Here is a 72,089-nt window from a genome sequence, read left to right as displayed (position 1 = left end):
CGGATAGAATCTAAACTGCTAGAATTAATATAAGTAACCATTGCTGAAGACGAGCGAGACCACACGAGCGAAGATAGGTTGAAGTCGCCCAAAACGCATATATATTGGCCATCTTCCAGCTCCTGGTGTAGGTGGGCAATGTTGTCCACATGCGCTTTATATAAATCAAAACTGCTGCTTGGGGGTATGTATGTACTGTCAGGAAAATTGTCTCCGTAGGACCAGCGAGAGATACACAGAGTTGGTCGAGCAGAGAATCCTCGTTCTGGAGACGAATAGCAATGCAACGCAGCTCACGCCGCACAGCAATTTAAACTCCGCCACCTCTGGAGCATCGTGTTTTAACGGAATGTCGATCCTTACGGAACACATGATAAAGATTTGTATCAAAGAATTCATTATCGAAGAAATTCATGTTGAGCCAGGTTTCAACAAAAATGATGACGTCGTGACCTTTCCTGGAACAGGGATTGAGCTTGAGATTTTGAAAATAAACATTGAAATTTGTATTGTTAGCGCATATCCGGTCATCCATGGTCATGCTATCGATAACTGGTTCATCATGGCCCGAATCCGTAAGAGGCCTCGCTGGGATTTTATCATAATTAATAAAATTGTTTGTAAGAACCTTCAGTAAAGTAATGGTACGAATACGAATAGGCTGGTGATCGGCGCTCCAAATATTAGGTGGGCAGTCAATATTAACATTCAAAATATAACTGCACGCAGGTGAATCCACTCCTGGTACTAATGAGCGAGAACGTACTACAGCAGCCGCAGTCCACTGTTGTTGTTAATGGCGAAAGCATCTCCAGAGAACACCTTCAGAGAGAGCACTCTGAGAGGCTCGCCATCCAGCCAAATGTGTCGATAAAAGTTGTTGTAGAAGAAACTATTAGGCGATGAAGAGTAAGAATCCAGCCGACTTTCTAGGTACTTCGGGAGAGAGGCGCAAGATGATGAGAGCGCAACTCCGAGGAGCGTGCCGATATTAGAGCCAGCCGGACGGCGAATGTCGCGCACAGCGGACAAAAAAAGCTCCAGCTGATGTTGTTGTTGGTGCAACGGGAGAGAGGCGCAAGATGATGAGAGCGCAACTCCGAGGAGCGCGCCGATATTAGAACCAGGCGGACAGCAAATGTCGCGCAAAGCAACCAACAAACGCTCCGGCTGATGAAGCATCAGGAGAGCAACGAAAAATGATGTGAGCGCAACTCCGAGGAGCGCGCCGATATCGGAGCGAGGCCGACGGCGAATGTCGCACAAAGTGGACAACAAAAGCTCCGGCTGATGTTGTCGATGGTGCATTAGGAGAGAGTCAGAAAATGAAGAGAGCGCAGTGAGAATGGCAAGCAGCTGCCGATGTTGTTGCGAAAACGACTCCGACAAATAAGGAAAGGCTTGCAGATGATGTCCCGCAAAAATATCGACGCTAGTGGCGTCGAACACTAGGGGTTTTTGGATGGCTGACTTGATGATGAAGTTTGTCCAGGCTCTGGCAAATTAGATAAGATTCCATCCCCTACCACAATGGCCCGTTCTCTATGAATAAATCTCTTGACCTTAACTGAGTTCGGCCAGAAATCGTTTTTGAAGACTGTATCGTAAAGCTGATCGGGGATACCAAGCTTGAAATTTACAAACTTCAAAGTTGTAACGTCAAAATCTTTTTTTTACAAGTGTTACACAAGTGAGAGAACTAGCATCCACCTAAAGCTTGGTGGACACATATTTTAAAACAGCATTCGGCTCTGTATCAGTTGCAAACTTTCCGACATGCAAAAATTTCTTGGCCGGCAAAACATGAAGATCTTTGGCATTAGGAACCACTCCAATAAGATGTTTATTGGGCTTGTTGTTGTTACTTCTCCTCTTATTTCGAACTTGTATGAAATTTCCTCTCTCAATATCCAGAGCATGATTAGAAGGGTCAACGACCGCGGAAGCCGTAGCAGCAGCAGCCGCATATGACTGGGGAACTACAGCTACGTTGGTAGGCCTCGGTAGACGAGGCTTGGGACTTACATTCTGATTCAATGCATCATCTTTAAGGGGAACGCCTCCAAGAATTTATTATGAAGGCCCTAATATAAGCGCTCCAGGGCTTTCAATTTATCATCGAATTAATCAATTATAGAATGCGAATCATTAGCAACCACACAGCTATCACATTGCCACAGTATGTTTGGATTTAATAAGATTTTGAGCACATCGTCCGGTAGGGCTACGCAAGAAGTATGATAGGCGCGACGGCACGAAGAAGAACAGCGAACAGCATCCGAAGCGCGAAGCTGGGCCAATGTAACATCGGTTTTGCACTCGGGATAGCGGGGAAGTAACATTGCGAGAATTTTAAGCACGTCTGAACGCAAAGAAAGCTAGATGACAACTATTCCTATGGGAGCTATAAGATATAGTTGTCCGATCCGTCTGGTTCCGGTTTATATACTACCGGCTAAAGAAAGAAGATTTTTCGGAAAGTTTCAGACCGATTGCTTTAAAACTGAGAGACTAGTTTGCGTAGAAACGGACGGACAGACGGACATGACTAGATCGACTCGTCTAGTGATGCTGATCAAGTATATATATGCTTTATGGGGTCGGAAACGTCTGCTTCACTGCGTTGCAAACTTCTGACTGAAATCACCATACCCTCTGCAAAAGTATAAGAATAAGAGCTATAATAAATATAGAAAAGGTAGTTTTAAAACATAAAGGGATGAAAGAAAAGTTAATATACTATGATAATATAGAAAAAACTAGATTACCTTAGGTTAGTTAGTTTAGGTTAGGACTGTAGTCCGACACACTTAGACCTCTATGGGTCCATTGTGATAACGCATGATCTTGTTATTTTTTCTTCTCTTGGGTCCCATATCTTATATGTTTCAACCTGTGTTTAGCTGATCAGCATGTCTTCCACCCGGAAGATTTCATAAAAGGACTTATGTTTTAAATATTAATCTCTGATATTTTGGTAAGGTCGTCGATGAAGGTGCTTCTTTAATGTTTCATTCTGAGTCTGCATAGGGCTGGGCAGAAGCAGAGGAGGTGTTTCCTCTTCTTCTTCATCCCTGCATCTTCTACAAAAGTCATTTTTTGGGGCTTTCAGCCTGCTCGGCATGACAGACCCAGTGGCCTGTAAGAGCTCGAGCTAGCATGCCACACTTTGTGCTGCCGAATTTGAGTAGTTCCGAGGTTTTTTACTGTCTATCACAGGCTATGTCTGGTGAGAGATACGACACTGTGGTGCGTTTTGCCAATGGGTGTTGGCTAGTGTGTTAAAGTAGTTTTTTTATATTTAGCTTGCAAGTTGCCATGGGCATTCCGACATTCTCCTCTCCTGGGAGGAGATTTGCCATCTCGTGGAGAGATCTGCGAAAGTCTGCTATTATTCAGGACTTGGTGTTTGTCGAGTAAATTGATTTAATAGCCGCTAGGCTGTCACTTTATATATTTAGGTGTTCTCTGTGGAGGCTTATGTTCCCTTAACAGTTAAGTGCTTCCATTATAGCGTGGACCTCCGCTTGGAAGACGCTACAGTGGTTCGGCAGCCTGAATGACTTCCTTATATTTAATTGTTCGGAGTAAACACCTCCGCCAACATGTCCTTCTAATTTGGAGCCGTCTGTATAGAAGCATATTGCGTCCGTCGTGCCAGGTCGGCCCTGCTCCCATTCCTCTCTATCTGGAATCAGGGCCTCAAAGGATGTGTGACTGCATTCAAAGTATTTGCATAGATCCGTTTTCTTCGAAATCGATTTATCATGCTGGAGAATTTTAGCATGACCATAAAATTGGGCTTTCCGGAGCCCGGTATCCCTCAGTCGAATGGCTGCCGATTTGGCCCTTTCCATGCCTGCTAAGTCCAGGCTAGGGAGGTTCAATATCGCATGCATTCAAGATACATTGTTTGTGTTTTGGCTTGACTACCGCTATGTATATTCAGTTGACTATTCTAGGGGACAAGTCCCATCTTAGCCCAATTGCTTTTTTACAGGAGTAAAGGCAGTGGTCGCTTTCTAATATCTAATATCTTATCTAATACTAACCCCAAGTATCTGGCGTGATCGATAAAGGAGAGATTGCCATTGTTTGAAATAGATGGTTTAAGTTGTGGGTTCTGTATCTATTTGTAAATAGAAAAGGTTCCGATTTTGAGGGATTTACCCCTAGTCCGTTACTTATCGTCCATTCCGATGGTATTTTTAATTTAGCGGTCATAAGATCGCAAACTGTTTGTGGATATTTTCCAATGAAGGTGATAGCGACATCGTCTTCGTATGCCACTACCATACAGCCTCCTCCCTCAAAAATCCGCAGTAGCTTATTTACTGTGATTTTCCACAGGAGGGGTAGTAGTACACCTCCTTGCGGGGTGCCTCTGTTCACTAGTCTAGTCTGGGCTGAGGTCTCTAGTGTGTCAAATTATGGATCAGCCCCATCATAGGCGGCTCAACCCCTTGTTCTGTGAGAGATTCTGTTATAGCAATAGGAAGCACGTTGTTAGCACCTCTATGTCCAGGAAGGCGATCAGTGTGTATTCCTTGATGCTGAGTGATTTCTCGTTGCTGCTTACCACCAATTGTAGCGCCGAATGGGTTGACTTACCTTTGGTATAAGCGTGTTGTGCCTCTGATATTTGTGTCGGGTCGATAGTGGCCCTTATGTGTAGGCTTATCATTATTTCAAAGCTCTTTAGCAGGAATGATGTTAGGTTTATTGGCCTAAAATACTTTGCTGTGGTGTAAATGGCCTTCCCTGCCTTGTGAATGAAAACCTCCTTCGTTACTTGCCATGCTGTTGGTAGTTCTCCTACCACCAGGATGGAGTGGAAGATTTTTTTCAAGCAGTTTATGGCTATTTGTCCTGCTTGTGGGATGTGTGCCGGTGTTTTCCCGTCCGAACCTTAGAATGGACCATTTCATGTTGCGGTCTGATAGGAGCAGATCTAATTTGATTTCTTCTCCGGATATTTTTTCTGGAGGATGATATGTTTATTAACTCCCAAGAAAGTAAGTTAGTTAGTTAGTTAGTCCATTTGCCTTCTGAATATAGCCTTAGTCTTAGAAAGTATTTTCCTGAGCCTTGCGGCATCAGTAGTTTTTTCTTTATCAGAGCAGAAGGTCTGCCATGCAGTTCGTTTCGCTCTTTTAATGGCCTTTTGTAAGAGGCTAGTTCATGCTTGTAGTTCTGTCAGATAGTGTCTTCATTTCCCGCTTTTGCTCTGTTAAACAGGCATCTGCTGTTGGTTCTGAGGATTGATAGTTTTTGGGTCCACCAGGGGGGTATTTTCCTTCCCCTTGGTTTCCCTGTAGGGTGTAACGAACTGCTTTTTGTGGTCTGCTCGCTGCGAGATTCGTGCGGCTAGCTCAGTAGATTGTGTGTTCGTCCCCAAATTTATATAAACGTGACCGCCCAGTAGCTTAGTAAGAAAACACAGAATTCACTGTCCTGTCCCTTGCTCTGTCCCGGATGGTCCCACTGGGGCTTCTGCTCAGCCCGAGCGGTCAGTCAAGGCTGAACGCCAGGAAGCTGCCTCGCGCTTTACTTCGCTTCCACGCCTAGTGTAAACGAACGTTCCACCCTAGCCTCACCCTTCTGCTTATTGTCCGGGACGTTTCCGCGTGGCTCGCTCTGTGTTGCCTGGCTGTCGTGATGTGGTGGCTGGCTTGCTGCTGACACTATTTTGCGCACTGCTCCTGGCGGTGCTGGCTGCGCGGCTGGACGTAGCGTGGCTTTTGGTACTCGGGGTTCGGGCGTACGCCGATTCGGGACTACACGGGTCGGAACCGTAGGGCTCTCCTGGACAACTCCACTCGAGACCGTACCGATCGACCGCTCTCCCTTCTGGCTTGATATACTTGAGATTCGGACACGTCGCTCCAGGACCTCGCAAGTCGAAACCGTAGGGCTCTCCTGGACAACTCCACTCGAGACCTTACCGATCGACCGCTCTCCCTTTTGGTTTGTTATACTCGTTATTCTCCAGGCGTAACGCCAGGACTTTGTTGATAGGGTTAAACCGACCGCCTTCACCTAGCCGTGTGATGCCCTCTGGACCTCAGCTACCTGCGTCTCAATTCGGAGATTCCTGGTATCCCAATCCCAAACGTCTCGACGTAGCAATCTTGCTCCTGGTAGGCTCCCGCGGAGCTGCTTTTCCGACGACTCGACTTGCTGTTGCTCCCTTGTAGATTATTTGGTTGACTGACTGTTCATTTTGGTATCCGATTGGTCTTGACGGTTTGACTCCTCGTGATAGACCGGTCCAGCTGCCAGCGCTCTGCGGCCTTATATAGGGCCTTCGGGAACCGTTATATCCCTTTTGCGCACGGCCCGCTGAATCTCTCCACTCCGGGTCCAAAGTCCGTGACTCCTGGTTGACCCACTTGTCCTTCACGTACCGTTTCCTACCGATGTTCTGCCCACTGCTGCCGTCCCTCTGATTTCCGTGATGCTTGTGGCACGCCTGTGTGCCGCTCCACTGCCGAGATGTGGCACTTCCAAAGTTCACGGTCCAAAGTTCACGGGAGAGTCCAAAGTACGGTGGAGTCCCTTGCTCTGCCCAGCAAGTCTCCACTCTCTCCTTCTCCGCTCCTTGGTCTCCAAACTCTCTTGATCTCCATCCTTGGTCTCCAAACTCTCTTGTCCTCCATCCTCTCCTCGTTTGTTGCTGGTTTAGCTCGCTTACGAAGATTTCTCTGAGTTTGTTGGCCTTCTCCTCCGGGGTCTCAGTCGGTCGTCCGGTCCCTACGGTCTCTCTGTCGTATAGGGCGCTCGGTAGTCTTGGTTCTCTGCCTTGGATAATGAACGACGGTGTGTAACCTGTGGATTCTGAAACGCTCGTGCTTACTGCCAGCATGATTTTCGCCCATTTTTCGTCCCAGTTTCTTTGATTCTACCCTGCAAACTGCGCTATCATTGACTTCACCGTCCTATTTGCTCTCTCAGTCGGGTTCTCCTGTGGGGTGTATGGAGCTGTGAACTGTTGCTTGGTTCCCATTTCAGCCAGGAAACTCTTGAAAATGTTGCTGGCAAGCTGAACTCCGTTGTCCGTTGTGACTTTTTTCGGGACCCCACACCTCGCGTTCTCTAAAAGCTTTCTTTAGGGATTCGGCAGTCGCGCTTCGCAGCGGCACCAACTCAGTCCACTTGGAGAACCGGTCTATCAATACCAGCAGCATTTGGTTGCCGTGCTTTGAACGCGGAAGGGGTCCGACGAAGTGCGCACATACCGTAGCCCATGGTTCCTCTGGCACCTGCGTCAGCATTTTCCCAGCCATTTGCATCTGATTCGGCTTGAATCTTATGAATGTCTCTCTGTGCATTCCTGACCAGTAATACCGGGCTGATAGACGTGCTATTTTCTTTCGGCTTCCTACATGGCCATCCGCCGGTGAGTTGTGGTTCTCCTTCAGCGCCGTTTCCCGTAGAGCTTTCGGGACGCACATGTTCCATGTTGCGACATCCTCGCTGCCCGCTCTATGACGTATATTCCTGTACAGAGTGTTACCCTCCATCACGTAGTCCGGGTACTTTTGCGGCTGGGTCTTATCTTTTCGCGCATTACTAGAATCCAGCTGCATGCTGCAGAAGCTTCCTCCGCCGACGTCTCCTTGATCCCTCGAAGCGTTTCCGGTAGAGGCTGCCTTGACAAAGCGTCTGCCACCACGTTGAGTTGCCCTTTCCTGTACGCGATTTCGAAGTCGTACTGCTGCAACTCCAGGGCGATCCTCCCTGAAGGGCTTTCTATGCTGTTGAGCCACTTCAGCGCCATGTGGTCAGTTACTACTTTAAGGTGGTAACCTTCCAGATATGGCTTCAGCTTTCGGATCGCCCAGACGATTGCGAAACACGCCTTCTCGGTCGTTGAGTAATTATTCTCAGCGCCGTTGAGCGTTCGGCTTGAGTAAGAGATTACCTTTTTGCCTCGTTCAGTTTCCTGGGTCAAGATTGCCCCGACGCCGTAGTCGCTCGCGTCAGTTTGCAAGATGAATGGTTTGTTGAAATCCGGACACGCCAGTACGGGGTCTGCGCCGAGTCTTGCCTTCACCTCTTTGAACGCCGTCTAAAGTTTCTGTGTCCACACATTTATTGCCCTTGCGTAGCAGATCGTTGAGAGGCGTGGCTATTTTTGCGAAGTCAGGTACAAACCGGCGGTACCATGATGCTACGCCCAAGTACTGTCGGAGCTCTCTTACTGTCGATGGTGGTTATAGTTCAGCAATGGCTGCTTCCTTTTCCGGATCCGTGCCTATTCCTTCGCTAGTCATTCGATGACCAAGATACAACAGCTCTTTCTTGAGAAATTGGCACTTCTCCGTGCTTAACCTCAGATTTGCCTACTTCCGTCGGAACACTTCTTTCAGGTTAGCCTTGTGTTCTTCCAGCGAGCGCCCGATCACAATGATGTCATCCTGGTAAGCAAATGCGTGCGGCGACATTTCGGGACCGATCACCCGGTCCAGCACCCGTTGAAAGGTCGCAGACGCCGAATGAAGTCCGAAAGGCATTACTCTCCACTGGAATTAACCTTTCCCCGGCACTGTAAACGCCGTATACTGCCTGCTGTCTGCTTTCAGTGGGATTTGCCAGAACCCATCCTTTAGGTCCAAGCTGCTGATGTACCGTTCTTAACTCAGTTGGTCGAGAATATAATTTATTCGGGGCATCGGGTAGGCATCCTTTATAGACTTGGCGTTGATTTGCCTAAAGTCGACACACAGTCTCCATTTGCCCGTCTTTTTTTTAACCATCACGATGGGAGAGCTGTATGGGCTTGTTGAGTGTTCTATGTATCCCATTTGGAGAAACTCGTCGACCTTCGCATTGATCTCCCCTTGATCTTTCAGATTCTTGGGGTAGTATCGCTGCTTTATTGGTTTGTCGTGTTTTATCGTAATCTGATGCTCTGCCATGTTCGATGTTCCCTTCATGCTGCTGAAACTCGATAGCTCTGCCTCCAGGAATTTCGTCGTGTCGTCATCTTCGCTTGCCCGTTGTACGACTGCCACCGATAGCTTCTCCTCGAGCCATCCCTTGTGTCGATTCCTGGCCGGTATTATCACTTCGTGTCCAGAGCACTTAATCTCGGTACCGACTTGTGTTAAAAAGTTCCATCCCAACCCCAATGAATCCACTACCGCTGGTAGTATCAGCAGGTTCATGCACAGTCGCTTGTTCCCGAACGCGATTTCCACCTCCAGCTGCTCATCGGTTCCGCCACATTTTCCGTCTGCCAACCTAACTTGCCGTCGAATCTTCGTAATCTTCCCGAGGGCAGCCAGGTTGTCCGCCAGTTCTTTGCTTATAAAGCTTGCGGTTGCCCCGGTGTCGATTGTGCCCTTGTATGTGCCCCCACCAATCGTCACCGCTGCGGACAACTGCTGCTTGAGAGGTAGCATCTTGCGACCCCCGCTCGCCTCTCTGCGGCTGAGATCGCTGAGCATTTCCCGCCTGAAGCCTACTCTCCCGCACACCCAGCAGAACAACAGGCGTTGGTGCCGACATCCCCGCGCCCAGTGTCCATGACCGCCGCACTTTCGGCAGGCCTCCTGGGGTTCTGTGATGTATGTCGTTTCACGAGGCCTTTGCGTTGTACTTGGTGGCCGGCTGCATATGTTGCTGTTGTGTTGGTGTCCATTGGCCTCCGCGTGGTGCTCCTGTTGCCTGCTGCCGTGGGACTCGGTTAGGTGGCGACCATTGGTCGTTTCCCCGTGTCTCCTGGGTTCCTGTCTCTTCGCATCTTCTGCATGTTACCTGCGTTGGTGATGCCGACTTGGTCTTCGAGAATTTGTTTTCTTGCGCGAACGCTTCCCGCTCCTTTTCGAGTTCTTCATACTCATCTGCTAATATCATCAGCGTGTCCAGGTCCGACACTTTGTACGCCCTTAGGAAGATCCTTAGACTTGGGGTGCAGTTTACCTTGATGATCCTTGGGGTATCTTTCGCGGAATAATTAAGTGGCCTCACCATAGTCTGCATGTCGGTCATGTAGTCAGTCTTTAATCGATTCGCTGAAGTCCTGCTTCGGTTGCCTGACCTGATCCGCCAGCCTGGTGAAGAAGTCTCTCGGCAGAAAGTATGTGTGGAAACTATCTATGAACTCCGCCCAGGTTTTCCATTGTTTGTTATTGGCGATAAACCACTTCAAAGCCTTTCCCTTAAGGAATTCCGGCATCGCTCGGGGAATCATGTCTAACTCCAAGCCGTATATGTTGGCGGACCATTCCACCTGCTCCAGGAACTCGAACGGTTTTTCCGCCCCGTCGAGCCTGAACGACCATTCGCGGACCTGTTTGGCGATCCTTGCATAGTCTGACTGACTGGGTCTCGAGACCAGCGCTGTTATTTTCCTGTCTTGGCTTGACTCTCTCCTGCTGGCCTCTTTTTGTAAGCTGTCAACGCACAGGCTTGCCACTAGGTTGTCCCCTTCGGCGTTCGTTAACGTGATGCTCGGGCCGGCTTTGTCGGGCCTCCAACTCAGCCCAGATGTCGACGAGTTGTGGGTCATTATCCGTTTCTGAGTAATACTCGGATAATGCCATTCTCATGTCTTCTAATCTGCCGTCCAGGGTGACATTAAGCCTCTGTGCGACATTGGCGAAGACCTCCTTTTTAAGCCAGTAGATACACTTCTTTCCCATTCTGTATAAGTTGCTTTCACTGCTGGGACAATCACGTTAGGCGCCAGATGTAACGAACTGATTTTTGTGGTCTGCTCGCTACGAGCTTCGTGCGGCTAGCTCAGTAGATTGTGCGTTCATTCCACCAAATTTATATAAACGTGACCGCCCAGTAGCTCAGTGAGAAAGCACAGAATTCACGGGTTTGTAGTGGGTTTAGTGAAGAAGTCTCTCCAAATGTCTTGTTAGCTTGGTTGGCCTTGACTCGTCACTTGTGGACTTCGGTACTTCCGACGGCCCTGGTTGTCTCGACGACCTCTCGCCTTGTTGACTCGGTGCTTCAGTTCTGTAGCTCCCTGAAGATCTTTGCGGCTCCCTGAAGATGCTCGCTCGCTGCTGGTCCCTGACGCGTTGACTCGGTGACTGCTTGTAACGACTCGGACTCGCGAAGCGGATCAGCCGTACGGGCTTAGGAAAGCGTCACCGTTCTCAGACTAGGGTGAAAAGAAGCTGCGCTCTCCAGGATCACTCCTTTCGACACACCGCCGCCTGTCCCTTGTTCTGTCCCGGATGGTCCCACTGGGCTTCTGCTCAGCCCGCGCGGACAGTCAAGGCGGAACGCCAGGAAGCTGCCTCGCGCCTTACTTCGCTTCCACGCCTAGTGTAAACGAACGTTCCACCCTAGCCTCACCCTTCTGCCTATTGTCCGGGACGTTTCCGCGTGGCTCGCTCTGTGTTGCCTGGCTGTCGTGATGCGGTGGCTGGCTTGCTGCTGACACTATTTTGCGCACTGCTCCTGGTGGTGCTGGCTGCGCGGCTGGACGTAGCGTGGCTTTTGGTACTCGGGGTTCGGGCGTACGCCGATCCGGGACTACTCGGGTCGGAACCGTAGGGCTCTCCTGGACAACTTCACTCGAGACCGTACCGATCGACCGCTCTCCCTTCTGGCTGGTTGTACTTGGGATTCGGACACGCCGCTCCGGGACCTCGCAAGTCAAAACCGTGGGGCTCTCTTGGACAACTCCACTCGAGACCGTACCGATCGACCGCTCTCCCTTCTGGCTTGTTGTACTTGGGATTCGGACACGCCGCTCCGGGACCTCGCAAGTCAAAACCGTGGGGCTCTCCTGGACAACTCCACTCGAGACCGTATCGATCGACCGTTCTCCCTTCTGGCTTGTTATACTTGGGATTCGGACACGTCGCTCCAGGACCTCGCAAGTCGAAACCGTAGGGCTCTCCTGGACAACTCCACTCGAGACCTTACCGATCGACCGCTCTCCCTTCTGGCTTGTTATACTCGTTGTTCTCCAGGCGTAACGCCAGGACTTTGTTGATAGGGTTAAACCGACCGCCTTCACCTAGCCGTGTGATGCCCTCTGGACCTCAGCTACCTGCGTCTCAATTCGGAGATTCCTGGTATCCCAATCCCAAACGTCTCGACGTAGCAATCTTGCTCCTGGTAGGCTCCCACGGCGCTGCTTTTCCGACGACTCGACTTGCTGTTACTCCCTTGTAGATTATTTGGTTGACTGACTGTTCACTTTGGTATCCGATTGGTCTTGACGGTTTGACTCCTCGTGATAGACCGGTCCAGCTGCCAGCGCTCTGCGGCCTTATATAGGGCCTCCGGGAACCGTTATATCCCTTTTGCGCACGGCCCGCTGAATCTCTCCACTCCGGGTCCAAAGTCCGTGACTCCTGGTTGACCCACTTGTCCTTCACGTACCGCTTCCTACCGTTGTTCTGCCCACTGCTGCTGTCTCGCTGATTCCCGTGATGCTGTGGCACGCCTGTGTGCCGCTCCACTGCCGAGCTGTGGCACTTCCAAACTTCACGGTCAAAAGTTCACGGGAGAGTCCAAAGTACGGTGGAGTCCCGTTATCCCCACAAGGCACTCTTGCTCTGCCTGGCAAGTCTCCACTCTCTCCTTCTCCGCTCCTTGGTCTCCAAACTCTCTTGATCTCCATCCTTGGTCTCCAAACTCTCTCGTTCTCCATCCTTGGTCTCCAAACTCTCTTGTCCCCCATCCTCTCCGGGCAGCGCCGTTACTACGCGAATTCGCCGCGTATCTGGTAAGCGGCCGGCCATCTGCTGTTGCTGCTGCTTAGATTTGTGGGGAGTTATTCAACTCCTCACAAGAGCATGCAACTTTTAAGGCAGTGTTGAATGCTTCTGTGAATTTGCTTACTGTTCCGTCCAGCTCCTGTGGGTCTGTAATGCTTTCTGGCGGTTCCATGGGGAGGATATTCGTCAGAACATCTTTGTACCTGTGCCAGTCGGGTCGTCTGGGGCTAGCGAAATTGACCGGCAAGGGCAAATCAAGGGACAATATTGTTTCTATGAATCTATGGTCTGAAAAAGAGTGCTCGTTAGAGACTTCCCAGTTTTCGACTGCGCCTTCGAATGAGTCTGATACCAATGTTAGACCTATGATCGTTTGGCAAGTTTTAGTTATGAATGTAGGGACATTGCCCTTATTGCATAAGAATAGGTTCGAATTTAGAATAAAGTCAAAAGAGACTCACCTCTGTCGTTATTGTTTGGGCAACCGCACTGGGTGTGATAGGCGCTGGCGTCAGATCCTATTACCAAACCTTTCATGAGCTTTTCGCATTCCTCTGCCAGTCCTCTGACCAGTGCATCTGGTGGGTTTTTTTCAGCTCCAGGCTTAGTGCGGTGTTATGCCCGTTGCTCTAATTGCGAAGCAGAATTATACTAAGATGCCTTCTGGCTAATATGCATAAGCATAAGCTTCTATTCCTTTGTTCCTAGTCCAGCAACCTTGCCCCCTGCTCCTTAAGGTTCCTGTACTAAGACTAGGTGGGCTCCGCCTTCGGTCAGGCGAGGCAAAAGTGCAGCAAACGCTGCTTTACTGTGGTGCAGGTTGATTTGTAGAAGTCTTATTGACATCTACTGCTGCAACCTCCACCACAGTGACGTCGGCCTTCTCTGTGCCGCTGACGACCACGTCCTCGGCAGAGCTTCTAGCGGCGTTGGAGTCGCCTTTGTAAGTCTTTATGTGGATTGCACTAATCCCGAAGTTCAGCACTCCTCAAGCAGTCTGAATTTCAGCAACTGACTCCTTGTTTAGGACCAACTCCGGCTGGTTAACGTCCCCTTCATGCTCCTCCACCTTGACGACTTTCCAGCCCTTCGTGGGGAGGTGCGGGTTGCATTCTTGAAACATAAAGAGGATGTCCTCCGGCGCCTTGATCGCTGCTGGAAGCCAAATCCTGGCTCGGGGCCTACTGGGGACATCACACCAGTCTAGCGCGACGATGTTCGCCCCTTCGTAGACCTCACCGAGCTTGCTCGTCGCCTGTTTGTACAAGTCGGCCGACCGCTGACTGTTGCAGCCCACCACCTTGACGTTGCCCTGGTACCAGCCCGCGTCCATGCAGCAGGGCAAATGAGGGAAAGCTGGGACTCCACTGCCTTCCACTTGTTCCTGGGAATCCTGCCCTCCGGATTGCCCTTGCACCTTGGCTGTGCTTACCGCTGATTTGGGCTCAGAAGCGCCCGTGGCGGAGGCCTTCGCGGCTGGCTTTCTGCCTCCCGAGATCCCCAGTTTGGGATGCGGCCCTTTCGGGACCGTGCTGGTGCGGATGTTGGAACCAGTGTTCAGCTTATCCGAGGGTTTTTCGAGAGTTCCCGTCTCTGTTTTCTGGTTTATACTTGTTTTGTTGTCCATAATTAGTCCCACGAGTTGCGGAGAAGGGGAAAGGTCCGCGCGGGCAGAGATCCGCGATGCCTGGGTAAGGCGATAGTTAGAACAGGGGGTCGCCATGTCCCTGAGCACACCGTTTGAGACTGGGCTAGTTTTTGATCCGGGCCCCCAGCCAAGCTGACTCTTGGCACGGTCCGTATTACACCGCAGTTCGGCCCGGAGTGAGATGTTGTTTTGGGAGGGGAGATGGGTATGTGTTGTGTTGGGTATGGGTTTGTGTAAAGCAACTATTTAGATGCGGCTGAACAATTCGCATCGTCGGTATTGCTTCATTACAGGATACCTTGCTGTCCGGGACTGTTTATTTACTGGGGTTTCCGTCTACGATTCCGTGTTTGACTCCCCCCACCATCTTTTTCACAGTTGACCTCGAGAGAGGTCGTCCGCTATCCGCAACCTGCGACCCGCTCGGTTGCCCCAGCTAGGCGACTTTTCACAAGTTTCTCTAATTGAAGTTAATATTACCCTTCCATTGAAAGAGTTTATTAAAAAAAAATATTTTTATGAGAAAAGTGGCGAAAGCACAGATTTGATATTTGTGGAATAGCGAGAAAAGTTTGGAATCAATAAATCGTGAACACGCTGACGTATAAAAATCCGTCAAAAAAAAATAATTCGTTTGGGATCAACAAACCCCGAACACGTCGACGACATTTTTAAGGAGAAATGCTCAAAAAAGAAAACAAATGTTTTGAGTTCATCTGTTCTCCTTTTTGAGAAATTTGTACTGAAAGTCAGTATTTTGCACTCAAAGTAAGAATTTTTGTTCATGCTGAATTTTTAAGTACAAAAATTCTCAATTTGAGTGCAAATTACTTGAATAATTATCTCTGTGGATTTTTTACAACTGCATCCGAAGAGCAGCGAAATTTCAACTAAAATCTGTTCAAAGCTAGGCGAGTACTACAAAATGCATTTGACAATTTAAAGGCAAGACTTCGGTTCATTGAGAAAGGTCTTGACAGTCATTACAAGAATAATAATGCAGTCCTAAATGAGCACAACAGGGCTTTAAATGAAACTTGACAACAGGCTGCAAGTGACCTACGCGAACAACCAAATCGAACTAATATGTCTTAGCCAGCCTGCAGATAAAATAAGAGCGGCTATTTCCCAATATTGCTTAAATGGTAACAGATAAAGTTTATTAAATATAAATATGTTTGTTTTTTATTTTGGTATAACATCACATATCATTTTATTTTTTAATTGATCTTTTTATTCTAAATTGTATGATTTCGTTAATTTCCTGAACTATTCCAACAAATCCTATTGGAATTTAGCTTGGCTGTCTGCCATCATTTCCCTCAGCGCTCGATGCTCCTCCAGCAATTCTCGAGTTCTCACCACAAGCTCCGACTTGTGGTCCGCTTAGCGCGCTTGCAGGGGGTGCAGTGCTGCCTGAGCCTTGACTTCCGCTGCAGATGGAGGCTTTCCTGACATCGGGGTCCACATCCAAGACCTGCCATAAGTACATTTTATAAGATAATCTTAAACCGCAAATATAAGTGTGGGGACTTACTCTGTTTTTCCACGGTGTTGTGCTCCATGTTGTGAATGCGGAATGTGCGTAGAAAAGAACAACTCGTAGTGCTGCCACGCGGAAGGAGCCCCATCGCTTGGCCCCATTTTATTTTTTTCCTGCCTTAAGGGAATAATATCGTGGAGTCATTTTTCAAAGTGTTGTTGTCCGCATATAAGTTTCCTGTACTTTTTGGACGGGCTTTAAATTTTGCCAGGACGTCTTTGTAGGATACATCAAACCCAGCTTCCATTAAGAACTGGGCCATCTCCATGTATACAAGGACATTTGTTCGGGCTCCCCACAACTAATCAAAGACCCTCTGCCAAATGTCGACCAGCAGGAGCTGCATCTCCATATATTACTTTAGCTTGCCTCCGGCGGTACGCAAATTATCGGCTGTGTCAATATAAACAGTATTTATTGTTCATACCTATTGCTAAGGCGCCTTCCTTTTTTAAAAGTTTCCTGTCATCATTGTTTACGTTTTCGTAATGAATGTTTACTTTCCACTGGCAAGAAGAAGAATTATGAGTTGCACCGATAAAATATCACCTTACTATCGCATAAAAGGGTCCGTCAAATTTGGAAGGTTGGTTGGAGATTAGATAACTAATCCCCTCACTTAGGCCACACTGGGGCCCATGTGATACCACGTGATCTCTGTGCAGATCCTTTTCCATAGCTCGTGGGTTATTTGTTTTCGCGAAGTATTTTGTTCTTTTTAGGAAACAAGAGCTTTGGAATGCTTACGCCCTGAATGGCCGCAGGGCTCGGAAGTGTGTAGCTCCCTAGGGCTTCAAAGCGCTTTATGTTATGCGCTGGGCAGAAGCATAGGAGTTGTTCGATGCTCTCCTCTTCGTATATTTGTTTGCAGCTGCGGCAGAAGTCGTGGCTACTGAGCGCCAGCCTGTGTGCATGAGTCTCTACAAGACAGTGGCCCGTGAGGTCATTTAGGAGAATGGAGATGTCTTCCCTACTACATTGAAGGAGAGTTTTTGTTAATTTACAGTTGTAATTTGGCCACGGGAATCTAGAATTGTGGCATGTTGAGAGCATGTTGAAGAGTGTGTACAGTCTCTGCCTGAGGTGGAGCTTGCAGGTAGCCATGGCATACCTATCGTGTCCTTATCGCGAAGGATGTCGGCGGTTGTCCCTTGTCTTGCTAGCTCGTCTACTATGCAGTTGCCCTCAATATTACGGTTTCCAGGCACCCAAATGAGGTTGATTCTCAGATAAGGGGCCATCTCGTTCAGAGATTTGCGGCATTCAGAGATAGTTTTTGAGTTTGTTGTGTAGGAGTCAAAGGCCCTGAGGGCTGCTTGGCTATCCGAAAAGATGAAAATGCTATGTCGTGATGTTCTGATGTGTCCAGGTGGGCCATGGCCTCCTGAATTACCATGACTTCCGCTTGGAAAACACTACAGTGGTCTGGTAGGCGGAATGAGATTTGTATGTCTAGTTCGGGAGAGAAGACTCCCCAACCTGCTTGGGAGTTAAGCTTGGAGCCGTCCGTGAATATGTTGACAGCGTTTTCGAATTAGTGTGGGAGGTTGTCCTAGTCTGTACGGGTGGGTATGAAGATCTTGTATCTTCTTTCGAAGTTGACTATGGGTGGAACGTAGTCTGTACTAAGTGGTATGGATATATGATTTGTTAGGATACTGGAGTGACCCGTTAAAAATGTTGTCCATGCCGCTGCTTGAAGGTCGAGGATTGTGTTTAGTGCTTCAGTGTGTGTAGGAGCACTGATGCATAGTTCTGCTTTCCTTGGATCTTGTGAAGGATCCCGAGGTTACAATTCTTTTCTAGGGAAGGCAACCAAACGATGTTTCCGTAGAGGAGAACGGGCCTGACTGACTGACAGTGAGAAACCCCACTTCCTCACTATGGCTTTTTTACAAGCGAAGAGAGCTATGGCCGCTTTGCGTGAGCGATCTAGCACGTTGTCTGTCCAGTGGAGCTTTTTGTCAAGGATGACACCTAAGTACTTTGCTTGATTGCTCAGGGTTAGGCGCGTTTGGTGTAGTTTTGGGAGAGTCAGCATCCATCTGTCAGCATTGGTTTTTAGGTAGCCAATGTTTGCTGGAGATGTTGCTAAAATTCTTCTGAGTCTGGATGCCTCCGCAGAAGATTCTATGCTACTACAGAAATTAGCCCATGCTCTTCGCTTTGATATTCTTATTTCCATTTTGGTCAGGCTTAGCTTTGTATGCTATAAGCTCCAAGAACATTCACTTCAATTTAGCTCTATTGAAGTAGGTTCTGCACTCTCTTTTAAGGTTTGCCAGGGTTGTGTTCCAGAGTTATTGTAAATTCTATGTATCGGTGGTCTGAGCATGAGTGTTCGATGTCTTTTTAAGAATGCAGGTTCTGGTTTTACCCTTACCCTTGGAGTGACATAGCTTGTGTAGGGGGCTTGATAAGCAACAGATGTTGTTACCAACAATCCATGGCTCTTGAATGATGACTACCTTTACTTTGCCTGTTGCCAGGCGGATGAGGAGGGCAGCGGATGATGCCTTGCTGTCGTGCAGGTTAATCTGAAGAAACTGCACCATCTTTAGGACCGTGATTGGGCTGGGTACCCTCCGCTTTCTCCGCTTTGCCTTGGAAAACAGTGCCCTCTGGTCGGGTCGCGTCCTGAGTGCACAGCTGCTTCAGGCTTTCGGTTAGCTCTGAGTCACGTACCCTGTATGGGTGCTCCATTTCATCGTCAATCGGGGGTTCATACGACGCGCAGGCAGCCAGGTTGTCTGCCGCTAGCTTGTCCGTGTCGTAGATGCGAAGCTGCACCTTGTCGAACCCATAATTCAGCCTGGCCTGGTTCAGGAGGATAACCACGTTCATGGTGACGCGCTCGGTTTTTCCACCTTGACCACCTTCCAACCGTCTGTTGGAAGCTTCGGGTTGAACCTGGTCAGCAGGCTGAGTATAGCCTCTGGTTCCGAGGGTTCCGACGGCAGCCACACCCTCGCTCTCGGTCGAGACGGGGTGTATGCAGCCTCGCAAGCTGCCAGCTTGGCCCCGGGGTAGACCTCGCCGACCTTGTTAATGGCAGCCTTGTAAAGTGCTGCCGATCTCTCGTCTCCACAGGCGATCAACTTAACGTTGCCCTGGTACCATCCTGCATCTGTGCAATCGGGTGGCGGACCTGGGTTCTCGTCCAGCACGTTCAAGGCAACTGACGCATGGGCCCGTCTAACCAGCCCCATTGGTTCCTAGGGATTCTACCGCTTTCATCACTCTGGTCGATGGCGCCAATGATCTTCCGATTCTATACCATTTCAGCAAAGGACCTCGACCATGTGCCGCTGTTGGTTGTCTTGGCCTTTTTGCTTGCTGGTTGCGCTGCTTCCATCGACTTCTCTCGCTTGTTGCTATTGCTGGTGGTCATAGTGATGTCGAAGTCTGGGATTACCGCCTTTGCCCAGGCTATGTCTTCTTGGATTTTCTGGTAATCCAATTTCGACGTTTAATCCTCACGTATGGGGTTGGTGGCCAGCCGTTTGAGGCTGCGTTAGGTGGTGTCCTCTTGAACTCCTTGGCCCTGGTGCTCACCACAAGATCAGCTTTGGCGCTCCCCTCAGGTTGGATTAGCTGGTTAGCCGTTCCTACGATGGTGGGAGGCTTGGGCTGGTCTTTGTGGTTTTTTGGGCTTACGCGGCTGCGTTGTTAGCTGGCCTTTACAGGGGCTGAAGTAACGTGCAGTACTCTTGCTCGTCTTATCGTCGCTGGTTACGACTTCCGACTTTTTAAGAGTGTCGGGCTCTTGTTTGGTGCTATTGTTGTTTTTGTTGTTGTTCAATTTCTCAATACATTAGTCCCACGAGCTGCGGAGAAGGGACATGTCCACGCGGGCAGAGATCCGCTGTACCCGGGTAAGGCTGAATTAGAACAGGCGGTCGCCACTTGCCTGAGCTCACCGTTTGAGACTGAGTTATTTGTTGACTCGGGCTCCCAGCCAGATTGACGCTCGGCACGGCACGAGTGACACTTTAGTCCAGCCTGGCGTGAGATGAGTGTTGTGTGGGTAGGGAAGAGGTAGGTTTAAACGTATGGGAAGGGGGTGAGTGTGAGCTTTATATCGGAGGCGGCAGCACAAGCGCGTCGTCGGTACTGCTACGGCGCAGATACCCGCTGACTGTCCGGGGCTACTTATTTACGCTTATTGTTGGGGGCTTGGCGGTAGCCGGGCCGTGTCCAACTTCTACGTCGCTATCCACAACCTGCGACCCATTCGGTAGCCTTCAGCTCGGCGCCCTGCAAACCATCCCACTAGCTCTTTGGGCGAAGTAAATTTTAGAAACTAACTGGGAAATTTTCGGAACGGAACCAAACCTTATGGACCATCCATTCAACGTATGGTAGATGGTAGATGGTAAATATATCTCTCTAGAAAGACGCTATAAAGAGTCCAAGCAAAATAAAATGAATAATATTAAAGTGTCTAGAACACTCAATAATAAATTTACAAATTCCATTTCGAATATATTTTCGAAGTGAAATACATACCGACAATGACAGGCCAATTTACAGTACAATTTATCCTTTTGCCTTATCAGTTTCAGATTTCGTTAATAATGAAATCAATAGAATGCTAAAGGAAAATATTATAAAACCAAGTAGGAGTCCTATAATTCATTATTATACCCAAAAAAGGTGAAAATGAAGGTGGCATTCCTAAACATAGACTGGTAATAGATTACAAAACAATAAACGAAGACACTATACCGGACAGATACTGGATGCAGGACCCGTCTGTAATATTAGCTAATTTAGGTGTTTAATCCGCTGCCTAATGGGAAGCAGCCAAAAGTGAAATTTGCCCTACTGCAAATGCCAGTGGTTGTTGTTAATGCACCGCCTCTGCCCCTGTGCAGATGGCGGAGCTTGATCCAAAAATTAAAACGACGGACGACATACTCCGCCCGTTGGAAGGACGGTCGTTCTTTCAAGATACAGGCGAGATAGGCAAGGGCGCAACCTTACGAATTGGACGACGAATGACTCCTCTTGCCGTCTTAATATCGACGACTCGGACTCTCCCGTCCGCTCCAGAGCAAGTATTGGTAATGCGTCCCAAGGGCCATTGCTGAGGTGAAGCGTTGTCTTTATGGATCATGACCAGCTGCCCCGGGACTATGTTCGCCTTTGGAGAAAGCCATTTGCTGCGGGCCTGCAAGGTGTGCAGGTAATCTCGTCGCCAAAGCTCCCAGAATTGTTGCTTGATGTGGGTGACCCGTTGCCAACGTTCCTCAAAACTTGGCTCTGGGAGTGCCTTTAAAAACGTTCCGACCAAAAAATGCGATGGAGTGAGGGCTTCTCCATCGTTTGGATCTTCTGAAAGAGGCGCGAGGGGTCGGGAGTTGACAACTGCTTCAGCATCAACTGCGAAAGTTTGGAGTTCCTCGTACGTCAGATGTGAGTGACCAGTGTTTTTTACCAATAAAAACTTCATGGACTTTACCGCCGCCTCCCACAAGCCGCCAAAATGTGGTGCGCGGGGTGGAATGAAGCTAAATTCCACGCCATTGGATGAGGTGAACATTTGTAAGTCCTTCAACGCTTGCTGGCTGAAGAGTTGCATTTTAAATTCCTCTAATTGAGTGCGGGTTCCAACAAAGTTGGTTGCGTTGTCGCAGAATATCCGATTTGGCAGACTTCTCCGCCCGATGAAGCGCTTTAAACAGAGAATAAAGGTATTAGTTGACAGATCAGATACAAGTTCTACATGTACTGCTTTGGTGGCAAAGCAAACGAAGACGGCCATATATGTTTTGTATGGAGCCATTCCGCGAATGCGATAGGACGTCTGAAATGGACCACACAGGTCGACTCCAGATACAGCAAAGGTTTTTATGAGTGACAACCGGTCCGCAGGAAGTGACCCCATGATCTAGTCCAGCAAATGAGGCTTGTAATGATAGCAGTGGACACAGTTGCGCACCACTTTGCTAACTAGTCGACGAGAATTAACGATCCATACTTGGAGACGCAGGATTCCGATTAGAGCCTTGGGCCCTGCGTGCATGTTAGTTTGGTGAAGAAATTCGACGAGTTTATATGTGAATTTGTGATCTCTTGGCAGTAAAAGTGGGTACTTGGCTTCTACCGGGATTTGCGCATTTTCTAGACGCCCGCCAACACGAATCAGTGTCACCGTGCGAGTTCCTATAGCTGATTCCGACAGAAAAGGTGTCAGCCTTTGAAGATCTGCGCTGAGGACTTTACCCTTCTGTAAAAAATCTATTTCCTTCCAATAAGTTTGATGCTGAATAAGTCCTACAATAAACAGGAACGAGTGCTGTAACTCAGTTGCTGGCATTTCAACCGCTTGCGACACGCAGAGGTTTTTGCTTGCAGGGATCTTGTTAAACGCCCGCAAAACGTAAGCTGTGACTCGAAGAACACGATGATACGAAGAGATTCGATTGAGAATTTGATGAAGGATGTTTTCTTTAGATTCGGTGCATTTGAATGATGAAATTTTTCTTATTTCCAAATCCGCATCTATGGTTTCGATTTTGTCCAACGACTGCGGCCAAAGATGTTCTTTCAACTTAAGAAAGGTTGGCCCTGTAAACCAACTTGTATTTTGAAGTTCGCTGACCTTGCATCCACGAGATATGATGTCAGCCGGGTTTTCTTTTCCTGGTACATGACGCCAAGAAATGTTCGATGATTGAGTTTGAATTCCTGAGATCCGATTGGCTACAGAGCAATTTAATTGGGAAGAGTGCATAGTGAGCCAGTGTAATACGATTTTGGAGTCTGTCCAGAAAACAACCTTTTGTATGTTGCTGAACTTATATTTTATTTCGTTCCACGTATCACAAAGAATTGATGCAGCACAGAGCTCTAATCGTGGAAGAGAAAGGACTTTAATTGGGGCAACCTTTGACTTTGCTATGAGTAAATGCGATTCTGCTGATCCATTTTGAATTGAGCGCAGATATATACAACAGCCATATGCACGCTGTGAAGCATCTGCGAACCCATGTATTTTGCAGTCATGTTTCGGGGAAAGTCCCACATATCGGGGTATGGCGATTTGGTTTAAATTGTGCAAGTCAGGATAAATAAATTGCCAACGATCTATTGATTGTTGAGGCAGTATTTCATCCCAATCCAAATGACTCATCCACAGCTCCTGCACAAAAATTTTGCATCTTATAACCACTGGTCCTAGCAAGCCAAGTATGTCATATAAGCGTGCAATAATTGAGAGAATGTTCCTTTTCGTCATAGCGTTAGTTTTTGGCAAATCGAATCGAAAGCAAAATTCGTCCACCTGGGGCCTCCACGACATTCCTAAGGTTTTTGTGATATCTTTGCTGTCTAACTTGAATCGATTTTCTTTGATATTATAATCCAACTTGCTAAAATTCCATTTGACTAACTCCAATCCGGCACAAGATAAGATTCCAGTAACTTGATCAATCTTCAATTTTAAATCCTCAATGCAGTCAGCTCCTGTAAGGAGGTCATCGACATACATATCTTTAGATATAATTTCAGATCCTATCGAAAATTCTTTCCTATATTTCTCTGCTATGAAATGCAAACTTCTGATGGCGAGAAACGGTGCACAAGCAAGCCCATACGTGATAGTATTCAACTGATATAATTTCAAGGGGTCAGAAATATTGTGCCTCCACCAAATGAACTGAAACTTGCGGTCTTGGGGATTTACAATGAATTGCCGATACATTTTTGTTATATCAGCTGTTAGAGCATGCCTATACAACCTAAATGAAAGCAGGGTTAAGATAAGGTCCTGCTGAACTGTCGGTCCAACCATTAAAATGTTATTTAATGATACTCCAGTCGACGACTTCGCAGATGCATCAAAAACTACACGCAACTTTGTTGTTGAGCTGTCTGGACGCAGTACAGCGTGATGCGGGATTACATAGTGAGGTTTATTTGAGTCAAAACTATCTACAGGTTGCATGTGCCCCAGATCAATATATTCTTGCATGAAATCAGAAAACATTTTTTTTTTGATCGGGTAAACGTTGTAAACGACGCTCGATTTGCCAAAATCGTTGCTTGGCAATATCCACTGAACTTCCCAATTGTTGGGTAGATTTCGTAAAGGGAAGCCAAACTTGAACTCGCCCATTCTCGAGAAAAGCAGAGTTTGCAGAAGTGGCGATCACATTCTTCCTCTTCAGTTGTGTACTGGTTTTGAGATGATTCTGGAAACGATTCGATTTCCCAAATTCGAGTGGCGGGTTGAGTCAATGCTATTGTCTTGGTAACACCAAATTGCAATGACCATTCGTCAGCAGACAAACGTGAGCGTATGGTCGTCGAGACCCAGAACTGAAGTTTTGCTCTAACATCTCCTATACCAGAAACTTCAAAATGTTGACGCTTTCGCTGAAGTTGTAATTTGTTGGCCAAAGTATCTGTGGTAAAGTTAATTTCCGAGTCAGAATCAAGCAAGGCCCTTGCCGGGTGGAACATTCCGTATTTATCCTGGATAAGAACTATAGCGGTTGGGATAAGAGCTCGATTTGATCTAGGAGACAGACATGCGACTACCTGTGTGGAGCAACGAGGTTGCTCGTTTGTCTGTTCTACATTTGATTGAGAAGTTTCTTGTGTTTCACTCCTGCGATGTAACGAAGAATGATGCAACCCGCGACAAGTCCGACAGCGAAATTTTGAAGGACAGTCAGCTGCGATGTGGCCCTTATAAAGACAGTTTAAACATAGCTCTGCCTGTTTGACCCAAGCGTGTCGCTTCTGATGTGGAAATGCAACGAACGAAGGGCACGATCCTAGATTGTGATCTGTAGAATCGCTTTTTATACAACTGCCTCTAGCCGTCAGGAATGCCTTTTTGTGGGGGTGATTTAGTTTTTCTGAACGCTTATCATACTGCTTGAACTCCTGGCCTGGCTTTGCGCTGCATTCTAGAAACTGACAATGCCTACTTAATATGTTGTATAAACTGTCCCAAGTTGGAAACTGCTCATAGTTCTGACCTCGATCATAAGCATGTTTTGAATCTGAATCAACCTTTTGCATAACGAGCTGAATTAAAATGGCTTCAAATGAATTTTGTTCGGTGCCAAGAGAGAGTAGTGAACCACGCAAAGCTGCCACTGTGTCTAAAATTTCTCGAAGGGATGAAGAATCAGATTTTCTCATTTGAGAAATGGCAAAAAGGCTAGATACATGTTCGAGTAAGATCAACACTTTTTTATCGTATCGTTCCTTAAGGCGCTCCAATGCCTTTTTGTAATTTTCTTCTGATACTTGAAATGCAGCCACTACACTCAATGCAGGACCAGAAAGACATCCGATTAGTTACGTAAGCTTGTCAATATCAGAAAGTAGGACATCATCATGAACCATATGATTGAAGGCTGCAATAAAACGGTTGTACTCGCCGTATTTTCCGTCAAATTTTGGTAGTTTTAGAGAAAGTAATCGATTATGGGAACTGGCCCCTAAGCAGGTGGAATTTATCAAGACGGAGTCCTCAGGGCCATTGCGCTTGCTAACATTTGCACTTTTTAAAAGCGCAGATTTTGTTGCTATAAAATCTGCCTCAAACTGATCGCGAGAATCTTCTTCGAAGTCTATTTCTTCAATTTGCTGTTGAACTTGACACAATTGCCTAAAGTGTGATTCCAAAAGGGCCAAGTGACACTCTGCCGATGCAGCATCCATTGCTGTGTCTGCAACCGCTCGATTCGAAGTTCGTTGCATGTTTCGTTGCAGCAGAGTTCTTTTGCGCCTAAGTGCAGCTAGCTGTTCTTCTACAGATGGTTTGGTCATGTTTGCAACGAGAACGATCAGCCAACTGTAAGGAAAATGCGTTTGAGAAGCTTTGACGAGTTTTGAAACCCTACAACAGTTTTAGAGTAACTGCAAAACCTTTTGATGCAAAACTGGGGTACAGCAAGCCTGCGTGTTCTGAGAAGCCTTTACGACATAGGTTAAATAAATCACACCTATATATCTAGATATAACCAGACTATTCCCTTTTTTTTATTTGTAGTATTTACGTCCGAAAGATCAAATAACAAGTGAACTGGGTTAAATCTGCCGATTTAGAGGCTTACGTGCTCCAGTAAGTGTCTCAGGTGTACTGGTGACGTAATGGTGTGATGCCGTAAAAGTCCAAGTTGAGATAACTTTTCAACTGATCCGCTTGAATTGTAGCTGCTACTGAATCCCTTGTGATCCCTCGCAGCCGAGTTGTTAAGGTTTAGGACAGGTGTCCTGTCACGGTCGCCAATGTTTAATCCGCTGCCTAATGGGAAGCAGCCAAAAGTGAAATTTGCCCTCGTGCAAATGCCAGTGGCTGTTGTTATTGCACCGCCTCTGTCCCTGTGCAGATGGCGGAGCTTGATCCAAAAATTAAAACGACGGAGTCAAAGATATTTACTTCACGAAGTACTGTGTGAGACTGTATTCTGCTTTTGGTTGTACATTTGGTTGGGCTGTGCATGACAAGAAAGCTTTTGGTTTACCGTTTTCATTGTGCATCATAATGCTTTACAATAGAGGGTGAGGGTACATCTTGACCACTTTAAGGATCACTATAACCAGTAGTAGTCCAGCTATGAGCTTCAGGGTCCTGTTGACATCTTGAATATCGTCCCTGTGGTCAACGATCTCTACGTGATTAATCACATTGGCGGTGCTGTCGGCCACTTTGGAAGTTTCGCCGCCCATCTTGGGGTCTTTAGGCCATTCACTTGGTTCACTAGTTATTTTCGTACTTCGGGATTTTGCTGGTTGACTTCCTCCAGATTGTGGTCGGTCGCAGGACCGGTTATCGGGACTTTCTCCTGGGTGAAGTTGATCCTAGGGAAACGTCAAGACATCCTTCTGGACACCAGCTTTCTTCCAGTCGTGGTCTGTGTCGATGGGAGTTGTACTTCTAAACCACCGTCAGGGAGAGATCAGAACAATTTCTGTCCCTTCTCCATTTGGCTGGGGTCTTTTACACCGGACTAGAGCTTTTGCTAGCCCCCCATATTGGATGAATTAACTAGGTGTTCCCACCTAGGGGTACTGTTTCTCCATTTCCCCTATTTTAGGAGTCAATGGCCGGCTGGTGCACTTTGCCACCTTACTGGAGTACGGTTACGAGCAGGTCGATCGTGGTCGTTGTTCTGGCCACGCGACACCCATGAGTTGTCGAATTGTTTTTGCTGTTTTGATTTTATCAATCGCAGTGTGGTTAGTCATTACGGCCCCTACCCTCAACTAATGGCAGTTGTTTTGCCGGGGTTAATCTTGGTATGGGGGAGGGCGTACGTAACAGGCTCGAAGTGATCGGTGCGGCCTCGCATGGAATGACTTCGCAAAAGAAATCTTCGTACGGCCATCTCTTTAGATCTCCTTCTTCTCCTTTGTTCTTTTCTTAGGCGCCCATTTACGTGTGGCTTCGACCCACTACATCAACCCAGTCTCAGATGAGCTAGTCGGGCTTATTACTTTATTGTTTTAATATTGTACTTGTTTATTTTATTATTATATATGCTGAAAAAGAAAAGCTTTCCGGCCTCGCACGGAAACATACATACATACATATTTCCCATTTCCCGAAGAAAAATATATTAAAAGTATAAGAATTTTTTTTATCATTGGTTTTTTTTTTTTTATTATTTTTATTTTTATATGTTTAACATTTTATATTAATGACAATGTTTTAATCTAAGTTTAGCGGCTCTTTCATGATGGCTGCTACTTCTCGCCTCGCCTGGATACCAAGTTGAGGGCTTCGAATGTAAAGTCTTCTGACCGCGCGGTTCATGCGCCGGCTCATTTTCCATGTTCCCCGTTGTATCCGGGCGATGTGTGCTTGGCTCCTTTGTAGTTGCTCCTGGACTCGGAGCAACTGGTTCTGGTCCTCCTCCTGATCTCGGCTCCGGTGCCGGATCTCTTGCTCGAGTTCAGATGCCAGTTCTTCATCTTCTGACTGGTATCGGTGTATCCAGCATTGCTGGATATGGTCCTCGTTCAAGTGGATGGTATGTCAAAGCCCGTTCATCCACTCGACGAGGAGCGCCAGATATGATGCCTGGTCCCCGGCTTCGTCGGCTACAGGTTAGGGTAGCCGACGAAGCCGGCGGGCAGCTCGGATGGCTTGGTTATAAGTGTTTGAAGACTGCATTATGTCTGGTGACTAGTCGGTCCCTGGTTGTGGCTTTTATAGCAGAACTGGGGCAGTTCTGATGACTGTTCTACCCATCATGTGATCGGGAGCTTCTATCAAGTAGTGCAATCTCGCAGTTCTGAGTTTGTCGCCTTTTGGAGTCGTCGGATTACGTTCAGAGGTTTAGGCGACATACAGGTCTTTAGCATGGAATACCCCGACACTTTTCACTACTGCATTGCCCAGCTCATATAGCGCTTTGCCCTTACGCTGGAGTACAACACAGCGAATTCGATTCGGGCCCAGCTTGGCATTATATCCGTCAGCTTTGTTACTCTGCTTGTAGTTTTTCCTATAGACAACTTGTCCTACGAAAAACTCTACGAGCTTGCTACGGGTGTTATATGCCTTTTCTGCGCGTTCATGAGTTCGGTTTAAACCTTGGGTCACTTTTTGTCGGATAAGTTTCATTTTGTCTGGGAGACTTATCTGTGGATCTCCTGCCTGTATTCCCCCTAGTTTCCGTAGGATCGGGTAGGCTGTTCCATGGGTAACCATCCGCGTGCCGAACATTGCGTAATATGGTTCCATGCCTATTGACTCGTGTAGGCCATTCCTAAGGGCACACTCTATTCGACTTAGTTGGGTATCCCAATTTCGCTGCAGCCAGACAAATTTGGAGAAATGGTCTAGGCATACAAAAATCACCGAGTTCCCAGCTTTGGTCCTCGGGTATGGTCCCATAAAGTCGATGAACAACCTTTGGCCAGCCCGCTCCGTAACCCGCTGTTCTCCCGTGGGTGGTCGGTCATTTTTGTTGGCGGTCTTGGTGATCTTACAGACCTCGCATTCCTTCACTACCTTTTGGACATCTACAGCCATGCCTGGCCAATAGTAAAACTGTCTCAATTTGGCTAGCGATTTGTGCAACCCCCCATGCCCTGCGGTTATGGCATGATGTGCTCTCCAGACTAAATCAGGACGCAGCTCTGCGGGAACCCAGAGCTTCCATGCTCGGGCTTCATCCACAGCGTCATTTAGGCAGAATCCCATCCGTTTATATACATAGCCTTCTGATGTTTGAAGGTCTGGACTTTTACCTAAATTTTCGTCCACCGCCTGCACTAGGTTGACATAATCCGATGACTGGAACGCTGTCGAATCGAGGTTGATGTGTATGTCCAGTTCTTGCGCACCAGCTTTCTGTAGCTCGTCCATATGAACTCGTGAGAGAGCATCTGGGACTACATTTAGTGATCCTTTCCTGTGTTCTATGGTGAAGTCGAACGCTTGTAGCTTCAGACTCCATCGCGCAAGCCTGCCTGATAAGTCTTTCTGACTCATCAGCCATTTTAGACTAGCGTGGTCAGTGATCACTTTGAAGGGCATCCCATCTACACTGGTGGAAAAAATAATAGAAACGGCTTACTCGCTTTCTTATTTTTTTTTTATTTCATAAAAAACAAAGTAGATATATTTCATATATTTTTTTTTAACAAATACTTATGTATGTTTTTTAATAAGGAACAAAAAGGTTATTGGTATGAAGCCCAGAACTTTCGTACTTACTTTGCTATTTAATAAGAAGTGCAGAAGTGAAAATCGTTTCTATTATTTTTTCCACCAGTGTACGTAGGCACGGAATTTGGTAATGCTGAGGATAGCGGCATAGCACTCCAACTCGGTTATGCTGTAATTCCGCTGTGCTTTGTTCAATTTGGCTGACATATAGGCGATTGGATGTTCTCCTCCCTCGTCATCTGTTTGGAACAAAACTCCCCCCACTCCAGTGGTCGAGGCATCACATTGGATGGTAAATGGTTTCTTAAAATCCGGGGTGACGAGTACAGGTGCTGTTGCCATGCTGGTTTTTAAAAGTTCAAACGCCTTGATTGCCTCTTCTGACAACTCAAATTTCTTTATGCGGTCTTTCTTTAAACAGTCGTGAAGCGATGCCGCTGTCTGGGCGTAGTTTTGGATGAACCTCCTGTACCAGCCTGTCATTCCCAGGAACCTCCGCATCTGTTTGGCGGAGCTAGGCTGGGGAAATTCCTGTATCGATTGTATTTTCGTGTCATCCGTTCGGATGCATCCTCCCCCAACTACATATCCTAAATATCTTGCCTGGCTGTAGCAAAACTTGCTCTTGTCTACATTTATCGTTAGCTCTGCCCGCTGTAAGCAGGCACTGACCTGGCTCAACATATCCATGTGGGCTTCAAATGTAGGTGAACAGACCAGTAAGTCATCCAGATACACAAATACATTCTCGCGTAGCGCCGCTGGTATAACTTTATCCATTAGTCTGCACATTCGCTGCGCGGCATTGCACAAGCCGAACGGCATGACTGTAAACTGATACAGTGGCCTGCCGGGCACTGTAAACGCGGTTTTCTCTCTACTTTTGGTTTCGAGAGGTATTTGCCAAAAGGCGTCTTTTAAGTCAATTGCTGAAATGTAATACGTTTCCTGTAGTCGACTCAACAGACCCTCAATATGTGGTAGTGGATACGCAACTTTGATTGTCCGGGAATTTACTTTACGCGCATCGAGGCATAGGCGATTTTTCGGCCCTTTTTGCACCAGAGTTACTGGTGAACTCCAGCTGCTATTGCTCTCCTCGATCACGCATAGACCTAACATGCGATCTAGCTCGGCGTACACCAGCTTCTGTTTAGCTGGGGATATCGGGTAATGACGCTGCTTGATTGGTAGGTCCTCGTTGGTCACTTCAATTATATGTTGCTCTAAGCTCGTCTTTCCTAATCCTTTTTCTAGACAAGAGGGATATGGGTCTATCACTTGCTGCAGCTTACAATGTTGTTCTGGGGTAAGCTGATGTGGGGTATAGGCGGTCTCTAGCTTGAGCGTATTGTTCATGTCTAGGTCGCCGGTCATAAGGTCGAAATCCGGTGTTGTTTCAACGGCGGCAACCTCGCGTCTACCTTTACCGAGGAAGGTGAGGCCGAAAGTATCCCAGAAATTAATTCCGAAATAAAATCGTTGTGTCAGACCTGGCACTATCAAAAACTCTAGGTCCTTGGTTTCTCCTTCCCATTCCACAGGTAACGTTATGGCTCCGGTTACTTGGGTCTCACCACCGCTTGCTGTGCGTACGCATTCTTCGCTTAGCTTCCTTATCGGCCGCGTCCGGTTTTCCAAGAAAGCGTGTGCTCCTCTGCCAATACAGTTCGCACTGGCGCCTGTGTCCAGTAATGCGAGTATCTCTTCTCCATCGACCTTCGTTTTAGCAAAGAAACGGTTGTCATTTTGCACGCTCACCACCGTGTCCACCACTTTTTGCTTGAGCCGGCGATAGTCTGCTCGGGCATCATATAGTTTAAGTATTTTCCGTGTTGTTCGTGTCTCGCTGTCTGCATCTTCCGAGCCATTGAAGATACGTTCACGAGCAAGTTCGTACTCCCTCTCTCGTTGTTCTAGGTTCTTATGGGGGGAGATTTGGTTGGGCTTCGGTGTTCTTACCGGAAAGGGTTGGTCCTGGTCCGCCCGGCTATCCCGGTCTTGCCTGACGGACTCCGCGCAAAAGCCGCTTGGTTAGCATCTGCATCCGTCCCGACTTTCTCGCAGAACCTGCAAGTGGCATCGTGGAATTTGATCGGGCAGGATTCTTCCTTCGAAGGATGCTTCCTGTAGAAGTCTGCTCCTTTGCCACACTTATAACACACCAGCGCGTGTAATGGGCCTCGGCATCCTTGTCCATCCTCGTAACGCCCTCGCGTATATTTCCGCTGCCGGTTGAATTCCTCCACCGTGACCGCGTCCGGCAAGTCCTCCAGTGTCTGGAATTCCTCTATTTCGTTGACTGCAGCTCGGCTGCGCAGGTTTCTTCCAGTACTTCTCAACCAGCGATCCACTCTGAGACCTTCTCTTTTGAGCTCCGCTAATGAGGTTATTGGGGATGTTAGCAGCAATCCCCCCATCTGGGAGTTCATGTTGTCCTTTAAGAGCTCAACGAATTTATCTTCAGCGATTTTTTGCTTGAGCTTGAAATGCAAGTTATGCATATCCGAGACATAATCGCTAAAGGTTTCGTGTGGCCCTTGCTTCCTTTCCATCACTTCCTTGACTTTCATAAGGTCACTCCCGGTAGTGGAAAATGCCCGTCTCATTTCTTGGGTCAATGAGTAGTAGTCAAAATCGTAGTCTTCGGCCTTGTCCTCCATTAACTGCCAATACCATTTCGTGGCTGCACCTGCCAACAGAAGATGGAACTCACGAAAGACTTGTTGGCGACTGAGGTCGTACAATTCTTGCAATCGGTCTACGCGGAACAGGAAACTTTCAACTGTCATGCCGCGACCGCTTCCATCGAACTTTAGGTTCCATCTGTCTAATCTGACGTCTTTCGGTCTTGGTCCCTGAAATGATGAGCTCCGATCGAACTCTGGATGCAGTTGGTGACTCGTCTCCCTCTCGTCTGTTCTGGACTGCCTGTGGGACGGGGTGTCCATCCGCCTGGGTGTTCTTAACCGGTGCATCTGGCTACTAAGCATTTCCTGTGTTACCGGTTCCAGAGGCGGGGTCTCTTGGTATCTCAAGAAGCTGTCCGTTGGATTCGGAACAGTTCGGGGCGGCGAAGGCAGTCCCTTCTGCTCGGGTCTCCTGGATATCGGAGACTGCAATTCTGTTATCTGTGCTTTCAGCGCATCAATCTTTGTTCCCGTCGCTCGGCAGCTTCTAGGTTGTCCTCCTCGTGCCTCTGAAATTGGGGAAGCATACTTGATCTCCCTTTCGGCGGTCCTAGGGGTAAATTCTCCCCTCCGGCGGCTCCTTCCATTTCAGTGTATTGGTCCAAATTGTTTTCTTCGGACAGGGTATCTACCTGTCCTAGCTGATTATGTGCGAGCTCCCACGGCTCTCTTTCAGATGAGTCTCCTAGCCTTGGCGCGCTCGCACTCCGGGGTTGGTGATTGTCTCCGCGCGTTGTTGCTCGGGTCACTCTTCCGGTGCTGGGTTGGAATAAGACCTTCTTCTTGGCCCCCTTCATTTATATGATTGGACCTTCTATAAAGGCCTCCGCTTTCTTTTTATAGATTATCACTTTGTGCGGATTAATACACGCACTAAAATTTGTCTTCACTTTTTTGCGTTTTGGTATAAAAGGTTCACTTGACTCTTTTCAAAACACCCGGTCACCGACGCAACGCTGAATAAGAATGTTTATAAACTGGGGGTGCTTCTCTCTGCTTCTCAAGTTTCTCTTCGGTCAAGAACCGTCCGATATTTAAGCCCCAAAAAAAAACAAAATAAATTTCCCTAACTAGGGGAGTTAGCCGCTTCTACACAACGCGGTTCCGCTAAGCTAACATGCCCATACTTTCCCTTTTTCTAGACATCCCAAATGTTCCAAACGGAATGGCTGTGTCTAGATAAGGAATCTGTCCAAAAACCCCCTCCCGCCAGTCGTCGGAAAACGAGTTGTTTGACCGATCATTCTCGGGCTCCACAACCGTCTCCTATTTCTCTGGACTCGAACCAAGCAAACGACCTGACCAACTAGCCTAATACGTTGTGGGGCGTCGGCCAGAGAAACTAAAAATCGTCCACCCCCCAAATATGTCAAGGGAAACAGCAAAGACTCGAACCAAGCAAACGACCGGACTAATGCCTAGTACGTTGTAGGGCGTCGGCTTTGCGTTTCCTGTCAGTTTCCCCACCCCCATTCTGTCCTGGATCGACAAACGAACAGTAGACCTGCACCGCAACTACTAAATGCGTTACCGTAATGCTTGCGCTCCTGCTCTTTCTGGACTCGAACCAATTCAAAGGACCGGGCAAATGCGTAGTACGTCGTGTGGCGTCGGCCAGAAAGCACCTATAAATTGTATTTACGTTAATTTTAACAAGTAGTCGTCGACACTTAGTTATAGGTATAGTATTATAAAAAAGGATAACTCATAGTTCTTGGTTTAAGGAAGTTCCGGTAAATTTGTCCACGAACAAAACAGGGAATTCTACAATTGTAATAGACAAAAATTAAGTTATCTTAAAGTCAAGCCTCTATTCTGAGACAAAGTTCTGGTTGAGAGGCCGCTCAACACTGACAGTCACAGAAGTTGGGGACTTTACAGTTACTAGCTCGACAAATAAGTAAGTACGCGTACATTTAAAATTATTTAATCTCCCTGCTCTATAAAACAGTCAAATTACTCATGGCAAATGAAGATGGAAGCTTTGCCATACTTAGGTGCATCCACTCCGATACCGCAGGCATCGAGATGGTTGACCCTGTTAAAATTCCTTAAGGAATATGAAAAAGCCCCACGTTGGGCGCCAATTCTGTTACGTGGGCATATTAGTGCCCGAGTCCTGACAAGGACTTGGGCCGAGGGAGGGGCGTCCGATATTCTGGCACCATTTGCCGGCATAAGCTACGTCGTATTCGGGTCGTGGGATCTTGGTAAGCCTCTCTCCTCTCCAACATAACGAGAATAAATATTGAAAGTGCCTGGAAAATAATATTACTTCATAAAGTTCGTCGGTCGTCAGTCCACACTGCCCCACAAGCTTAGCTGTCGCTTGATCGCATTACGATCGGGCTGTGTTTTGGCTATATTCCCTCCCCTTCACACATTCGTGTGCCAATGGATCGTCGCAAGCCGCGCAATACGATCCCCTATTGTCAAGGTTGTCCGTCAAAAGTTATGTCATTGTTCTTGACCTACTCCACTTTTCGCGTCAGCACACCCCCTTAATAAAGCTTTAGCACACCATGATTTCGAATACTTTTTCACATTACAAATTTATTGGAGAATATTTAGGTCGGCGTGTGCCGGTGTTGAGTAACATAATTTTGGCTAATTCATATGGGGGTTAAATTAATTGACAATTATTGTTTTAGCGGAGAGTATCGATTTGACCACCTGTGAAGGTGCACACATCAGCAAAATGCTGACTATTCACAACTACAAACGTCGCTCAGAGGGCTCTTGCAATTGTCATACAATTACAAGGCTGATACTCGCCGCTGAAAAATTAACATTTAATTATTATGTATAAAAAAGGTATAAAAAGAAAAGTTTATCTAAATGATTATATATATGAAACAATTATTATATGTGGATATTATATATTATTATATGTATTCCTAACAGATTAATTCATTGTCTTAACTAGGAAAGTATTAACATTGCCCAAAAACAAATTCTTATCCAGACGGGAAAGGACAATGACCGTTGGAACGGTAGAGATAATGATAGCCTTTTATGTCTTATTGCAGTGGACAAGTGGTGAAAAATCTAGACGGAAGGTCTCAATATATAAGTATTCTAATTCACTCACTGTTATTGGCAGTTTGGCTTTGGATAACAAGTATAAAATTCTTACGTTAAATTGTGGTTCGGTATCTATTGTTTTTGCTAAAGCTTCTGATGTAATCATGGAGCACGGATATATTTATGTATGTATAAGAAAAGGAACCGTGTTCCGACAAACTTACCCTCTTTTTAATCCTGGGCGATGAGATCTCGACGCTCCGGATCCTGGGCTTTGGGAGATTTTAGAATTGGTTTATACATATATATACGTGCAAGATTTGATGGTGGCTTACAAAAACAAAACACAAAAATTACGTTACACAAAAAAAATAACACTATCGCTGTATAGATATGTATGTATGTATGCATTGTATGAGAGTTCCACTGAGGCACACGTCAGTTCCAATGCTCGGGCTGTGCTTGTCGGTGCAGCTCCAATTTCTTGTTCAGCGTATGTAATTGGGGATTCTGTTTACACTTGCATTCAGAAATGCATGTACTCGCAAATTGTTTTTGATTGTTTTGGCGATTCACTTTTTGTTTATAATATTGGAGTGCAATTTACTTATTATTATTTGTATTGTTTCTATTGTCTTTTTGCTGCTTTTATTGTCTTTTTGTGGTTTCACTTCACTGTATCGGCTCGGCTTATGCTCCAATGTGGGTCACCACTTTCTCCAGGGTGTGATGTTGGTCGCGGCGTCTCTGAACAGAGCGCTTGTACATCTTGACCACTTTAAGGATCACTATAACCAGTAGTAGTCCAGCTATGAGCTTCAGGGTCCTGTTGACATCTTGAATATCGTCCCTGTGGTCAACGATCTCTACGTGATTAATCACGGTGCTGTCGGCCCCTTTGGAAGTTTCGCCGCCCATCTTGGGGTCTTTAGGCCATTCACTTGGTTCACTAGTTATTTTCGTCCTTCGGGATTTTGCTGGTTGACTTCCTCCAGATTGTGTTCGATTGCAGGACCGGTTATCGGGACTTTCTCCTGGGTGAAGTTGATCCTAGGGAAACGTCAAGACATCCTTCTGGACACCAGCTTTCTTCCAGTCGTGGTCTGTGTCGATGGGAGTTGTACTTCTAGACCACCGTCAGGGAGAGATCAGAACAATTTCTGTCCCTTCTCCATTTGGCTGGGGTCTTTTATACCGGACTAGAGCTTTCGCTAGCCCCCCATATTGGATGAATTAACTAGGTGTTCCCACCTAGGGGTACTGTTTCTCCATTTCCCCTATTTTAGGAGTCAATGGCCGGCTGGTGCACTTTGCCACCTTACTGGAGTACGGTTACAAGCAGGTCGATTGTGGTCGTTGTTCTGGCCACGCGACACCCATGAGTTGTCGAATTGTTTTTGCTGTTTTGCTTTTATCAATCGCAGTGTGGTTAGTCATTACGGCCCCTACCCTCAACTAATGGCAGTTGTTTTGCCGGGATTAATCTTGGTATGGGGGAGGGCGTACGTAACAAGGCAAGCGTGAACATTAGGAAAGGCTAAATACTTCTCAACAATTGATTTAGAATCTGGAATCCAAAAAATTTTAAGGATTGATTCAGATATTAAAAAACAGTATTTTCTATTACGGGGGTATCACAGAAATCCCTTCCTACCAAATTTCCCCCGAAAAGCAAGTCTCGGTGTCACAGACGTCATTTTTTCCGGTTTCTAAGTCTCAGGTTTTTGACAGACGTTTTGATAAAATAAACCAACTTACAAATCCTTGCCAAGAATAAAAGAAGAGAGAAGGCGGCTATGAAGAAGAAGAAAGTATGTAAGTAAAAGTAAACAATTTTTGTTTATTATTAAGACGCCATATTCTTGCGATTCATTCGCGAAAATGTCGACATTGCAGCCACAAGCAGCTGTTCAGGGCTGCAGTATGTTGCCTGGCAGGTAAATCAAATTTTTCATTTTTTTCTTATATTTTGTACAATATGCGCTTTAAACAAGTATTATTTTTGTAATTTTGCAAAAAAAGGAAAAATTAAGCTTAGAACTTATTGGAAAATGATCAAAATAATTATTATTCGATATTTAGTGTATGTATCCAGCCCTGGTCATTTTTCGCTAATTTTTCCGAAAAAAGAAAATCGCTCAAATTTCTATGACACCTACGGTTTTGATGGGTTGGTTTCCAAACCAACCGTCCCCAAATCCGTCGCCGGTTTCTGTGACACCCCTGAATGTAATTAAAACGGATCCTGAAAAAATTTCCACAATTACTAAATATCCGAATCCACGCAATATAGAGAACTCCGAAGTTTTCTAGGCCTAACGGGGTTTTACAGAAATTTTGTCCGTAACTATGCATAAATTGCAAAGCCATTAACAAAATATCTAGGAGGAGAAAATGGACAGGTTTCTAAAGTTTCTACAAAAATGTCAATACAGTTTTACGAATCAGCTGAACAAGCTTTTAACGAGCTAAAAGAGAATCAAGCAGCACAAGTTGAATTAGTTCAGCCATATTATAGTAAGAAATTCGTTTTAACAGCAGACGCATCAGACGTAGCTATCGGTGCAGTACTAACACAAGATAATAAACCAATTACGGTTATTTCAAAAACATTAAAAAAGACGGAACAACTTTATGCCACAATAAAAAAAATGGTTAGCCATAGTATGGGCCTTAAAAAATCTCCGAAATTATTTATATGGAGTAATTGGCATAGAAATACAAACGGACCATCAATCTTTATCGTTCCCAATTTCGGATAAGAATCCAAACATAGAAATGAAAAGATGGTATTCTTTCATTGAAAGTTTTACCCCCAAAAAAATATACAAGCCCGGAACAACAAATGTTGTAGCCGATGCATTATCACGAGTACAGATAAATAATATTACACACTGCAATATAGATATCTCTGAACATTCAAACTCAGATCAAGACACACAGCATTCTGCTTAAAGTAGTTTTGAAAATGTAATACAAGAGACCCGTAAACCGTCAAATCAGTTTAAACAACAATTGTTATTAACGACGGGGAGGTAAATAATACATCAGTCACTGGAAGTATTTGTTAAGACAAGACACATAATCAACTGTATCATAAGTTGGGAATTTAGTAACTATATTAAGAGAGTATCTTACACATAACATAACGGTTGGAATTCATTGTAGTTAAGAAGATTTATATCATATTCAGGTATCTTTAAAAAATAATTTTACTAACAAATTTCTTGTTACGCGAATATTTCTTCAGGACGTAGAAAACGCACAAGATAGAGCTATACTAATAGAAGAAACATACAATCGAGCTCATAGGGGACTAGACGAAATCTATAAAAAAATCAGTAGATTATATTATTGGCCCAATTTGTATATAAAACTAAAGGAATATACATAAAAATTCTAGCATTTGCAAGAAAAATAAATATACCCCAATTAAAATTCCAATTGGTGAAGCCCCAGCAACAACTAGAAAAGGATACAATTTTCACATTGATATATAAGTTATGGCCAGACATGGCCAGAGGGGGGAGGATTCTCCCCGATATTACCTAGTAAAGATCTGTCTCATTGCGGTTCCTTCCCTTTGGTTGACTTCTTCGTCTTGACTTCCTTCTAAGCCTTTGTATTTGATTTTACGATTTTACTTTAAAATAAAACAGTAAACGTTTTTAAACATTACAATTGGTTTTATTACTTAAGTTGGAATGTCTTGGCTGGTCAGGGGTACAAATTCAAGTAAATCTAAAATCATTCCTCGAGTCGCTGGTTGGCTTGGACGGTACTGCCCGTCAGCATAACGTTGGCAGAGCGGCTCCGGAAACCCAATGCCGATGGCAGCGGTTTTGGGTATTTTGCCCAATGCGTTGCTAAGTCCCATATGCTAACGCTGCATTTCCGTTAGGGCGCAGCGATGGGTAGGGGTAGCGGCGGCTATAGCTGAGGCAGCTAGCGGGCGGTCAGCGCTCTTGCATTGTCGCGCTGCTGCCGTTGCACTTCTCCCGCTGACGTTCTGTCGCTGTGCTGTCGCTCTGACGCCGCTGCGTCGCTGTCGTTCTGACGTCGCTGTCGCTGCGTCGCTGACGTTGTCTCTGCTGCTGCATCGCTGCTGCTCCATCGCTGCTGGTACCATAACTTAGCGGCTGCATTATTGTAGCCACTTGAAATTGTAGCCACTCGAATGTTTTGGTGTTGCTGGGTGGCCGAGAGGGGTGAGGGCAATGGGCCCTAGTTTGCGGGTGTCCGAGAGGGGTGATGAGAGAGATGCGGTGTCCGGTATCGCGATCGAGAGGGGGTGAAGGGAAGGGGGCGTTTGGCCGGTGTTAACTCCTCCCCACCACAAGATCTGTGTCCCACAGATGATTAGGCCTTTGTTGCGGGCTCCAGGGTGCCCTGCGTTTCCAGGTTCGCAAGCGGGTCCCGCAGCTTAGGGATTCCTTTGGTCTACGTTATCTTTTTCCACACGAGGTACACCGCTCTCATGATAGAGAGAGCTATGACTATTTCCACTGAGAAGGATATCAAAATCTTATTGGACATGACTGATAATTTTTTCAGGTTCTCCATGCTGAATTCGTGGACATATTTCAGTGATAGCTCATAACCCGTAGTTTTTATCTGGGTTAGCACGGCTGGCATTGCCATCAGGTGTGTTGACGAATAGCTGCTGTAGTTCCGGTCGCCGATTGTGATCGTTTCGTTGTCAAACTGCACGACGTATGAGCCTTCTAAGTGGTGTTTCTTGACCGGAGTGGATACTGTTCCATTGAAGTTTGTCAAAAAAATTGTGCCGTCATCGATAAGCTCCACTGATTCCTGGTTGGTCCTCAAGTAGTCACATTCGGCTTGGCCTCCTTTCAACGGTCTGGGTATGCAACTGTCCTCCTCCAATTTAAGCAGGTCCTTTTCTCGGCAGACTGTTGTGTTACCAATGGATACACAATTTCCGAGAAGGGCGTATGTTTCCAGGCTGTCCATCGCCAGTGTGGTATATTTTAGCACAACTTGCTTACCGTCGGATGTCGTTGGGTAGATCCTCATCAATCGGCACTTCCTGTCCACTACCTTGGGCATCGCTAGGATGTACAAAAGAGTAGTCCCGTTTGTAAGGATTGTAGGTCTGGAAAATTCGACTGCCTCCACGACGTTTTGATAAGGAAGGCTGTCCACCTCTGCCAATATCATGTTGATTTCGTCGTGATCCAAGAGATTCGTTTTGACCACTCCAGTCTTTCTTAGTTGGCAGGCTCTCAGTATCTCGTTGACCTGGTCCGCTATTATAATTGCCTTGTGGAGAACGGCCGTCGTCACGTGGAAGTCCCCGTCTATTGCGTTGACTCTCCCGATGACATCGCTCAGCTTCTGGAGCGATTCGTGCGTTGAGTCAAACAACTTAGTGTTGATTCGAATCTGCTGGTTGTTGTCCCTTGCCAAGCTGTCCTCCTCTTTCAAGATGGCATTCCAATACGATTTGTCCGGTGATCCCGCGACCCACTTCCAGGCTGATCCTAGCCAATCGATTGAGCGTTGTCTCTGTGTTAGTGCGCTATCCATGCGCGAGATTCCTTCCGAAGCGTGCTGCAGATAGTGGCCAACCAAGGCGCCAATGTGTTGATCGGTGATTATCATAGCCTCGTTTGCTACCTGGTCGATGAGTTGCTGCATGCGGCCTAGATTGATGACGTGAGCCAGTTTGAAGACGCCATTGGTCCTCCAGACGGTACCTTGTTGTAAGGGGACAACCGGTGCATCATATTTGAAAATATGGAGGGTTGCCGCCACGTAGATGGTAGACGCACTTGTAGCGTCAGAAGAGGATTAAATGTACATGAAATTGTAGATTCTTATAATTAAATTGTCTATTTGTCTTAATCTTAATGTTCGTGTTGGTGTTTTTCTGTGTGTGTATTATTATTATTTTCGTATTGTTATTATGTGCGTATTTATTCTTATTTGTGTAGTAGTAATAGCTAACTAAAGGAATTTATTGTTCCCCTTTTCTGAGGGGTTTATATTTTTCATATCAATAAGTGTGTATCTTAGACTAGGTTTTTCTCAATTGTATTTGTGAAGATATTAAATGGTTTTATTTGTTTGTGTTTGGGGAAGGTTAAGAGTTAGTGAAACGTTCAGTACGCATTTCCCTTTATGGTTTTTAGATGCATTTTTGTAAAGAGTTAAGATATTCTGTTGCTAGTCTCCCCTACCACATATGTCGAATAGTTAGATTTTCTTTAGTTGTAGGTTCGTTTCAAAAAATTGTTTAATTCCTTAAGTGTGATTTGTGAAAGATTTTTCCCAACCTTGTTTTAGTTTCATATTCTATGTATGGTATGCTAGAGAGGCGTCGGTCAAAAATTTGGTTCGCCATCGCTAATACACCCTACCTCCTCTAAGGGAGAACAATGCTCTTTCCCTTGGGATGAGACCTCCAGTTCTTCTACCTCGTTATTGGGATGTCGTTCATAGTATTCATTGGGAGTGGGGTTTGATGATGGTGTGGATTGAATATGGTAAAGCCTTTGGGCTTTACGGAAGGGATTTAAATTAGAGTTAGCGCTCGGGCTTCTCTTGATGCCGCCGGCCTCTCCTTGACGTGAGTTAAAATTTGTCCTGTAGCTTTGACCTGACTGGTTTGATTCTTGTTTAATCGCTGGTCTGGCCCCCTGGAATCTTGGAAGGCCCTGCACGCTTCCACTTGGAGCAAAGTTGTGCCCTGAACTAGTTTGGGCCCTATTGTTAAACTGATAGGTCTGGGGGAACCTCGGTGGATTAGATGGTCTATAGTTCTGATATGTTTGGTTGAACGTCTGTTTAAATAGAGGTGCCCTTGACGTAGGATTCCTCGGCTCCATTTTCTGTAGCTCTAGGCAAATATAATAAGCTTCGTGGACGTCAGCAGGTTTACGGATTATTAGAAGCCTGGAAGCGTCGCCGTTGACGCCGTCGACGTGGGGAAATAAGCAACAGTTTTTTGAAAATTTTTTTTTTTGTTCTCTTTTTGGGAATAATAATATAATAAGGGAAATTTATGCGAAAACGTTTCACTCACCCTTATTATTTTCCTCCTTGTCTTGTTTGTGTTTTGATTGTACTCCGTATTCGCTGCTTACAGGGTTATTAGTCTGAAATTAAATATTAATTAGAATTTATTTCTTTTTTTCGGCTTATTGAAAAAAATGTATGGGACTCATCGTTTTGTGGGTTGTGCGTTTTTTTTTTTTTTTAAATATTTTCTTTGTTTTTCCTTTTTGTGTATTGTGTTTATCGGCGCGGTGGTCCGTATTTGTCCTTTTTGGCGTTTCGCCTTCTAAGGTACGGTTGCCACACAATCCACTGGGCAGCTTTCTTGAATGCATTCCACATCCATTAGCGTTTCCAGCAGATTGCCACACACGCGAGAACTTTTTGTATATTTTATTTTTTCTTACTTTATTGGTCTCGAAAACATTTTTAATAGTTTTCCGCTCGCAAATTAATTGCCGCAGCGGTTATCTGTATTTATTCTTTAAGATTTGCAATTTTTTTTTACGCTCGCGAATAAGTTACCCATTGATATGGACTTATCGCCGCAGCGGATTATCGCTTGTTTTTGTTATATAGGTATTTTGTGCCCGCGAATATGCCGCGCCACAAGGTGCGTGGACAAATCGCCGCGGCAGGTTTACCATCACATTAACGGCAGCACCCCCACCGCGGCGGGCAGCTGTGTTTCCCACAATTTCTCATATTTTCGTTTTTTGTATAAATTTTTTACTTTTCAAACACACGCACAACACCACATTTTTTGTAATATTAAAAAAGACATTTTCCTTTAAAGTTTGATTAGCTTTTAAAGCTAACATTTTTAATTTTTTTCTTTTTCATTTTTTTGAATTTAGGGGGTTCTCTTTGTCCCACTTTCGCGAGAAAGTGAACAATGTTCGGGCGCCAGCTATGGCCAGACATGGCCAGAGGGGGGAGGATTCTCCCCGATATTACCTAGTTAAGATCTGTCTCGTCGCGGTTCCTTCCCTTTGGTTGAATTCTTCGTCTTGACTTCCTTCTAAGCCTTTGTATCTTATTTTACGATTTTACTTTAGAATAAAACAGTAAACGTTTTTAAACGTTACAATTGGTTTTATTATTCAAGTTGGTATGTCTTGGCTGGTCAGGGGTACAAATTCAAGTAAAACTAAAGTCATTCCTCGAGTCGCTGGTTGGCTTGGACGGTACCGCCCGTCAGCATAACGTTGGCAGAGCGGCTCCGGAAACCCGATGCCGATGGCAGCGGTTTTGGGTATTTTGCCCAATGTGTTGCTAAGTCCCATATGCTAACGCTGCATTTCCGTTAGGGCGCAGCGATGGGTAGGGGTAGCGGCGGCTATAGCTGAGGCAGCTAGCGGGCGGTCAGCGCTCTTGCATTGTCGCGCTGCTGCCGTTGCACTTCTCCCGCTGACGTTCTGTCGCTGTGCTGTCGCTCTGACGCCGCCGTCGCTTCGTCGCTGTCGTTGTCTCTGTTGCTGCATCGCTGCTGGTCCCATAACTTAGCGGCTGCATTAATGTAGCCACTTGAATGTTTGGTGTCGTTGCGTGTCCGAGAGGGGTAAAGGCAATGGGCCCTAGTTTGTTGGTGGCCGAGAGGGGTGATGAGAGAGGTGCGGTGTCCGTTATCGGAGTCGAGAGGGGGTGAAGAGAAGGGGGCGGTTGGCCGGTGTTAACTTATATACAAGGTGAGTTCCAAAGTAAACAGGACTTTTTGAATCTAGCGCCCTCTAGTGGCGCCATCTATATCGTTTATCGACTTCCAGTAAAAATTTCATGACATTTCATCTATTGGAAGTGGTTATTGCGTTTTAAGTGTCAGTATGTTTTTGTCATCGGTGCGAAAATGAGCTTCGAACAAAGAGCCAACATTAAATTTTGTTTTAAAATTGGTAAAACTTTTACCGAAACGTTTCAATTGATGAAACAACTTTATGGCGATGATTGCCTATCCCGTAGCAGAGTGGTTTCAACGTTTTCAAAGTGGTCGTGAGGACATTAATGACGGACGAGCCGAAACCCAAAAAACGGCGCCTGGAGAAGTCAAAAGTGAAGACAAAGCTGATTTTGTTTTTATGATTCCAAGGGTATTGTCCAAAAAGAATTTGTTCCACCCGGCCAAAACGTTAATGTGGTATTCTACCTTGGAGTTTTGAAGCGTTTGGTGCGCCGTATTCGACGTGTTCGGCCCAAATATCGCGAAGATGGAAGTTGGCGTTTGTTGCACGATAATGCGCCGTCTCATCGATCGACGCTTGTGTCCGACTATTTGACCAAAAATCACATTTTATCCATCAACAACTCCCCGTATTCACCTGATATGGCACCGTGCGACTTCTACCTTTTCGGAAAAATGCATTTGCCGATGAAAGGAAAGCGTTATGCAGACGTAGAGGCCATTCAAAAGGCTTGCACCGGCATACTGGCGGCCATACCGGGCAACGAGCTAAAACAATCGTTCGACATGCTTTTGGACCGTGCAAAACGCCGTATTAAAGCAGAAGGAGACTATTTTGAATAAAATAAATTGATTTTGCCGAAAAAACTAATTGTTCTGTCTTTTTTTTAAAAGTCCTGTTTACTTTGGAACTCACCTTGTAGAAGTCTTTTAGATTGATCAGTGAATAAATTACCGCATATACCACAATTTTGTTCTAAGTCAATTATTTTTTGTTGCTCCATTGATAGCGGATATAACGGTATCGTGATTTTGATATAACATTAAACAATGGTTATATATGCTCTCAACAAAATGTGCTGCACAATCTTCACAATAATATATTCGATATATATCCAAACTATTGTCAAATGAACACTTTATATAATAACTATATGCATACAGTATATGCTTTTGAATATAATTTATTTTATCCGAAGTTTTCAGATAAATACCTTCTAAAATACACTCAAAATCAGCATATGCTTCAAAAATAACATCTAATTGATTTTTTATATTTTTAAATCTTAAAATCGCCTTATCATTTGAGGGCATCTTAGTTATAATTCTATTACACTGCATAATATGTCGTTCCAGTTTGTCGCTATCGTCGAAATGTTGAAAAAAGCCATTGCATAGAAGAATCTTCCTCGTACTTCTCGTTATTTGTTTGCGAAGTAATCTAATGGAGAAGCAAAGAAATAAATATAATTTTTTTTTTATTTTTCTAATTTAGTACTTACTTGGAAATATTTTTAATCCAAGCATAGTGATATTTGTCATCCTTCTCGAGAAGTAGCAGATATATAGTGTGTAAGACGTTGCTAGTTTTATTATTAGTTAAATAATATGGAGCGATGATTGTCTTTTCATCGCTGTCTACACCCAACACAGTTATACTAATTTCAGGATTATTTTCTTCAAATATTTATTTATTATTCATACAACGATTTATTCCACGAAACTAATTAAAGTTTTTAATAAAAAGGGATTTTAACATAAGGTCACAATGGGAAATTAAATACGACACAGAAGTAAACAAATTAATTTTGTCACAGTTAATATCAACCAGATCAAAAAAGGGGAATGAATGAGTTAGGCACAGTGTCGAAATGGTTAGAATGAACTCCGGATCATGATGATTTTATTAAGGTACAAAATAAAATCAATGAGTTAATTGAAAATAATAATAGACAATTTATAATTAATTCCAAATTGTTAAAAAAATTGAATGCAACTTGGTCTCGACATGATATTTCAATATTAATGGCCTCTATTTGTTGTTGCAACTTGAACGCGCTTTCATGTATCAATTTAAAATACTTAAACGATTCTCCATTTCGCATGCATAAGGTAGTGTTTTTTGACTACGAACTGAGGTCAAATTCTACTTATGCGATTCCGCTGAAGCTGTTCTAGAACTTCAATTGTGCCCTCCTCCGCTGAGAGAGTTCTACTAATACATTTTCGACATCCACCCATTGTGACCAGCAACTACCGTGTGTCGTACGACACGAATTCGCAAGATGATAGTGTTTGTGCCTAGTAGACAATTGCAGGACGATCGCGTCGCGGCGATGGTAACGATGGTTTCTGTAATGCCGGACCACAGGCGATGCGGGAACTGCGATGAGGTTAAGCTAAAGGGGTTAGTTGCTAGTTGAGATAGTTTATTACGAGCCCTATTCCCGGAGGTGGAAAGTAGAACCGCGGAGTTATGAGGTGCGTTGGTAACTGATTTATTCTTCATTTGATACATGCTTATATGGACATTTCCAGGGGTCGCGAACGTGCGTTCGAACGCACTTAGTGCAAATAAAAAAAAGAAAAAAAATCTTTTCTGAAATTTTTTCTTTGCTATTCGATAGCATTTGGTTAGTTCTTTGCTTAGTGTAAATGATGGGATTTATTGAGCTATCGTTTTCATAATATTGGCAAAAAACATGCGGTCGCGAACGTACACAAAATGGAAGTAGACTTTGGCCTCATCTAGTAAAATGCAAATATCTGCAAATTGGGACGGAATATGCTAAAGCAATAACTTTACTTTTAAAATGGATTCATGTAGCTTTTATTCGAGTCTGTTCCCAAGGAAATATCTCCATTTGTTTTTTTTATTGAATTAAGTAAGTATTTTTCCATGTTGTTTTATTAACAGTACTTTGACAATTTTTCAGTATTTAGGGAAATTTCTACAACAAAACAAATGAAATATGCTTTGGTTCCACTGTGTTATAAAACTATGGCCATTGATTTGTGAAAATACAAAAAAAATTCGATGATTTTGAAGATTTTTTTGTTTTGGTCCTGGTTGACCATTTGGCGGATTTGCCCATATACTACATGGAACACGGAAGTTTGGTGTAATGATTAGTGAAATAAGCTATATTCTAAAGTAGGTCAAAGAATTATGATCATGGTTGCAGTTTGCGTAGTTGGCTCGGCTGACACTGCAAAATGTGCTGACTGCATTGACGGTGAGTTGGTGAGACATATAATATGCTGATAAGCAATTCTCATCTGCAGTGAGTGCTACTGCCTGGTACTGTTCCCAACTTGGCTACTGCTTGATTTGTTGGGTGTGGTCATGTTGAGCACCTTTGGGTACGAACAGTATATATATTCCTGATCAGGATTACTAGCCGATTCGATCTAGCCATGTCCGTCTGTCCGTCTGTCCGTATAAACGCTGAGATCTCGGAAACTATGCAAGCTACACTACTGGTATAAGGCATGCAGAGTCCTGAGATTCCTGCGCAGCGCAAGTTTATTTCAGCAGGGTGCCACGCCCACTCTAACGCCCACAATCCGCCCAAAGCTGTGGGTTCTACAATTGTGATGCTAGAATAAAAATTGTAACTGAAATGTATTGTTCTCATCAAGACCTATCGATTGACCCAAAGAAAAGTTTGCCACGCCCACTTAAACGCCCACAAACCGCCCACATGTCGGATATGTCGGTATCTATCAAAGATAGAGAATTGGGATCTCAGACTTAACAAGTTTGTTACGCTAACATTCACTGCCCACTCTAACGCCCACAAACCGCCCAAACCTGTGGCGCCCACAATTTTCATGCTAGATACAAAATTTTAACTGAAATAAATTGTTCTCATTAATACCTATCGATTGACCCAAAAAAAAAATTTGCAACGCCCACTCTAACGCCCATAACGCTTAAATCTGTCTACCGCCCACATAGCCATATATTGACATCATGGGTAGTTGGCGCATTTCAATCTCGCTTTGCTGCTTGCATATCTCCATTTCCCTTTGGTCCCTTTAGCTGAGTAACGGGTATCTGATAGTCGAGGTACTCGACTATAGCGTTCTTCCTGGCTTATTTTTTAAATACGTGGGCTAAATAATTGTTTTCTCGTTTATGATTTATTTTTTTCATAAACAAAATTTTGGTGAAAATATAAATATAATAAAAAAAAAACACATAGGAGTTATGGGGCATTTAAAATTATTTATTTTGCTCCTTAAATCTTATTTTGGAGCTGTTTGGAGTCACTTGGCGGACATATCGAATATTAGTGGGCACCTAGGCCCCCTATGAAATGTTAAGTTAAAATTGGCTGCTCTAGCTCTTACGGTTTGCGCTGTGGACGTATCCCCTTAATTATCGCTTTTTCAAAATATATTTCTTTAGAGATGAGGTTGTAAATGGTGGTGCTTGGTGGAGCTCGTTAGCAATGTCAGAAACAGTCGCTTTGCTCCTGTATACTCTCTTAAGGTATTTCTGATAGACGTCGTACTTGACTATATCACTATTTGTTTTTATTATTTATTATTATTATTAAAAAATTGGGATTAAGCATATGAACTCTAGGGGTTCTGACGATACGCAAGATTGTTTCAGCGCAGTGCCACGCCCACTCTGACGTCAGTAGTAGGGAAAGACGAGACATCCCCATGTGACAATATGGATCATGTATCCTTCCCCTCATTATGTGCAATTAATAGTCAGGTGAGAAAGGTGCACGTGAGAAAGGTCGCACAACCATAGTATCCAAAGGTTGTTATCTTAGAGGAACATATCCGATCATGTTGGGGAAAGGTGTGATCACGTACCCTTTTGCCTCATTATCACAGGTGTTGCTGTGCACGTGAGAAAGGTCGCACACCCAAAGTATTCAAAGATGGTTATCTTAGAGGAACATGTCCGATCACGTTGAGGAATACTATTTTTTATGATTGTAAAATTAATTTAGAAATCAAAAGAACCCCAATAAAATAAATCTCACAAGTTAATGATTCTCAGATGGGGAATATTTTCAAACACACATTTTTGTTTCCGCCCCAGAACGTTTAACTGGTAAATTCTCTAAGATTCTCTCCTTTCCACAAATGGGTCATAAACATGTCATAGAAGGGATTCAAGCAAGAGCTACCCGAACATGCGCACCTGTCCATTACCTGACCGCAATAAAAGGGGCACATGCACAAGCCTGAAGGCGCACGCTCATTGACAGGCGCAATAAAAGGGACACATGCACAAGCCTGAAGGCGCACGCTCATTGACAAGATCATGGGCCTCACGCCAACGACCTCACGGCTGACTGCTAGCTCTAATACGTTCCCATAATAGGGGTTGAAATCACGACCGCGCAACAACTCGCAAGTAGCCGACATATCTCAGTCAAGGAAATATTTTCCATTCTCCATACCTGTAAATTTAACTCGAAATAAAAAGTCAGAAGTGTATTTTGTAGCATAATAATACATTTATTCATTTATTTTGGTATTTAGAACATGTTTTATTATGTTATTTAATCATTTTCATTCTTTTTTCTAGATTATAGTATATATTCATAATTTTGAGTGCTTCCTTTTTGTAATCCGAAATTCGATGGCATACACAAGTATCAACACCCTCAGTGGCTGCATCATTGCTCCACACGCAGGTGTCAATATGATTTCCATGAATAGATATTTTCATATTACCTCGTTCACATTCAAAGAGTTTTGATTGTATAAACTGGAGCCGTACATAGTGTGCATTGAACAGAATTCCGTCAAATACATTCAGAAAGTTATTTATTTTAAGTGAATGCATGTTGTCTATTTAAGTCAACAATCTCGTCTTAGCCTTTTAAATATGCTTTCACAATTTATAAGGAAATTTTATATAAGTTTTCATCTTCTTCTTTTACCCAAAAATGTGCATTCTCGAAATTCAACAAATGAAAATCTTTTATTTTTCCTTTTCTTTTACCCAAAGATGTACATTCTCGAAATTTAACAAATGAAAATCTTTTATTTTTCCCAAAATCGAAATGATTTTTTTCCAAACTGTCCCCTATTGGCTACCTGAGTATGATGGTGTGTATAAAAAATGACCTTTCCTTTCCCACCTGCAGCGAAGTATGTGCGACCTCTTCTAACCAACACTCTCCCTTATTCTATGATTTTGTGTCTCCTTTATCGATTTGATGGTGTCCTATTGGTTACACTTGTATCAAATATTTTTCAAAATCAATACTTCTCATCTCTTCTAACCAATGAATAGTCGATGTAACCTACTAGAATTACCTAAGTTTTTTAGTTTTAAAAAATCGTATGTATGCACCTCTCATCTTCAATATTATCGTTCACGCCCACTTCAAACACTATAAATGATCGAGGACAATAGTTAGTCTTCCAAAAATAGTCTTGAAGTGGGATACTCTGCTACGTCAAACGCAACTTAAGTAAAAGTGAAAAAGTGATCGTGAAAAAAGAGTTTAAACTAAAAGAATAAAATAAAATGAATAACCAAAATCAGTATTGTCAATCCTGCAAGTGTTTCTTGCAAAAGAATAAGTGGGCAAACCATGTCCGTTCGGAGGTGCATAAGCGAAATGCAGTTCAACCCCTTGACGGAAGAGTTAAAAAAATTTCTGAGGGATTCAAGGGAAGAATACTGCATTACATATATGTAAACGATGGATCGGACTTGATCTTACCTGAGAGTTTCTTGAATGAAGCTGGATTGTCCCTGCTACCTCATCTCAGCGTTCTATTAGAAAGTTATACTTCAGCAAAAGTCAACTTTGAACTGTTTGCAGAGTATATACTTTTTAAAGATGATCCTGAGGAAATTGAAATGAAAAGTTTTCAAAGTAAAATGACGATCATGAATAAAGATTCTGATTTAGAATGCATCTTTCATGAACATACCATGGAAATAATTTTTAAAACTCAAGAATTTCAAGAGAGAGACAGCGGATGGTCTCTTATAAAATTGATTCGCTTGGAAATGAATGGGAACCACTATACACCGATGGCTGGTTCGTCCTTCATACCACTACCTCGTTTCCTTTTGGCAAAAAAAGCAATAGTCAATGTTTGTAATGAAAATGATCAATATTGTTTTAAATGGGCGTTGATTTCTGCCTTAAAAATTGTTAACAGGCCGCAAAGATGTTCGGCATATAATATTGATATATCGCTGGAGATAATTTATATAAGTGATGAAATAAAATTAGATTTCACAGGGTTGACTTTCCCCCTTGAAATAAAATGTATTAAGCATTTTTTAAAAAAGAATACTCATATGAGTTTGAACGTATTCGGATACAATGAAGAGACGAGGGAAATAATTGGACCACTTTTTCAATCGGAAGTGGAAAAACCTCTTCATATCAATATGATGTTTTTGGAAGACGGTGGGAATGGACATTATATGTACATTAAAAATATTTCAAGGTAAATTCATTTATTCATTTTTATCTCTTTTAAGCAATTAAATAATGTGTATATAATTCTCTTTCAAAGATTAAGATTTCAAAGCGCAAAGAGGAAATCAGAAGAGGGCGCAATATTTCTGCAATGTGTGTTTGAATTTTTCCAAAACTGAGGAAGCTGCATTGAAACACAAAACGCTCTGCAGTAGGAAGGTCTCAAAGATGCCACACCCCCAGAATAATACATTGGAATTTACCCAAGTTCAACATCAGCTTCAAGTTCCATTTGTTGTCTACGCGGATTTCGAATGCATTCTGGAACCAAAAAATCTTGAAGTGAGCCCCAAATTATTTAATATTAATGAACATATTCCAATATCATAAGCGTATTATATAAAGTGTGCTTTTGATTCTAAACTAAATAAATTTGTTTTAGAAACAGAAAAAAATTCGGGAGTAAGTTTTGTAAGTTCATTGATTAAAAATTTAACTAAATTAAGTGATGACTACTTACATAAAATAGTTCCTATGAGAATGACTTTGGATGACCAGCAAATATTTGATAATTCATTGAATTCTTCTATTTGTCAGAAAGGCTTACAGACTGATAGGGTTAGAGATCATTGTCATTTCACAGGTCGCTTTAGAGGTGCAGCCCACTCTAAATGTAATTTGGATTATAAAGTAAAGAAATTTATTCCAGTATTTTTTCATAATTTTTCGAAATACGACTGTCATTTATTTATTCAAGAGTTAGGAAAGATTCCCGGTGAAATTTCCGTAATACCAATAAATAAGGAAAACTATATTTCTGTCTCAAAAAAAATAAAAAGTGGAAATAGTTTTGAAATTCGTTTTCTCGATACATATAGATTTATGCCATCAAGTTTAGATACCCTAGCTTCTAATTTAGTTGATGATCAATTGAACACTGTAAAATCGTTTTTCAGTAATGATATAGAATTTCGACTAATGCGTAAGAAGGGTATATTTCCCTATGAATATTTAGATTCCGCTAGTAGACTCGAGGAAACTTCCCTCCCACCAACGGAAGCATTCTATAGTAATTTAACGAAAGGGAATGCTCTCAGGAAGATTATGATCAAGCTCTTAAAGTTTGGTCGCATTTCTCATGTTCCACTCTTAAAGATTATTTAGAATTATATTTAAAAACTGATGTATTTCTTTTAACCGACATTTTTGAAAACTTCAGAAAAATTTGTATGCAAATTTATTCACTTGACCCAGCTTAGTATTTTACGACACCAGGTCTATCTTGGGAGGCAATGTTGAAAACTACAAATATTCAACTTGAATTGCTGACAGATATAGATATGTATAGATTTATTCAAAGTAGCATTCGAGGTGGTTTAGTTCAATGTTATCATAGATATACAAAAGCAAATAACAAATATTTGTCAGATTATGATTCCTCGAAGGAGTCTTCATTTTTAATGTATGTGGATGCTAATAACTTGTATGGTTGGGCAATGTCACAACCTTTACCATATAAAGATTTTAAGTGGATGTCTACCACAGACATAGACAATTTTGATATTAATAATATTCCAATCGATAGCAAATACGGTTATTTTTTGGAAGTGGACTTAATATATCCATACCGTTTGCATGATCTTCATAATGATCTTCCATTTTGTCCGTCAAATTGTCTGGCCTCAAAAGAGGATAAGGTAAAAAAATTAATTGCTGACCTGGGAAATAAGAAAAATTATGTAATACATTATCGGAATTTGCAACAATGTATACAGAACGGGTTAGTATTGAAAAAGATCCATAGAGGTGTTCAGTTTTTACAAAAGCCTTGGTTAAAGAATTACATTGATCTAAATACTTTACATAGGCAAAATGCAAAAAATAAATTTGAAAAAGATTTTTTTAAATTAATGAATAATTCTGTTTACGGAAAAACAATGGAAGATCCCGAGCGCAGGGTCGATATTAAGCTTATTAGTACATGGGAAGCTTCGGATAGCTCGAAGACTGGACGAAAGGCACATTGTGCCAAAGCTTTAATTTCAAAATCCAATTTTCATAGTGCAACTAAAATTAATGATAATTTCTATGCAATTCAAATGAAAAGATTGTCCGTTCTATTAAATAAGCCAATGTATTTAGGATTTGCAGTATTAGACTTATCGAAATGGAAAATGTATGATTTTCACTATCAATATATGAAGCCAAAGTTTCAGGAAAAGTTACTCTTAAATTATATGGATACCGATTCATTTATCTATACAATAAAAACTGAAGATTTTTATAAAGATATTCGTAATGATCTTTAAGCAAAATTTGATACATCAGACTATTCAGATGAAAGAATTGATCTATATAACTTCAAAAGAGTTAACAAAAAAAGTTTAGGGTTTTTTAAAGATGAGCTTAACGGTAAACTCATGACAGAATTTGTAGGTCTGTGCTCAAAGGTTTATTGTTATAAAATAGATCAAGTTGAATCTTCACATAATAAAGCAAAGGGAGTGAGTTCACGAAATCTTACAATTGAAGACTATAAAAAGTTATATTAACTGGGGCCTCACTATATGGTAATAGAACAATGTTTAGATCAAAAGCACATAAAATAACTACAGTTAAAGTAAATAAAAAAATTCTTTGTGGCAAAGATAATAAAAGAAAACGTAATGTTAATGAAACACAATTTTTAGAGTTAAGTAACGAAGACCATGGTACGACATCAATAAAACATCAGAGATTAATTGAAAAAAATATTTTAGAAAATGTTGAATGGTTAGAATCAAATTCACTTTGCTTGGGTGAGATGATACAAAATAATTATGTGAACGATGGAGAATCATTAGATAGTCTTAAATTTCAAAAGGAACATATTGAAAAAGAACTATTTTATAAATCAGTTGAATTGGAGATGTTTTATTATGATCGAGACTTTGGAAAATATAAATGAAAATGATTTTGAGTTTGAAAAAAGTGTTTTTATTATATTTAATTTTAGTTTAAGACATTGTACAAAAATATTAATATTAAACTTAATATAATATAAGATAAATATATAAATAAAAATTAATTAGATAAATCATTTATTATACTACAAAATGCCTTTTTTATTTATCCAGCTAGTCTTTGAAAACCCGAGCCACTTAACCAAAACTTTATTTCCTTTTCGCCTTACAACTTTTTCAACTAGGTATGTGTGGGGAAATCGTGTTTTTTTCAGTTCTTCTTTATAGAATCCGCCCTGAATCGGGCTACCATCTAAATCTTCAAGTAAGTATGTTTTAGGGTATGTATTCTTCACCTTTCTAATTTTAAAGATTTCAGTTGTATAGTTTGGTGTATACCGTTTCTCAAAGACATGTTTATATTTACTGATACGAACGTGGTCCCCCTTACGGAATTTACTTGCAACAAATATTTTCAGGTGATTATACGAAGTTTGTATACGAATATTTGTTTTTCATTGGAGGAATTGACTTTACTTGGACTCATTTTTATTGTTCTATGCACTCTATTATTGTATTTATTAATTAATTGTTTATACATATCTATCCACTTATATTTTCCATTGAAACTAAACTCACGCCACATTAATTCTTTAAGAGTTCTATTGAAACGTTCAACTATTGATGCTTTTAGAGTACTGAAGGTTGAATAATGATTTATCCTATAACTTTTCATTAATACCTTAAATTTAGAATTAAAGAATTCAGTGCCATCATCAGTTTGCAGGTTTTTTGGTGTTCCATGACCCGATTTAAATATTCTCTCCATGGCTTGGGAAACATCATTTGCATTTTTTGATTTTAATGCCTCACCCCAAGCATATTTCGAAAATGTGTCTATAACAGTCAACAAGTATCGGTACCCATCATTAGATTTTGAAAAGGCTCCCATTTCAACCAAATCTGCTTGCAACAGATCGTTTATACCCCTTGTAATGACTCGTCTTCGTTGAAAGTTTTTTCGAGATGGTCCGTGCAACTCATTTACGATTTCTCGCTTAATCATATTCTTCTAATAGGCTGAAAAGCGACACCTTCTAACTCAATTGTGGTTTTTTTCGGTAATGATACCGGTTTTGTTACATATTTAAATATATAGTCCTCAATGGTTTTAATCTTTTCCAGAATTTTGGCAAAAATTTGGTCAGCGCTGTCTGCCCTCTTATTATTCAATTCAATTTTATTTTCTAAGATTGAAATTTTTGTGAGTCGACGATTAACATTTTGAGTTATAATTTTCCTTAAATCTTCTCCCAACTTTCCGAGAATCTCTTCAGTATATTGTTTCGTTGATAGATCATTGTTGTCTAAAGGCTTAGATCCGTTTTTGATACGTTTATTTTGAGCATTTAGATTACCGTCCTCATCGATGAATAACCCCTCAGTAGAATTAACACGTCTTTTCAAATTTTCTGATCGTTCCTTATCAACAGAAAAATGTCCAAACTTGTCGACAGACATGATGTTTATAAATGTAAAACATATTTGTCCTTCTTATTTATACCCATTAAAATATAATCCTTTCTTCACGCAATTCCTCTAATATTGAAAAAATTTCGTTATTGTGGCTGGTGTTACCCGCTCCTTTTGATGCTACTAAAATTTCCAACCGTTCGACTAACTCATTTACATCATTCCAATATACATAGTTTGGATTTGATTTCTGAAGAGTCATGTAACCAAAACCTGTTTTTGAGCGAAGTGGAGTAGATGTTGTAGGACTGAAATCTTTATCTATCAACTTCTTAATAATATGGCTGTATTTGTATGCTCGTGTACCCTTGATTCTGTTATTAGGTTTAAAGCCTACTCTATGTATATTCGTTTCTAAAATAATTTTTTTATACATTTTCAAGTCTTGATCATCATAGTTTTCAGGTTTACTAAGAAAAACTAGAGAGTACAGACCAGGAGTCAGATCACAACTCATTCCACTAGAAAATGTTATTTTATTATTTTTAATTTTTTTTTCTTTATCTCTTAATGTTAATGAATTGTTTGCAGTTTTTTTAGGTCCATAACCTTTATCCAACACATTTCCTCTGGTCAAATTACTGATACTAAAATCATAATTATAAGTAGTGTTATTATCTTCTAGCTCTGCATCCACACCCATATCGGCCTCTTCTGTATACATTGGTAAAGGTGTTGTCGCTTCTTCTTCTTCACTCTTTTCCGTCTCCTTTTTCTCATCTTCTATATCTTCCTCTATATTCGTCTGTGAAAAGAATTGATTATAGGAATCACTATCATCGAAAGACCTTGGTGGAGTTATGTTTCGATTAGACTGCAGATCTTTCTCATTAGTTGTAAAGTAGATATCGTCAAGCTCTCTCTCATCACCATCGTATGTTTTAATTTGCTTCATTTCATGCTTTACTTTTATACTATCTTTTACATTAGAAACCTTTTGTTTTTTATTTTCCTTAACAAGTTCATGTAAGGGTTCAGTAATAGGTTTAAAAGTCTCCTCCAATTGTAAATTCGTATGATTTTTGACTTGTTTGAGATCATCGAATTTTCGCTTCAAAGCAAATCTAGCTTTGGTTAACTGTGACAAAATATTCATTGTAGTATATTTTACAAACTTTATAGGTAAAAGATTTTAAATTTTCGAAATTTATGTAGTCACTCCTCAGTTACTAAACAAATACTGTTTACGGAACGCCATAATCTGTAATATTTATACACCATTTCCGAATAAAAAAAGATTCGATACATTTTCTTCATTATATTTAAAAATGTGTATTTATTGTTATATTCTTAAAATCTCAATCTTTTTAATCATTACTGACTTATTTCTAAATACAAATTGTCATTACTTTTATAAATATTAAATTTTCCATCAACCATTTCATTGATGATATCATCTTGAAGAGAGGTGTACCTTTCCGGCATGTACAGGATGTGCTCCTCCAACTCGAGAGCAATAGATTCTCCAACCTTTGTTGTTTTGCGCTTCGCCTTGAGAATCGGGAATCTTACATTTTCAGGCATCCTTGTCTTCGATAGCAGTGTCTTTTTATTAAATTTATTGAACTCTTTAATTACATTATTCATCTGGTTTTCCTGATTCATTATGGTTGTTGAGGTTTTTAGACTTGGTACAGTTGTTCCACGTTGTATTTAGCTGTATTTTGATGTTTACTACCTGTATAGCAGTTGTTCAGTACTTGTTTCGTATTTGCTTACTACTTGTTTTAGTTGGTTAATACCTTTTATTAGATGGTTATTATCTGTTTAGTAGCTGTTAACTGGTTGTTTACTAGTTGTTATAAGCTGGTCACCAGCTGTTTTGTGCTGTTATGAGCTGTAATAGTTTTTTTGTTAAGAATGATCAAAAATTCTTGTCCTCTAGATGACGTTCGATGTGAAGTAAAAACTTAGACTGTGAATTTGAACGCATGCAGGTCCACTTTTTATACTATACAGAGTTCACACATACACGTACCCATACATTGATTTTCAACCCCCCAAATGTAAATTAACCATTTAAATATACCGGTTTTGACTCCACATCTTCTACGAAAGAAAGTAGAAAAGCGAGGCACAGGTGTCCACAGTTGTATGTATCAAAGTCTTGAACTCTATCGTAATTGTATTGTATTCTATGACCCAAGTATTTCACAACTTCTCTAGGTGGCTGAAGATTTCCAAAACTACCGAAATAATGTATATTATTTTTATTTTTATTATATGCAACCCAATGTGTACCACTTGATCGTGAATTATCTAGGTTTACTATACCACACTCCCGACTTTTTGGTGCTTCTGGAAGTAGATCTCTCATAAAAACTCCTCTAAAATGTGGGATATATTTCTTAGAAAAATGTATAATGTAGCAGAGAAATTAGTTTTTTCGCTTCTTAATTCCTTTCCCCTTACTGTAGGGCTTAAGAAAGAAACCATAACCCTTTCTATAGGGCTTGAGATATAATCCTTCTCCTACAGCAACACTTTCAATTTTCCTGTTGTGACGTTTTTTCTCCTCCATATCTTCTTTAGCCATTCTCGCATTGTTAATTGTTTTTGCAATTGCTGCACTACCACTTGCTAAACTACCAAGAGCGCTGAGGGCTGTCAAGATCGGCACGATTGGTAGAAAACCTCCAATTTTGGGTACATTAATAACACGAGGTACTTTAACATTTTTCTTAGAACCGATTGATTGATGAATTGATTTACGTGCAACTTTAATTGCACTCATAATGTCTAATGGTTTTTGTTTTTTTAATGTCTTAGTAGTAACATTAATAACAGTCGAAAGGTTTGTCTTCTTCATTTTATTCTTCAATATCTTTTTCTTTCCTTTCTTTTCCGTTTTATTCAATCCCATACCAAATTTTTTCTTGGCTTTCATTATATTCGTAACAAAGTATGCTGCTGCTTTTTCACCAAGACTGCTATCTGGTGCCTTGACACGCGACCAGGCTTTGTCAATTAATATGGAGTCTGCCCTATGTCGTTCACTCAATGCCTTGTTTTGAGAATATGCAATATCGTGCTCTTTGCAAGCTTCATCCAATGGGTTTATTCCTTGATCACCACGTTCCAACCGTTTCTGTAACTTTGTACCCGGTCCACAAAAATTATATCCCGGAATATGGGCTTCAAACGGTAATGTATTGATTAGCTTATCGACAAGACCACCACCGTGTTTACAATTAAAAATACGACTGATGCGATTATAAAAACGTTTCCCCATTTTATTGATGTTTAATCATCAAAGATTTCTCATTGAATGAGGTACATTAGATTAAGAGATGCGTTTAATAAGTCAAAAACAAAAAACTTTAGTGCTCTCTTACCGAACACAATAAGGGCTCTAATTGTTGGGCCTTCGAATTGTGGTAAAACTAATATTATGTTAAGTTTAATAGAGAGTCCTAATGGATTAAAATTCGAAAATGTTTACATATTTTCAAAAAGTTTATATCAACCTAAATATGAGTACTTGGAGAAATTAATCAAACCGATTAAAGGAATGGGATATCATACATTCTCCCATAATGAGGGTGTACTAGACCCCAGTGAAGCTAAAAATAATTCCATTATGATATTCGATGACGTAGCTTGTGAAAAACAAGATAACATAAGATCTTATTTTTGTATGGGTCGACATAAAAATATCGACTCTTTTTATTTATGTCAAACGTATAGTCATATACCTAAACATCTGATTCGTGACAATGCCAACTTTATTATAATGTTTAAACAAGATGATTTAAATATGCGGCATATATATCGGGACCATATTAACACTGATATGAATTATGAAACATTTGTGAAAATTTGTCAAAAATGTTGGAAGGACAAGCACGGATTCCTATTAATTAGCAAGGATAACGAAATGGATAACGGAAGATACAGAAAAGGATTTGATCAATTTATTATGATTTAAGGAGTAATTGCAATATAAAGCTTGGTTCGATACTTACAATGCCACAGTTTATCAAGAGATTTCAATATGTCTAGATCACTTGCATTATCCTTGAATGGAAATAGTTCCATTATAAATACAAACTTTTTTCCACCTATCGAATTGAATGGTCGATATGAGTGTGCTCTTATCGATTTTAATATGTATAATTCGATTCCAAATATTGATGAAAAAAATAACCTCTTCCACATCGGTGACAAGGTTATTACAATTCCAACTGGATCATATGAATTGAATCATATCACCGATTTCATTTACAATAAACTAAAAGACTATAACCTTGAAAATACATTTAAAATTCAAAGTAATAATAATACACTTCAAGTTGAAATAACTACCATGCGAGAGTCAGTTTACTTTAATAAGGAAAGATCGGTTGGACAACTGTTTGGTTTCCATCAAAAAGTACTAGAACCACATCCTACAAAAACCTATCGATCAGATCAGACCGTGAACATATAAAAAATTATTACAATTCGTTTGGAATGTAATATAATCAGCGGTTCATATGTAGATAATACAACGAATCATACATTACATGAGTTTGGCATTAATGTTCCGCCTGGGTATAAAATGACAGTGACACCACATAACCTAATTTATTTACCAATCAACTGTGACGAAATAAGCACACTATCTATACGCATAGTTGATCAAAACGGTGATTTGGTGAATTTACGTGGTGAAAACGTTTCGATTCGCATGCACATTCGGTTAATAGAATGATTATTTATAATAAAAGACGTAGCTTAAGTCCTCAGCCAAGCATTACTAATTGTAAAGCTATAGAAAGTGGATCAACAGTAAAAAGAAGCTTACTTACTTTGAAAAATAAAATATTTTTAAAGTCGTTAGGCTTCAAGCTTCGAGTATAATATAAAAGGTGGAAAGGAAAACAATGAACGAAATTTTAAATGTTCGAGAAAAGGTTTACTCAGATGAGAGTATTTCGAAGAAAGAGTTTCATACTTATTCATCGTATAATCAAACATTTAAACCAAACGATGAAATTCGAATTACTATCTAAAATCAATACTTGTACGTGCTTCCTCACGAAAGTTAACTTAATTTTCAAGGAAAATTTTCATTATTAGAAAAGATTCACCGAATGGACCTACAACTGATAATGTTACCACTTTTTTTAAAAATAATTGTATGGCTTACTTTTTGGATGAAATTAAGTACGAAATAAATGGATGTGAGATTGATAAAACACGATTTGTCGGTATGACTACAACCCTAAAAAATTATATATCTCTGGATAATCTTCAAAGTCAAAATCTATTAAATTCCGGATGGAGCAGTGGAGACGAAATTTCTACGGGACCCCACTTTAACTTTTCTGTACCATTAAAAAATTTGTTGGGATTTGCTGAGGATAATAAAAAAGTTTTGTTAAATTGTAAACACGAACTAGTGTTGATGCTAACTAAGAATCTTGGTGATGTGTTTGAACAAACCAGAAATGAACAAACTTTTAAGTTGGAAATGACGAATATAACCTGAAAAATTCCCCATGTAACTCCGAGCGATTTTGCAAAAATTAAGATGTACGATATTATTAAAAGTGGTGTAAACCTACCAATCGCATTCCGGAGTTGGGACTCACATGTTAACCCCAAATTGGGGTATGGAAGTCAACACAGCTGGAATGTGAAATTGTCGGCTAACTGCGAAAAACCAAGATTTGCCATAATTGCATTTACACTAAATGGAGAACTTATCACAAATAACTTATCAAACTTGAAAGTTCACTTGAATTCTGAGTCATATCCATATGATAATCTGAATGTTGATTTTAGTAAGAATCAGTATGCACACCTATATGAAATGTATACAAGATTTCAATCTAGTTACTATAATCGTGAATCACAACCATTTTTGACCCCAAATGAATTTAAATTGAAGGCCCCTATTATTGTGGTTGATCTTTCATATCAAAACGAATCAGTGAAAACTGGTCCTATTGATGTGAGAATTTCAATAGAACTGAAGACACCAAGTCATGAAAATACCCAAGCTTACTGTCTCCTCATACATGACCGTTTAGTTGAATATAACCCATTAAACGGACTAGTACAACGAGTTGTTTAGCATTAGAAAAATGTTGAAAGATACTGTTTCGATTGATGTTCAAGGTTTCTTTGATAATAATAATAATTTTATTCTAAAGGAAATTGGAATTGTATTCGAAAAAGATCCAAACTTGAATAAAAGTTTTTTAATAGAACCACCATATGATTTTACTTTGCTAAATACAAAATCTCGAAAGACTGCAATTTGGTTAACCAATACACATCACAAAATTTTTTGGAACGATGGAGAAAATAGTTTTCCACAAGCTCGAAAGTATCTAAGGACAATTACAAGCGGAAAACAAATTATTTGTAAAGGTGTGGAAAAGAAACGATTTCTACAGAAGTTTTTTGGGGGTCGTCAGCTCATTAATATCGAGGAAATGGGCTGTCCGTCATTAAACAGGTTTAAAGGAAACCGGTTTCCCTATTGTGAAACACACCTTAAGGGCGGGGTTTGTGCTCTTAACAATGCATACATTATTTTGACATTTTTTAAAAGTAGCTCCAAAACAATAAAATAATTTTTATACATCATTTTAAAGTTGAGACTAGATGTGTAAAGACCTACAAGAAAATAAAATTAACAAAATGAAATTTCATGAGGAAATTGACCAATTTATTGAAGAATTTAAAGGACAGATAATTGGTCAGCATTTTCAATATCTTCTAAACACAAAAACTATGTTCATGAATCGAGGTGGACATGATCTCAAAACTACAAATTATGGTGAACACTTTACATTTTGTAATCCAGAAATGAATCTATGCAAATCGCCGGAATCAAAGCAGAAAATTAATTTCTATATATAATAAAAATGTTCACAATACCAAAATAAATGAATAAATGTATTATTATGCTACAAAATACACTTCTGACTTTTTATTTCGAGTTAAATTTACAGGTATGGAGAATGGAAAATATTTCCTTGACTGAGATATGTCGGCTAATTGCGAGTTGTTGCGCGGTCGTGATTTCAACCCCTATTATGGGAACGTATTAGAGCTAGCAGTCAGCCGTGAGGTCGTTGGCGTGAGGCCCATGATCTTGTCAATGAGCGTGCGCCTTCAGGCTTGTGCATGTGTCCCTTTTTTTGCGCCTGTCAATGAGCGTGCGCCTTCAGGCTTGTGCATGTGCCCCTTTTATTGCGGTCAGGTAATGGACAGGTGCTTGAATCCCTTCTGTGACATGTTTATGACCCATTTGTGGAAAGGAGAGAATCTTAGAGAATTTACCAGTTAAACGTTCTGGGGCGGAAACAAAAATGTGTGTTTGAAAATATTCCCCATCTGAGAATCATTAACTTGTGAGATTTATTTTATTGGGGTTCTTTTGATTTCTAAATTAATTTTACAATCATAAAAAATATTATTCCTCAACATGATCGGACATGTTCCTCTAAGATAACCATCTTTGAATACTTTGGGTGTGCGACCTTTCTCACGTGCACAGCAACACCTGTGATAATGAGGCAAAAGGGTACGTGATCACACCTTTCCCCAACATGATCGGATATGTTCCTCTAAGATAACAACCTTTGGATACTATGGTTGTGCGACCTTTCTCACGTGCACCTTTCTCACCTGACTATTAATTGCACATAATGAGGGGAAGGAGACATGATCAATATTGTCACATGGGGATGTGGGGCCGATGGGGGCAATTAAGTATACTCTTTATAGACATGATCGTGACATTTTTATGAGTTCAAAGTCCATTAATTTATTGGATTATGCTAATTGTCCCAGAACCCGCATAGGTTAATGAGGGGGAGGGGGGCTTGGGGCCATTAATATGCTAATTGTCCCAGAACCCGTCTTTCCCTACTACTGACGTCTACAAACGACCATTGCTATAACCTGTCCAGCGCCCACATTTTGGAATATGTTGTAAAAGTGTTTGTTAATTCAGACCATTCAATAAAAAGTTATAAGCAAATAAATTGTGCAATCTCGGAATCGGCGATTTGCTGCATGCATTTCTCGATCTCCATCGCATTCCTTTTAGTATCTAATAGTCGAGGCCGTCGTTTATTAAAAAGCACAAAAAAAATTCAAGACTAGACTGAAAGTTCCTTTAAGGGATATATAAAATTTTTTAAGTTTAATAAGAAAGCGATATACAACTTAAAACTACATTTTACTCTGCTTATTTGTTCTTTTAAGGATGGAAAAATATCTAATCAAGAGTTTAAGGATGCAGTAAAAAAAACGTGTGTGGGTAAAAAATACGAGGAATTTCCACAGGTAAGAAAGTTGTTTTACACAAAAAAAATATATATATTAAAAAAAAAACAGTAAGGTTCTCGCATAGAAAGGCATAATATATTGCAGCGTGCAGAATGAGAACATTCTAGAAAGTCTATTTATTCTGTTGAACGCACACGAATTGGTTATGTGTGTATACTTTCCCAAAAGGTGTATAATTGTTTTGATTGATTGATTGTTTTTGACACTCAATAACTGCTAAGCTCAAATTTTCTTGATAACGTGTAATACTTCAAGAGTTGAAAAATTTTAAATGCCTTCTAAAGGTGTTAAGAAATACAATTTAGCTGAAATTTTGCATGGATTCTAGTAAGAACAATTATGTTAAAGTACAGAGTTAAGGCGTTTAGGAACTGTGACCCGTTGAACTTTATCCTTTTCTAACTTTTGTCCCGCTTAACTAGTGCGTTTTTTAAAAAACTTGTAGATCAAATAGTTTTTAGCTCAATAGCTGAATACGACAAAAATAATCCGAAGACCGTAACACAAAAACTAAGGCAAGCCGACAATCATTATTTTTGGTCTTAGTCTGAAAATGGCATAGAATTCATTTTTTTTACATATCGTTGCAAGAATGTATCGAATTGCAATTGTTTTAGTACCAATAGACGCGTATTTCGGTTAAGTATATATTTAAATAAATAAATAAATTAATCTTTACTTTTTTTTTCTGCGCTTTCTCTAGCCAATCGACTTATAAAAGGGTATTTGTGCCTAACCGGTTAGGCACGGTAGACACTCGCAAGACGATCGCTTCGTGGCAATGGTAACAATGGTTACTGCGATGCCGGACTACAGGCGAAGCGGGAACTGCGCTGAGGTTAAGCTAACGTGGTTAGCTGCTAGTTGAGAGAGTGTAGGATTTCGAGCTCTATTCCCGGAGGTGAAAAGTAGAGCCGCGGAGTTATGAGTTGCGTTGATAACTGATTAATTCTTCATTTGATACATGCTTGTATACTACTTGGAACACCAAGTTTAGTGAAATAAGCTATTTTCTAAAATAGGTAGGTAGGTCAGGGAGTTTTGATTATGGTAGCAGTTTGCGTAGTTGGCTCGGCTGACACCGCAAATGTGCTGACTGCATTGGCGGGTCAGTGTACCATTGTGACGGTGAGACGGTGAGTTAGTGAGACATTTAATATGCTGATCAGCAACTCTCATCTGCAGTGGGTGCTACTGAGCGCTTGGTACTGTTTCCAAATTGGCTACTGCTTGATTTGTTAGGTGCTGGTCATTTTGAGCACCCTTGGCGTGATGTCGATCACCCCTTGGCCGAGTTTTATAGAAAGCACCTAACAAACAATGGAGGATCCGTGGAGGATCCTTCCTTCAGCTGCAGAGGCTCATGTTTGTGAATAAGGTCCTTCATACCTTCTTGATGCTGCTTAACACTCCCCTTTGCGATAAAATTGTCATTACCGTGGGGACTGAAATTGTGCCCTCTTAGAACTTGATCATTTGGCACGTCAATGGTATGTGGACTTTTTGCAACAAAAGTTAGATATTTCTTGATTAAATTTAGAAATTTTGAACAAAAGTCAGGCTTCTTGTAGCTTTTAAGTTGATGAGAAGTCGGTTTTGAAATTAATTGGTTTTTGTCTTGTAGTATAAAGTTCAGTCAGCTGCAATGAACTATTATATAAAGCGGTTCTCGATCGGACGAGTCAGTGTCGCTAGTTCTTGATTGGCTACATATATCTTCAGGCTCTTTTATTTTATGATCCATCAACGCTAAGTTCGGTAAATGAATCCCTTCTTTATCGAGTGAAATCTCATTCTGCCGTTTTCTATATTCTATATCAAATTTAGTGTCATTTATCGGACATACAGTGGTCGGCATATGTATTTTGACAAAACAAAAGTTAAGTATACTCATAACTTGAATTTACTTCTTGTAAACTATAGGCATCAATGGAAAGGTAATTTCAATGCCGTTTGAATGATACAATACATTTCTTTACCCATTCAGTATTTATTGAAAAGGACGAATTTGTGTAAATCAACTTTTAAATTTTTTTTAAAAACTTTTTTCCTCGACTTGAAAACTTAAATTTTTTGATGCAAAAAGTTTCTTCAAACAAAAATAATAGTAACTGCAAAAAGAATTTTTCAAAAATCATTTTTCTTATATTTTTTATGAATTTTTGAAAATGCTTAAAAACAGGCATTTGAGCCATATTTTTCTCTTTTTCATACAAATTTTTTCCGACATTGTCACCTTCAAAAAATCATAAAAAATATAAGGAAAATGATTTTTGAAAAATTCTTTTTGCAGTTACTATTATTTTTGTTTGAAGAAACTTTTTGCATCAAAAAATTAAAGTTTTCAAGTCGAGGAAAAAAGTTTTTAAAAAAAATTTAAAAGTTTATTTACACAAATTCGTCCTTTTCAATAAATACTGAATGGGTAAAGAAATGTATTGTATCATTCAAACGGCATTGAAATTACCTTTCCATTGATGCCTATAGTTTACAAGAAGTAAATTCAAGTTATGAGTATACTTAACTTTTGTTTTGTCAAAATACATATGCCGACCAGTGTATATCTTTCATTGGCTCATAAGCAGCGTTCGGTCCTGCAAGATCATCTCTGTCTTCTACCAAAATAGGGTTGATTTCAGTATCAGATAAGTTTTTTTTATTGAGAAAACCTGTGAATACATAACCAAGCTTTGTGCCTCGTGCCAAACGTTTATTAGGTCCTAGTTCAAGAAGTTCACCGGTTATTACACGAGAATATACACCAACCCCTAGGGTTAGGTCAATGGGTCCATGTTGCCGAAAGTCAGGATCTGCTAACGGCAGTCCCTCGGGAATATTAAGATCGGTTGCAATCGGTACTGGCGGTTGGTCTGTAATGACGGTGGGAATAATAAATACCTCTATAAGTGTTTCAAAACCTGATGTAACTGATAGGACCTTTAAAGTTGATCTAATTGCTGTTGCTATTTTCCCTCCGATTCCAGATATTTCAATCGGTGGCGACATTTCCTTAAGAGGTGGCAGATATGCCATCCTACTTGAGATAAGATTCACCTGTGATCCAGCATCTATTACTGCGCGACATGTTTGTAGTTGACCGGTTGGCCCTTGTAATGATACCTTGGCGGTCGCGAGCAGAGTATATCCTCTGGGTTGTCGTAGCCTGCAATGGTTGCTGCGCCGGCCACTGGATTGCTAGTCGGTCCTTGGTGTAACAGTCAATGATGCCGTTGCTGGCAAACTCGACAAGTTGCCGGTGATCCACAGTTTTTAACCTTATGAGCTGTAGACAAACAATTTGTGCATGCTCCTACTTGAATAATGGCTAGGCGCCGTGTTTTGGGGTCCATTTCCTGGAAACGGCTACATGCTCAAAGATGATGTGGCCCTAGGTGACAAATCGTACAGCTCTCTTCGTTGTCAACTGGCTAATGGCAGAGTGTTGCTGTAGGTTGAGCGCTTGTCGTCTCCAGCATACAAGCGCGCCGCTCAATAAACGTCAGTACACTCCTTAACGTTGAAATTTCCGTTGGTGCATCCGCTGAATTTTCTTCTGATAATAAAACACAGGATTGGATCCCAGGACTTTGTGCTGACATCGAGTTTTTTAAGAGTACTCATTGAGTTATTGATATTGTCATGTAAGGCCCTTAGTTGGCGCGTGGAGCCGTCTATAGGCTTATGGTCAATCATTTTTGGTATAGCAGCGAATACTAGTATCTTTCCGTTCTGGTATCTGGCCTTCATTCGCAACCAGCTGTCGTCATAGCCACCCTGTGAGAAGGCTGTGTCTGTCAAAACGTTCCTCGCTTCACCACAAATCGAACTCTGTAGGATATGTAGTTTTTGACTGGCCGAATATGGTTCATTATGTACCAATTCCACAAAGAGATCATGGAAACGTGGTCACTCTAGATACTCGCCATTGAACTCCGGAATGCTAATTGGTGGAAGTGCCAAGTTTAGGCTCATAGGAGCGTCGTTTTCTCGAAGCAGGTTCATTTCGAATTCCTCGTATAATGTGTGGAATTGGGCTATCTCTGCTTCTGCCAGAGCTGCGGCCCCAGGTGTGCTATCCAATTAGTCGTGGGATTGCTTCATTAACACCCAATGGAGATCCAGGTGCCTTTGTGGGGCTGGGGTGACGGTTGGGGCGTTCGAAGATAATGTTATTGATGCACAGAGAGAATTATTCAAGTAATTTGGACTCAAATTGAGTATTTTTGTACTCAAAAATTCAGCATGAACAAAAATTCTCACACTGAGTGCAAAATACTCACTTTCAGTACAAATTTCTCAAAAAATATGTATTTAAATTGAGTACATTTGTGCTCTTTTTTGAACATTTTTCCTCAATATGAGTACAAACTGCACTCATTTTAAGAAATAATTTAGCTTGAATTTTAGAAAGTAGTATCCCCTTTTCTCGTACTGAGAAATTTCCAGCGCTCAAAATGAGCAACAAGTTCTTGATAGTGTTCTTCTAAATTCTCAAATGAAGAACTTTTGCACTTTAACCCGGGTCCACCCATTTCCAGAAAAATAGGTAAAATATTTTTTTTTTATTTTATTTTGTAATACAGTTACTTATATATATACATGTTCAATGTTCTAGGCTATGATATTTTTTCCCTTAGCTGTCTGGTCTAGCGAAGAACAAAGAGGCTGAAAAAGAAAATGTTATTGTTAGCAAATATTGTAAATATATATGCATATATACAAAGGCATGAAACAATAAAATTAGAGTGTTATTAAATGTACATTTAAAAAGCATTTAACAAATTATATGTGCGTATGTAAATTATGTTTTTTGCTTCGGGATATATTAAAAAAAAGCGATTTTTATTTTAATATACAGCGGAGTTTTTATTGGTAAAGTTCTTTCGAGTTAGATCCCCAATCTTAAACTGATTTTACAAAATGCATTATTCTTATAACTATAGCTTTTAGCGGTGAGAGCGACGCGAGCAGCGAAAGTGGACTTTGATTGAGAATTTTGATTGGTCAAATCTGTGGCCCGATGAAACGGTTTCTAGACTGCATCTTTTGTTTAATTAATTTGGATTGGCCAAAGCTTTTATGCTGACGAATGGGTTCTCAGGCTGGACCCTTTGTTTAAATGTTTGAATATTGTTTATGTCTACCGTCGTCGATAAAGGCGTGAGAAGTGTTTATAATTCTGGTGCTGCCGATTGAAGGCGTGGGAAAGATTTGTGTCTGAGGAGTTAAATGTTTATGTCGGATTGATTTGAATAACTGCGATAGTAGGCTCTGGACTTATGTTATTGACAATTGGAATAATGGGTATCTCGGGATATACAGGTTGTATGTTGGGTTTGGTATCCAGGGTATTTGCGTATACGCCACTCGCCCCTCCTTTAGAACATTCAACATCCATGTTGAATTTAAACAAAATTTCTTTTTTGTTGGCTAGGCGCCTATAGGTAAATATGATGTAAGTAGTAATGCTTAAAAGTATAATTATTAATATTGTAAAAACAATGCAATGATTCTTGTTTTTGTTGATAGGTAATAGAGTTTTTAAGTTTTAACAATCGTATTGGTTCATATAAAGTAATATTAGTGCTAGATAATATAATTTTATATTCTTTTATATTCTTTGATGTTGTAATTTTAATATCTCTTATTTCTAAAGTACATTGACTTAATTGTATTATATTGTTACCCTGAATTGTTTTGTTGAACATTTCGCAATCTTGATTAATTTGTGTCTCTTTTAAATTATAAGTAATAATGATGTTAGGCTCAATATATTTTAAAGATTCATTTTCTGATACAAAAGTGTGTTGACATTTCGCAAATTGATAAGTGAGGATTTGAGAGATACATTGATCAGTGATCATAAATTTTTGGTCTAAAATATTTGCTAATGAATTTGGTGAATTTTCCAAGTAAAATACTTTCTTTTCGTCATTTACAAAATATTCATAATTATCATTTATATCAATTTGTCGGCCCATATTATCTGGATATTTAATAATTCTATATTCTTGTGTTTCTTTAAAAGAAGTGGGTATATAAGCTAGAATAAAAGTGTCCTTAGTTTGACTGCTTAACCAAGCTGAAGTTTTGATTGAGAGTAATTTTTCTTCGTTTATGTTCTCCAACTCTTCATGTTTTAGTATTTTAGGATTAAATATTCCAACTCTTGTTAATTGTAAACTCATTTGTAAATCTTCAATGTATTCTAGGAATATATTTAAGGAATATCTAAAAATGTGCAAAGCTTTTTCTTCTTGTTTATCTTTTACGAGTTTGCTTATATCTTTTGATTGTTCATTTATTACTTGAATTATTTCATTAAATTCTTTGTTTTCAATTAACATTTCTTGTAAGTTTTGTAGTTTATTTTCCAACTCTTTTTTATCATCTTCAGTTAATGTTCCAAATAGATACTTGTGAGCTGTCCCTAAAAAGTTAATTAAACCCCATTTTTGTGTCGATGACGAAGTAATTCCCTTGATTTCATGTTTTAATTGTTTCAATGTTAATGTAATGTCCGGTACATTTTTAAATTGGTTTTCGAATTTGATAAATTCCTGATATGTTTCAAATATTTTAGTTTGATTTATTTTAATCATATGATGTTCATACTTTAGAGGTAATTTTATAGTCCCTGTGTTCAGAAGTAAATAACCGTTGTTCGAAGTAATGGGTGTAATGCTAATTTGTTGAGCTGTTGTCAATGGTATTTTCGTCCATGTCACTATCATGATCATTTTCATTATCAGAATCAGTACTGTCAGTTTCCCTGGAATGAGGAGAGAGATTTTGTATTTTAGCTTTTTTAAATGTACTTATGTGTTTTACTACTTTATGACCCCTATTCGTTTCTTGCCAGTGCTTTTCGTCTTTTTGTTCTAACGCTCCTGTCTTTTTGAATGGGTTTACTAATTTAGCTTTACGTTTTATTTCTTTTTAAACTTTCGTGTATTCCAGATCTACTTCATGTTCCTCGCGGTCTTTATTAAGTTTATCTATCTTATGTTCTTTTTGTTTTTGCATATTTTTGCTTGGTTTTATTCCATAAAGAAATATTTCAGCAGGAGTTTTACCCGTGGCATCGTGGGTTATTTCGTGATTATAAACGTATGTTGCCTTTTCTATGTTCATTAACTTATCTTCAGCGTCCGTAAGTGTATTAATAATTCTAAGTTTTTCATTAATTGTTTTATGTACCCTTTCTATATCGGCTATACCATTCTTGCTAGTTGTAATTTCAATGTTAATATTTTCCTTTTGTAACCAATTTTGTAATGATTTAGATACTACGCCAGGATCTTGATCCATTTTAATTGTTTTCGGTTTACCTATCATATTAAAGATTTTAAGAAGAGCTTTTTTACTTTCAATCCAATCTGTGGTTTTTGTTTCAATAATAGAAATGAATTTTGAATGAATGTCGATGCATGTTAAAAATTTACGTTGGTCAATAAAGTAATAGTCTATTACATATTTATCGCGAATATTTTTGGTTTTTGGAGTTTTTTCAAACGGAAGAGCAACTTTTCTGTGCTCTGCTTTGCATAAATTACAAATTACACATTTATTAATAATGTTTTGAATAAGTTTTTGTGCGTCTGGAAAGTAGTATTTCGTTTTAAAAGTGTCATAAGTCTTTTTAATACCTTGGTGTATTGTTTTCTCATGTATTTCTAATATTTTTTCATGAAAGTCTGCATATGTGGGCAAGTTGGGAAGTACTACTGAAGTTTTCATTAATTTCGTACCAGTATTTGGTTTAATTAATTTCATATAGGCTCGTTGAAAAATTGTAAAATCTTCGTCATTATTAATGTACATAACAAAATTGTGTCCACATATAAATTTTATAATTATGTCTTTCGCCAAAGTCTCAGTCATGTCACTGTGAATAATTTTATTAATAGTTTTGATAAGGTAGTGAGTAAGTTCGTTAGTGTCTTGATTTCCCT

This window comes from Drosophila subpulchrella, unplaced genomic scaffold (assembly GCF_014743375.2).
Source record: "Drosophila subpulchrella strain 33 F10 #4 breed RU33 unplaced genomic scaffold, RU_Dsub_v1.1 Primary Assembly Seq477, whole genome shotgun sequence".
Classification (NCBI taxonomy): domain Eukaryota; kingdom Metazoa; phylum Arthropoda; class Insecta; order Diptera; family Drosophilidae; genus Drosophila; species Drosophila subpulchrella.
The sequence above is the reverse complement of the archived record's forward strand: the minus strand, read 5'-3'. Positions refer to the sequence as shown.